At 47.6% G+C, this 72,089-nt stretch overlaps 1 protein-coding gene across 1 annotated transcript in view; it reads left to right on the forward strand.

Annotated features, from left to right (window-relative positions):
• Positions 1-71,274: 71,274 nt before the first annotated feature.
• LOC144179573 (condensin complex subunit 3-like) overlaps positions 71,275-72,089 on the forward strand; it is a 4,105-nt gene continuing 3,290 nt past the window's right edge. Inside the window, exon 1 of the mRNA XM_077707979.1 lies at positions 71,275-72,089. This exon is cut by the window's right edge and continues 3,290 nt beyond it. Within this exon, the coding sequence (XP_077564105.1) occupies positions 71,351-72,089 (739 nt within the window). The 5' untranslated portion in view covers positions 71,275-71,350.

Here is a 72,089-nt window from a genome sequence, read left to right on the forward strand (position 1 = left end):
TTCTTTGTTTTGATAGTTTAAATTTTGAAGCATAGTCCACGGGATACTATCTTTACCAGGAGTGCTGCGATTGTTTACCTGGTGGAGGGCAGTCTCCATTTCCGCCATATTGAACGGGGATTCTTCATTGTCTTCGTCCGTAACTGTCACGCGACGGTGGGGAGTAGGAGGCATAAGGCTGGCGTTGGGGAAGAAGTTGTAAGCCGCCTCTTGTTCAATTGTTTCGATAGAACACCCACTGTTTAGAGCAATCTTGACAATACAGTTACCAGTCTTTTTCTTGCCGTTAAGGTATCGATATGTGTGCAACAGCTTTTTAGTGGAGGTGTCTTTGTTGAAGCTATCTCAGTATTCCGTCCAAGGCAAGAAAGAGAGTTGTTTTCCGTATCGCTTAATTTCTTTGTGTTTGAGCCGGGCTCGCTTCAGGTCTCGAAATCGTCTCCCAATACATTTGAAGCGGTTCACGAGTACGTGGTAAGTATCCCATAGGTTTAGCAAGTGGCGGTCAGGGCAAGGTCAGTCTTCCTCTACTGTGGAACACTGAGGGCTTGCTTGATAAGTGCGCTGTATTTAGTTACCGAGGCTAGTTACGTCGAGCGCTTGAGTAGGGCAGATGGAGCAGGATCGATAGGCTTCCCAGTTGGTGGTGGTAATTATCCGTGCGCCCTGCCGAAGTTGAGCCCGTTTCAGTCCAAACCATATGGGGTAGTGATCACTACCCCAAGGGTACGTTGCAACCTGCCAGTCATGAACGAGGGGCCCGTCCACCCAAGTCCTATCTGTTTCACGTGCAAACCGATTTTGGTTGGGCTAGCAATATTATTCTGTAGGTAGCAACCATAGGCTTGTATGGTAGCCTGCAGATCATTGCCTCGCGGGGAGTTTGGGGTTTAGTTCCGGTCGGTTTGCTTGGCGTTAAAATCCCCACCTATGATGATGTGGTCTGTTCGGTAGAGCATTCGCAACTCTATGACCCACTCGAGCGACCCCTTTGTGCTCTTGCTGGTTTCTGGGCGGTAGAATGGCGATACCAAGAGGTACTTCTTAATTTCTCTTGAGGCGGTGGCCAGCTGTATGCGTGCTGCGATGATCTTTTGCACGCAGGTGCAGTACTTGGTGGTGTCGATGAGGGTGTATACTTGGTCGGAGCGAATGAACATCCACTTTGTCACGCAGGCTTTTCTCTCGCCATATGTTTAATCGTGGGAAGAAAGTGGCTGATGTATCCAGGGATGTGAAAGTTGACTGTTCGAGTCTCCGCCAGAAGAATGGCGATGGGGCGTTTCGCATAAGACAATTCATTTATTTGTTTATTTATTTGCATACCTACTTCGCCCGTTGGGCATTATAGTAGGGGGGACAAATAATCGATATAAAATACAACATTGCACACTCTTTGAAAGGTTGAAGAAAAAAAACAATTGTAAGAAAACATACAAGGTTTGCGTTAGTAAGCCACACACTGCAGACCGTGAGTACAATACTAGTCACACATGTGGTACACCCGCCGCGGTGGCTCAGTGGCTAAGGCGTTGCGCTGCTGAGCACGAAGTCGTAGGTTCGATTCCCGGCCGCGGCGGCCGCTTTTCTGATGGAGGCGAAAAGCAAAAACGCCCGTGTGTACGAGATTTCGGCGCACGTTAAAGATCCCCAGGTGGTCAAAATTAATCCGGAGCCCTCCACTACGGCGCGCCTCATCGCCTGCGTTGCGTCGGCGCGTTAAACCACACAATCAATCAATCAATCACACATGTGGTACATTCTGAGGGAGCACATGAGACAGCACTAAAAACAAGTATCAGCCAGGTAACAAGATACATTCATTCACACAGCACGCTGGCTAACATTTCAAATGGCGAGTTTCAAATGGCGAGCTGGCTAAAGTTTCAAATGGCGAGTACCTTTTTATCTATAATATATTCTTGAAGGACAGTGGGGAACGACACATCAGAAGCAATTTCGATTTGTTCAGGAGGCAGCAGGTTCCATTCGCGTATTGTGCGGGGAAAAAAAGGAGTTTTGGTATGTGGTTGTGCGCGCGCACATTTCTTTTATCTTAAGTAAGTGGTCGCGGCGCCCGGATATGTATGTTGGTGATTGTAGATAAGTCTCTTTGTTTAGTGGTGTGCTATTGAAGACGGCATCTCGAAGGAAAGAGAGGCGGGAAACAACATGGCGCAGTGAAAGATTGATTGATTGATTGATTGATTGATTGATTGTGGGGGTTTAACGCGCCGACGCAACGCAGGCGATGAGGCGCGCCGTAGTGGAGGGCTCCGGATTAATTTTGACCACCTGGGGATCTTTAACGTGCGCCGAAATCTCGTACACACGGGCGTTTTTGCTTTTCGCCTCCATCAGAAAAGCGGCCGCCGCGGCCGGGAATCGAACCCGCGACCTCGTGCTCAGCAGCGCAACGCCTTAGCCACTGAGCCACCGCGGCGGGTCGCAGTGAAAGATCTTCCAAACATATGCGCCGTTTTATTTCTGTGACACTGCTTGGGAATGAGTAAATGCCGGTTATGAAACGGGCTACAAGTTTCTGTATCGCTTCTAAGCTATTGACAAGAATTTGTGTGTGCGGGTCCCACACAACGGACGCGTATTCCAGAATCGGGCGAACGTTGCTTAGGTAAAGTGTTCTCTTGACATCTATTGGAGCGTGCTTAAAGTTCCGTTTAATGAAATTTCGTACTCGTCCTGCTTTTAAAGTGATGCTTTGAACGTGACGATTCCATGTCAGATCGGCGGAAAACGTGACACCTACGTATTTTGCTTCGCTTCTTTCTGATAATGGAGAGCCGTTCAAGCAGTACTGTGTACCGATTGGTTGACGCTTGCGCGTGAAGCAAATATGCTTGCATTTTGAGATGTTCAGGGACATAAGCCACCAGTCACACTATGAAGAAATTTTATTTAGGTCTGTCTGTAATGCTACTCGGTCAGAATCGTTATTAATTTCTCTGTAAAGGACGCAATCGTCTGCGTACAGCCGCATTTTCGAAGTGATTCCTGTGCCAATGTCATTTATATATATAAGAAATAAAAGAGGACCTAAAACGGAACCCTGCGGAACGCTAGAAGATACGCATGCATATTCTGATTCTGCGCAATTAATTACCACTCTTTGTAAACGACCTGTCAAATAGCTTTTGATCCAAAAAACGATGTTATCTGGTAAACCAAGAAGTGAAAGCTTATGAAGTAACATAACATGGGACACTTTGTCAAACGCTTTCTGGAAATCTAATAGTATGCAGTCTGTTCGTAAACCTTTATCAAATGATGTAAATATGTCATGGGTAAATTCCACTAACTGAGTTACGCATGAATGACCAGCTCTAAACCCGTGTTGGTAAGGAACAAAGAAATTGTTGTTTTGAAGGTGGGTAAAGATGTTAGTGTAAATTATGTGCTCCAGGGCTTTGCAGCACACAGATGTTAAAGATATGGGTCTATAGTTCATGACACTGTCACGGGGCCCCCTTTTATGAATCGGAATAATGTCGCCCATCTTCCAGTCTTCAAGTAATTCTGAGGTTTCAAGAGATTTGTGATACAGTACTTCTAAATACTTTGAGATGACATGTGCGCAGGAATTCAAAACAAGATTGGGTATCCTATCTGGACCTGGTGCCGAGTGTGGTTTTAATTTTTGGAGAAGGTTGAGTATTCCAGAGTAGTGAATAGCAATATCCGCAATATCATCAAGTGCGTTGCTCAAGAAGACTGGAAGATGTTGAGGTACTAGCGTGGAATACACTGAGACAAAGTAATCATTAAAACAGCTTGATTTATCTCTATCATTGGTAACAGCTGCATTATTGTGGATTAACGGAGGGATACCAACATCGTCTTTGCTGTTAGATTTCACCAATTTCCAGAGTTCCTTTGGATTTTCTTTAATTCTAGAACCAAGAGAGTCAAAATACCGCTTTTTTCCTTCTGTGATTTTGACCTTGATTTCGGAACCAAGCGGTCGAGGCTTAGAAAATTGCAGTGAATCGGGATTTTTTCTATACCGTTTGAATATACGATTCCTCTTATTAAAGGGACAGACAACCGATTTTTGTTTCGTATATTTTCTCTAGCTCATATGAAGGCCAGCGTTTTATATAGCCCGGTAACCACAAGCAATTTCTAAACAAATCGGCGGAAATAATGTTAATTGGGCAGCAAACTTCCTGAAATCGGAAGGGTGGCGGTTCGTAGTGCCGAAACTTGGCACTACAATATGTGTCCCTGTCACGTGACCTGCAAACCTAGCAGCTACTGTAACTGCAGTAACGTTTATTTACGTATTGAAAACCTTTCAACACAAGTATTTTGTACAAGGTTAAATTGTATATGTATTTCTAAACATTATTTTGAAAATTCTAAAGACACGCCGCCCGCCACCGCTGGGTTGCTCTCAGTGTGGCTAACTGAGCCACGATGCCCAGAATCAACGCCAGCGTTCAGTAAACAGACCCAGTGAAGGAGCTTTGACGATTGTCCCTGAATCAGAGGCGTTTGTTCTGCCAACAGATTTGATTTCAGTTTCCAAATACACCAACGGCAGCGTTAAAAAAAAAAACGTCGCACCCGGGGAGAATCGAACTTCCCACCTCCGCAACGTGAAGCCAGATTCTACCTATCGTCTATCCCAACAGATGGCGCATTCGTGCGCAATAGACCGTTGCATTGAAAAAAACACATAAAGGAACAGGAAAGCCTGCGATTCAAACTTTTTTTGCCGGGGACAAGTTTTTAAATATCGTTTTTCATTTCGCATACAGACAAAAATATGTTGCCGAGCTACTCTATGTCATGGTTGCCAGCATCATTTTTGGGAGAGACACATACGGTTCGCAGATCTAAAAATTTCGATTTAAAAAGTTCTAGGGCGTTATCAGCAAAACCGTTTCTCGTCAAGGTGCTTTAAGTGATGCAATTTCATTTGGGATAGAGAATATATACTCGCAAAAATCGGTTGTCTGTCCCTTTAAGTAGAACCTTTATGGGTTTATCAAATCAAGGTGTTTGGCAGAAAGAAGCTTAGAGGGAATATGCAAGTCAATGAGCTTTAAAAGTTGCTCTTTAAACAGCAGCCATAACTCAGAGACAGATACAGTGCTGCTTTGTTCTGAGAAACTATCGAAGCTTGACTCAAGCGCTTCAGAAACACGAGAGTAATTTCTACTATCAAAGAAATAAACTTTCCTGGGTTTCGGAGGCACTATGTACGGCTTGGAAGCAACGAGACGGGTAACCACTGCATCATGGTCGCTTATTCCGGGAACTATGGAAACAGATTGAAGCAACGAAGGGGAGTTTGATATCAGAAGATCTAAGGTGGAAGCGGCATTGCCATGGCGCCGTGTTGGTCCCTCCACGAATTGATAAAGGCCATGTGTTGCAAAAAGATCGTAAAAAGCCGACGACAGGGATGAGCGCGAAGGAAGTACTGGAAGTTTGTTAATCCACTGCGCACCCGGCATATTAAAGTCACCACCGACGAGAAAGTAGTAATCAGTTGAAACCGTAAGTAATATTTGAGAGAGGGTATTAAAGGTATGGCTGCTGTTGTGATTAGGCGGACGGTAAAATGCTCCAACTGTAAGATGTTTGTTTTGTTCGAGAACAACTTTACACCAAACAGATTCACAGCTCTTAGCCTCAAAGTTAACTACGAAACTTCGCAAGCTGTGCTTGACCAGAACAAAAACGCCCCCACTGTGCGTATTGCGGTCTTTGCGATAGACCACATATTCCGCAGGAAATACTTCAGAGCTGGAAATCGATTCATCCAACCAAGATTCAGACCCGATAACAATGTCAGAGCCAAAAGATGATACGAGCCCTGTTAACTCGTCGGTTTTGTTCTTGACGCTTCGGCAATTGATAAGCATAATGTTTACAGGTGAAGGACGGCATGGCTCATACTCAATAAGGCTGCATCGAGGAACGCTGACGGAATCGTTAACTGCGGTAACAGGGATTGCTCGACTCCGTTTCAAGTTCACTTTTTTTTTCAGCACGACATCATCCGTATCAGCGTAGTAAATGAAGTCTCGTCCGTCCATACGAAACTTATCATGCCTTATTTTTTATAGGAGGAAGAGCGAGCCTTTGCAAATTCGGTAAGTTTCCTGCGGGCTAAGCGCACTGAACGAGAGAAGTCTTCCCCAATCGAAATGTCACTGGGCTTTAGCTTCGGACCGGCCCCCAACACCGCATCTTTATCTTTGAATCTAACAAAGCGAACTAATATGGGGTGGTTTTTATCTTCACTGTAAGAGCGCAGTCTATGCGCTCAATAAATATTAAGTGGGTCAAGCGATACACCTAGCTTAGTAGAGCAGAACGCAACAACAGTTTCTTCGGCTTGCTTCCAGGTTTCGGACGGGTTATCCTCAAAACCAAAAAAGAGAAGGTTGTTCCTTCGTAGCCTATTTTCGGAATCATCCGTGGAAGCTTTCAAAGCAGCTATTTCTGCAGACGGGGCTTTGGAATCGGCTGAAGAGTTACTGGACTGCGAGCGAGCTTGTTCTAGAAGATCGACACGTTCAGTCAAGCTCTTCACTTTTTCGTCAGTGGCGAATTGTCTAGTCCGTATGTCCGCTAAATCCGACAAAATGTTTTCTTGACCTGACGCGAGCCTGGTAAGCATCAGCATGACAGCAGAGATATCTCCGGCGTCGATCTGCGTACTAGAATCATGAATGCTACCAGGGCCTGGGTTCGACTCCACGTCGCCTGATAGAGCTAGCAGCAATTGTGACAATGCAACATGGCACACCGCGGACGTACAACGGTTAACAAACCAAAATAGTCAGTCTCTGGTGTCAGTGCGGCACAACCAGTTAAAGTCGTAGGGGCACGACACCGCCACAAGAAAACGATTGCCGCTCCTAAATTCTTTAGAAAGTTTGGAGTAACCAACCTGAAATGTCAGGAGCGGCGTCAACATACTGCGGATTGCGGCGTCGTGCCCCGGACTTTTGGCGGCTTTCCGGAGTTTAAGTAGGCTCGTAGAATTCGGGGAGGCTGACGTCACGGAGCTCGGAAGCCATGCGGGGCTGGTCAGCGGAGGCAGGTGCGCGGGTGGAGGTGGCGAGGTGCTGCGTTTCCTAGCGTCGACAGGCAACCGCACGGAAGGGAGGCGCTCGGCAGGGGCGAGCACGAACGGCGCAGGTTGGAGTGCGGGCATGCCCGCGGGCAGCCAGCATGCCAGGACCTGAAACGTCAGGAGCGGCGTCAACATACTGCGGAATGCGGTGTCGTGCCCGTTTTCAAATCTGTGCCGTTTGATGTGAGGATGCGGCAATTCCATTGCAAATGGTTGAGTAATTATGTCTCTTTCCGGGTGGGTATGAAGCGGATTGATTTGGAACGCAATGAGTTGAAGAGGCCTTTACTTGACTCGGGCTTTGATGCAGAGGTACCAGCGATTCCATTTCCTCCTGCAGGGCCGTGATCATGGTGTTGAGGTTGCTGATTGCTCAAGCGGTGTCATTATCGTTCGTTTCGATGTTGTTTATTCTCGTTTGGTAGGCTTCCGTTTCGGTTCGGTGGATCTGCGTACTGTTGTCGAGTTTCGGGTTCAGGGTATGCATTTCTTGGTGAGTGTGCTTGGAAGTTTCGTGGAGAACTTGCGCTTTAATTTGAAGGAGATCTGATTTCGTATCTAAGGCTGACTGTTTAGTTGGCGCTGCCACGCGTGCGTGGGAACGCTGCTAGGAGTTTTCACTCCGTTATCCTGGTGGGGAGACTATTCGCCCACGGCTGTTGCGTTCAAGGTTAATTTACGCCGTGAGTAAGGTCATTTCCTTCCTCGCAGTTTCTAATGTATTTTGCTAGTGGTTCATTATACTGGTCAGCTCTTGGAGGCGATTTTCACTGTCGCGTAGTAGCGACGTAACTGGCTGCTGGACAGAGACGACGTCGGGCCATTTTTTGGAGGCAGTTAGGTCCATGCCTTACGAGTTCTTGGTACTGTTTGCCGTATCCTTGCGGGTCTTGCTTCGGGATCGCGAACGTGACCCGGAACGCGAGCGGCTCCTGGCTCGGTTGACGCGTCGGTCGGATTATTGTTTTGTTGTTTTCTGCTTTCTCCGGTTTGGGCAGCTATTACTAGTGGCCAGGTGGCCTGTTTCTTTGGATACGGAGCGGTAGCAAGTGTTTGTGCAGATCTCATTATCTTTCAAAGCGTGTGCTATGCCGCATTCCTGACTTACTTCTTTGTTAGGGCAGTGGCGCACCATATGCCCTTCCTTATGCCATTTCAAACATACCAGTGTTTTGGGTTTGTATGGGGCCACGGGAAGGGTATCGTAGTGATATTTCACGGTGTGGCGGGTTTTCGCGGAATTAAACGTGATCAGGGCCTTGTTGCTGCGTCCGAGCCCTTTGATGTCGTCTAATATTTCGACCAGCTCGTTGTGAAGGCAGGGTATCAGTTGGTCATTCGTTTCGTTCGGCGAAATCCCTTTCACTCTTTACTCGTCGAGCTGTTATGGCTGAGGCGGGTCATTTCCACAGAAACGTGCTTTGGTTCCGACCTTGTTCCACGGTTAGGTGGGTCATAGTGCACAGCCGATTGGCTTGCTCTTCGTCGTACACCTTAATAAGAATAGAGTTTGCCTTGACGTTTTTGCGCAGCGAGGTCGCATCGAGATATTTTGGCTTGGTGATCTTTCGTTCAAGAATATTGTCGTGTGTGAGGTTCGGTATATCGGTTACAGCCGTACCGTAGGTAGTGCGGAGGACTTGGTAGCGGGGCAGACTCACCCGTTCCTGCTGCGTGGTGCGGCTCTGTTTCTTCCGCTTTTCTTGCCAGAAGATCCAGCCGTCCTCGTCGTCAGAGATGTCCACGTCGCAGTCGTCGTGGAGTCGTTTTGGTCTCGTCTCTTGGGGGGTGCCAGGGGTCAAGTTGCTTCGATGGCCAGAAGGCAGGTCAGTTTGCGCCACTCGGTTTGCGCGAGTGGAAGGGGTACGCTAGCGGCCACAGCCACCGCATCGCACTCACTGTCCAGCATGGGGCACGTGCCGTCGGGCGCGAGGCTCGTGCCGTCGAGCATGGGGCCACCTCAACGCGCTGTTCACGTGATGCAAACAGCCGGCGAAGCTCGTAGGCCTAACCCACCGAATGGGTTAGGAGTTGCCCACTAGAGAGTCTACTCACGTGAAACGTCCGGAATTCGGTGTCGAGGTGTGCACTTGACAACCGCGCAGTAATAAATCACACGTACATGAGCCCGAGGTAGAATTAGACCATCGGAGAAGTCAAATGCACCGAATGACGATGTGAGTGCATCTTCACTTTCCTCGCCCCCTAGCGGGAATGTAGAACTAGAAAAAATGTTTCAAAAGCTAGAAACCCTGATGATGTATGCCGCCAAAGAATATCCTCGCAAATAAAACTTCTCAAACTAAACTTCCTAAGTTTGGATATTATACGCTCGTGTAAACCTTGTGCGTTTACGAATACTAAGATAAGACACTTTTCTGTAGAACGTCTAGGCTGGGGTTTTCATAAAACGGATATTATGTTACGGGAGGGGTGAAGTTATTCTAGATTGTGTTTTACGTACCCATTAACCACGGAGTGGGCACGAATCGGCACACACTGCATGGAAGAGGCAGTTGGGGTCACTATTCTAGATTATCTCTATCCGCCTCCCAGTGTCCATGTCAAGACAAGTTTGCCTCAAAATTATCTCATTTTCCCGGCCTTCATGCTTTGCTATCCTGGTCGTCGTAGCCGTCTAGGCTTCCTCTTCCAGACGTTTTGGTACTAAGGAAATCCATTTCTTCTCATTTCACAGAGCAGTGATCTGATCAGCCACCAGTTTTTTCTTCCTATTAAAAACGAACGCCTGTTCCTTCACAACGTTTCCCGAATGCACACTAGCACTAACCGTCTTTGCGCTTTATTTTATGCTCCGTTTTTCTCAGGAGTGGCCACTTGTCACAAAAAGTTTCAACCGTGCTCTTCACAAATTTTATTGCCTGACTGTTTCATTACTTGAAATTTTATTGCCTGACTGGCTGACTGCGCGGCTTTGAAACATATTCTAACTCAAGTATGCTTCAATTTATTCAGAAATATATTGCCGTCTAGTGGGTCATCTGTCAGAAAGCAAGTCTCTGGCCATTTTCAACCCTGTTTTAGTACACAAGAAGACTTCGTTCCTAAAGCTCATGTGAAGCCCCCGCCGCTACAACCTTCGGAGCAGCGGCGGTGCTGAGCCCTCTACAAGCAACCGCCAAAATTGACTTCCCATCTTAGACACTGGTAAATCTGCACCTTTAACCGTGTCTAGGAACTTCCAAAATGCTAGAAAATTGGCAGAAAGACGCATTCACTTTGAATTGCACGTCACCTCACTCACCCACTATTTAAATGAATCTGCTGTTCCGAAAGGTCTCATGTTAAAATAAGAACCCGCTACGTCTGAATTGTCCCCTCATAACCAAGCCAGATGAAAAAATGTCCTAACTTCTGCATCCCTAGAAGTAACCAGTATTGTTTTAGATCACTACAAATAGGAAGTTAAATCTGTGCTTGAGGAAGAATTCAATTTGGTGCCTCTTCTCACCAAACATGAATCCGATTCTCTAGCAGTCTTTGAACTCAAGAAAAAGTCTTCAATAGCCACGATGAAGTCTTAAAAAATGCCTCGTGACATTGTCCCTCCTCCGAAACAATTTTAATTACCGTCTCCTATGCCGTCATCCTCCGAAATGACCGAGAAGAGTGACTTCCCCACTAGTAACTTAGTGAACTTCTCAAGTGTTGAGCTGACAGAGATTGAAGTTCGCACACTATCCAAAGGCCTAAGTTTTTGTCCAGCAACAGGAGGTTTCAGCGAATTACCGCTTCTTTAAAATTTAGATAATTTCGCTCGCAACATGAGATTGCGTGAATTCTTCCATGGGCGCCCTAACACGGACACTGCCGGCTCTTTACCCAGCTCCAAGCACTGGACGCCACCTCCTCAACGCGATAAATGTCTAGATCTATATATTAAAGCAGTACAACATGACGTGCTTGAAGCCTCTAAAAAAGTAGACGCCTTTTTGACCCAACCTTTCAATTAAAGAGAAAGAATCACTTGAGAAGTTGGCATGCCACCACAAAATTGTAATCAAGCCCGCTGATAAAGGTGGAGCAATAGTGATAATGAATCGAGATGATTACATCAAAGAAGCAGACCGACAATTATCCGACACATCCTTTTACAAAATTGTTCAATCTGATCCAACTTTTGAATATAAAGAAATTGTCAAGGAAAACCTCGAAGCACTACTCGAGGCCAAATAAATAGACAAAACGACAGTGCGTTCTCTGATACCACTCAGCCCAATAGCAGGCAGGTTCTACTTTTTGCCCAAAATTCCCAAGGCACATGTCCCTGGTCGCCCAATCGTATCTGGCATAGGCACGGTTACCGAAAATATTTCCCTCTATGTCGACAACCTAATCAACAGAATTCCCCCCAACTTTCCTTCATACATACGAGATACCAACCCCTTCCTCTCCGAAATATTAGACCTTGAGATTCCCAGTGGCTGTCTGCTTGTCACCATGGACGTCACATCACTGTATACCAATATTCCCCAGTCTGATAAAATAGAAGTGGTTATCCACGCTTACAGTGAATCGCTTGAGCCTAAGCCAGTTGAGAATTTCACATTGGCCTTATTACTGAGATTAATTTTTGAGCTAAATAATTTCGATTTTAATGGCAAACACTATGTTCAAGTCAGTGGTACATCCATGGGCACAAGGATAGGGCCAAATTATGCAAATATTTTCACGGCAGTCCTCGAGGAGGAGTTTCTTGCAAGCGTCGAATTGAAGCCAATATTTTACCAGCGCTTCATCGATGATGTCTTTTTGATTTGGCCCCACGGAGAATCCAGTCTCCTAAGATTTATAGCCAAATTTACCGCGGTCCACCCTAACATTTCTTTCTCACACCAATTTTCCGCTACCAGCATCAACTTCCTCGACGTGACGGTATCTGTCTCGCAGAACAAATTAGAGACCAACCTTTACCGAAAACCGACAGACTCCCATCAATATTTGCATTTTCAAAGTAGTCACATTAAGCACTGGAAGACGAGCATACCCTATAGTCAAGCGCATCGCTTCCGCCGGATATGCTCTAAGGAAACAGATTTTCTTTCCAACTTTGAGGGACTGAAAAACGATCTGCTTAAACAAAAGTACCCGCTCCAATTATTTGACGATTCCATTCGCCGAGTAGGAGCGCTGCGCCGCAATGAACTCCTTAACTCTAGGAAGCCAGCCGACCGACGTCCTTCAAGTAACCTAGTTCTCACTCACTCCGCATCTGTGCCGAATGTTTTTGGCATACTTCGAAAGCATCTCAACATATTAGGTTGAAGTCCTCGACTAGCATCTATATTTTCCGAACCACCACGTGTTGTCTACAGGCGAAACAAAAACCTGCGCGACATTCTGACATCTCCGAGGCTCAGCCATTCACCAGTGACCGGTTGTGGGCCCTGCAACAAGCCTTGTTGTCAGGTATGCCCCCACATGACGGACCTCCACTGGAACTCCAGTCGAAACGTTAGTAAACATGTTTGTTTTTGTTTTTTGAGACGTGCGTCGGACTCTACTTTTTGATATTTCTTCTGGACCATTGGAAACTTCTCTTCTTCGACCGTATATATAGATATTGTAATGAAGATACTACGAGCAGCAAGGGGACTTCCTTAAATGGATATGTGCGTAGTATCGGGACGATTCCCCCAAAGCGGGTATGTCCTCGAATATGGGACAATCCGCCACAAGCGGGTATGTGCCTGGATCTGGGACTGGCAGCTCCACCGAGAGTGCTGTGCGCGAGACTGCTTCTGAGACCCGCCGAGAGCTCGCTCTGACCCGTTTGGACTTCACGGCAGTAAGACCTCGCTATAACGCCCTGTCAATAAACCCCACTATATTTTGGTGGAGGTCCTACACTTTACAAGGTCCCCAACCTGGAATTACGCAGCAAGCGAGTGCTTAGGCCCGTACCCGGAGGAATCGACCAGGAGGAAATGGCGTCGCCGCAGCCCGCACCCATCATGTGCTCCGGTGTTCTGCTCCAACGAGAACCCGCCCACTTCACCGGCGAGGATGATACCGACGCAGAGGACTGGCTGACCTCCTACGGAAGGGTGAGCATTCATAATAAATGGGATGACACCATGAAGCTGAACAACGTCGATTTGTATCTGGACGAAGTCGCAAAGTTGTGGTTCCGTAACAATACAACTGATACGCGCACTTGGACGGATTTCAAGGCCCGATTCCTGGCAGCATTCGCTCGACCTGCTGTGCGAAAGCTTCAAGCTGAACAACGCCTACGCAAGCGAGCCCAGGAAGAGAACGAGGCATACACGAGCTATATAGAGGACGTCGTGGACCTATGCAGGCGAGTGAATCCTGCGATGCCCGAGTGTGATAAAATCAAACACATTCTAAAGGGCATTGAAGACTATGCATTCCAGATGCTGCTGGGAAAGAACCCGCAGACTGTGAGCGAAGTCACAAATTTGTGCCTGAGCTACGACGAGCTGCGAAAGCAGCGCGTTTTCACACGCCAGCGTCTGTCGCCGAATGAAGACTTCTCCCGAGGATAGCTATCATCCTTAACCTTGCCTCCTCACCTTTCGTGCCTCTTGCCCCACATCCACCAGTTCGTGCGGGAAGAAGTTACGCGGCAGATTTCCCTGCTCCCCAGTGCCCCTGTGCCTGCGGGTCCACTGCCTCCGACTGTGCGCCGCCTAGTTCGACAACAGGTTGCCGACACGCTTCCTTCAATCGACCAACCGCCGCCTCTGCCCGCTCCCGTAACTTCCGCTGTAACTGCACCGTTTGCTTCTCCTTCGACGGTGCCCTTCGCGCAACCCGTAGCGGCACCTCTGGAACCACAACTGGCAGTTCCCCTTGCGCCACCGGTGGCCACACCTCTCGCCTGTCCTGAAACGCTACCGCTGAGTTACGCTGCAGTCATCCGACAGCTGCAAACAGGCGCTTTCTAGCCTTACTACCGTACGCCAGACCTGCGAACGATGGCGTATAACCGGCCGCCAGCCCAAACACCGAATCCCTGGCGCACTCCCGACAACCGCCCGATCTGCTACGCGTGTTGTACTACAGGACATGTGGCCCGGTTGTGCCGCCGGCGGCCATCGTTTTCTAACGACGCCCCGTATCAAGCGCCCGCCTATTGACCGCAGCAGTACTTCGCTCGTGTTGACGCGTGCCCGACACCGAGTTCGTACCCTGCAGACCAGCAGCCCTTTCCGCGCCGCCGCTCCTCGTCCCCGCGTTCCCGTTCCCTTTCTCCCATGCGCCCTCGCCAGAATCCACCCACCGAGGGAAACTGACGGCTGCAGTTCCCGAGGCAAGAACTGCACTGACGTCTAAATGCCGAAGTCCTCGTTTCTCACCCGCCAATGTTATTGAACTGACCGTTGAAGGTGTAGCCGCATTAGGGCTTGTCGATACTGGTGCCGCTGTGTCCGTCTTAAGTCAACGACTCTGCCGCTCATTGCGAAAAGTGACAACGCCACTCTCCTACCTTACTCTGCGAACCGCAAGCGCGCAAGAGGTTAAACCGCTAGCCATGTGCACCACTCGTGTAGCGATACAAGACATCACATACGTCATCGAGTTCATTGTCCTTCCTTCATGTTCGCACGACATCATCCTCGGGTGGGACTTCTTATCACGTCATCACGCCATCATTGATTGTGCTCGTGCAGAGGTCGCACTATTTCCGTCATGCGAACCACCATCGACTGACGTGTCCGTGAGGTTAATCGTGATGGACGACACGTCTCTCCCGCCCCATTCCTCCGTGCTTTTGCCTGTTTCTTGTGACGTCACCCCTGATTTCCCTGTTGTTTTCACGCCATCGAGTGTATTTTCGTGTCGGAAATCCTTTCCTTTGCCCGCTGCTGTCCTCGACGTCCAATCTGGGTCCAGTGTTATGCTTGTCAGCAATCCATCGTCTTGCCCATCAACATTATATCGTGGGGAATGTCTCGGATACGTGGAAGCTCTCGACCCCATTCTGATCATGGCCGTCCCGGAGGAAACATCCTCGTTTTCGGTGAATGTCCTCAGCCCTCATCCCAAGGAAGACCCCGATGTTTTTCAACGATCCCTCGATGGCGATCTCACCCCAGCACAACGGGACAAAATCCTCGCCATTCTCCATCGCTTCCGTCAATCCTTCGACTGTCATCAGACCGCCTTGGGCCGCACGTCGACAGTTGCCCACGAAATCGATACCGGATCCCACGCCCCACTGCGGCAGCGACCTTATCGTGTTTCACCTGCGGAACGGTGTGTGATTGATGAACACGTCGCTGACATGCTCATGCGCCACGTCATTCGACCCTCTTCAAGCCCCTGGGCGTCGCCCGTCGTGCTTGTCACGAAGAAAGATGGGTCCATCCGGTTCTGCGTCGATTATAGGCGTCTGAACAAAATCACCCGCAAAGACGTCTACCCGCTACCTCGTATCGATGACGCTCTTGATTGCTTGCAAGGCGCTGAATTCTTCTTGTCTCTCGATCTACGTTCAGGCTACTGGCAAGTTCCCATGCCCGAACCTGATCGCTCAAAAACTGCCTTCGTGACACCTGATGGACTTTACGAATTTAACGTCATCCCTTTCGGACTTTGCAATGCGCCCGCAACATTTGATAGAATGATGGACAGTGTTCTACGGGGCCTCAAGTGGAAAACATGCCTTTGTTACTTAGACGACATTGTCGTGTTTTCGCCCGATTTTACCACTCACCTTGAGCGCTTAGAACAGGTCTTGACGTGCCTCACGTCTGCTGGATTACAGCTGAACATGAAGAAATGCCGCTTTGCTGCTCGCAAACTGACCAATTTGGGTCATGTCGTCTCAAAAGATGGCATCCTTCCCGACTCGGAGAAGCTTCGCGCCGTCGCCCAATTTTATTTATTTATTTATTTATTTATTTATTTATTTATCTAATACCCACAGCGCCAGGGGCATTACAGTGGGGGGGAAGAACACAACAAAATAACACAGGGTTGCAGTTCGCCGCACACCGGCCTTACAGTATTGCAAGCGCACAAAACATCTGTACAATGCAGATATACACCACAAATAAGCACCTATAAAATCGTTAGGTTTATACAACGCAAATAGAAAAACACTCAAAACAACCAAACGCGTTACACCAACTTCGAAAAGAACGAATCATTTGGTATAACCGATACAATGTCATAGGGCAATTTGTTCCAGTCGCGAATAGTCTGGGGGAAAAAAGACGACCGAAACGATTGAGTTTTGCAAAAGTATTTCCTTACCTTAAATAAGTGATCGGTACGTTTTGATGTATAATGGGGAGGCAAGAGATATTTTTCACGTAAATTGCATGAAAAAGTTTTAATCGAAATTTTTTGCGGCGGGTTTCCAACAAATCCCAGTTTAGCTGGTCTTTCGCTACGGTCGCACTAAATCCAACCCCCGATCTGCCGGAAACAAAGCGCGCAGCTATATTTTGTAACCTTTCCAGTCTCTGTTTATCGCGGACTGTCGGCGGATCCCATACTGTGCATGCATATTCCATGATGGACCTTACGTTTGCCTTGTAGAGCAGGTCTTTAGATTCTAAGGGGAAGTCTTTTGCATTCCTACGAAGGAAACCCAATGCCCTACCCGCTCGAGCTGCCACATAGCCAACCTGGCGCTGCCAGGTAAGGTTGCACGTAAAATAAACACCTAATTATTTGTATTCCATTACTTGACATAACGGTTCGTTGTTCATAACATAGGAGATTTCATTTAGGCTTCTTTTCCTTGTAAACCTCATATGAACTGTTTTACGTAAATTCAAAGTCATGTTCCATTTTAAACACCACTGACTGATTTTGTCAAGATCACATTGAAGGGCATGTAAATCTTCATCTGCTTTGATTTCTCTGTACAGCACGCAGTCGTCTGCAAAAAGCCTTATTCTAGAATTAATTTCGCAGGTCATATCATTTATGAAAATTAAGAATAAGAGCGGAGCCAAAACTGAACCCTGTGGCACGCCTGATGTAACGTCCGCCAAGTTTGACTGTACTCCATTTATTACGACAAATTGCCTTCTTGAGTCAAGATACGCTCTTACCCAGTTTACTACCTGCGGATTAATATTATATGTAGTCATTTTGTCAATAAGCAAACTATGGGACACAGTGTCGAAAGCTTTCTTAAAGTCCAAGAACACGCAGTCTACAGTTGATTTATTATCTAAAGCTTGAGCGATATCGTGAGCGAATTCGGTCAGTTGAGTTACACAGGAGAAACCTTTGCGGAAACCATGTTGTGCAGGGTTAAGCAGGGAGTTATCGTTTAGGTGCTGTACAATGTTCTTATATAAGATATGTTCAAGAATTTTAGAGGCAACGCACGTCAAAGATACCGCTCGATAATTCTCAACATTGTCTCTAGGACCCGATTTATGAAATGGGACTATACAGTTAAGCTTCCAGTCGTGTGGGATTGAGGACTCAGCTAGCGATTTTTCAAAGATAATTTTCAAGTATGGGGCAAGTGATCGCGCGCAAAGTTTCAGATAGCTATTGGATAAGCCATCAGAGCCACCCGATTTGGAAATATTTAATCCTTCTAATAATTTTTCAATACCACGCGTGCTGATCTCGATGTCACCTATTTCACTTAGACCACTATAAGGAATATGCCTATTTTTACCGCCGGTTGATAACGGGCTACTGAAAACAGAGCTGAAGTACTGATTAAGACACTGTGCCTTTCCTACATCGTCATGTACGGCAATACCATTTACAGATAAGGACGGAATGGACACAATGTCTTTTCCATTTCTTTTAACGTGTTTCCAAAAATCCTTCGGGTTTTGTATTAATCGCGATTGCATCGTCCTGAAAAAGTACTCTTTGGCAGAGCGAATGGCCACTTTGGCCTCCTGCGTTATTTTTGCCAATTTTATGCGATTTTCCTTTGTAGGTGCCCTTTTAAACGTACCATACATCTTTTGCCTTTTATTTGATAGGTTTCGTAATGTTTTTGAGAACCAAGGCTTGCTTCTATTTCGTCTCGGCGTTAGCACCCATGAGGGCACAAACTGCTGACGCAGTTCAAACAGTTTCTCCTTAAGCAATAGCCACATCTCATTTACTGTTTTACATTCTGCTTCGGTTTCTAATATTACGAAGTACGCATCTAGTGCTTCACTGATGGCGGCTAGATTCGCTTTTTCGTAATTGTAAATCTGTCTGCTAGCACCAGTTGTAGTTCTCACATATTGGATGCTCAATTCGCACAAAACAGCACTGTGATCGCTCAAACCCGGGATAACTAGAGTAGTCTCGACAAGCTCCGGTTGGTTAGTCAAGATGAGATCCAAAGTATGGCCTCCACGCGTGGGCGCAAGCACCATTTGACGAAAAGCGAAGATTTCTACTATATTTTTCATTTCCCGATTCAGACTACCGGTCGAACCACTGAGGTTAGCCCAGTCAAAGTGCGGTAAATTAAAGTCTCCGCCTATTATCGTAGTGTCCGTCATCGCAAGGTCGATCATGTTCGCAAGACGCGCCAACACTTGTACAGACGAGTCTGGAGGACGATAAAAACTGCATGCTGTTAGTACCTTTTGATTTACTAGTTTAATCTGGCACCAAACAGCCTCACAGTCGCCCACGTCAATATTAAAGGCCAACTGCACTCAAATTTTCGACAACGTAAAAATAATGTCACCTAATAGTACACATAAAAAGGGTGCGAAATGCAAAATACTGTGTTTCAAACGTCAACGCGCGCGACGCAAACGGCTCGCGAAATTGGCGTTTTCGGAACCGAAACTGAATAGAAAAGGCGGCCATTACCGGCGGCCGGACGTGACGTACGTGAGGGAACGGAAGCGGCCGCGCTAGCACCGGCGGCCGCTCAGAGCATGGCTCAGAGCCGCCTTCAAATGTGCGTGGTAGCGTCGCGTTTGGCACTGTTATTTCCACAGAAGAGCTTCCACCAACGTTTGCCCATGATAATGGAGTTATGCCCAATTCCGGCGTCGCGTTGCTATCAATCGAGATGAAGTAGACCGTTCGACAGTAATTTTTTTTCCATCAGAATAACTGCTGGAGTGGCGATTCTTGGCATTGCGAGGAAAAAAGCGGACCCTGATTTACAAAGCTACTTGCTCCTACGATATCGAAAAGTAGCTTTCGGTAGTCGGCGCCTCGGGACTCGCATCGCTCAGTTTGAAGGGAACAAACTGCAAGCGGGTGGAGACCAATTACTATTTCTACAATACATTAGGTACAAACAGCTTCGTGAATATCGGCCCAGTATTTTTCACCTTGCTGCACATCGAGAATCGAATTTAAAAAGTGGTCTGAAACTATAAGCCAGCTTCCACAGCTAAATGATGCACTAAAACACGAAACAGTTCCCTATGTAACGCTGTTTACTACTTTCACCAGAGGCATGTGCTGTTGAAAACACTTTACTTTCAAGTAATAAATCTACCGCTTTACCACTAGTAAATACTTCACTTGAGAATTGAACAAAAAATCTGGTTTATTGTTTAGGAGAGGAGCAGTTTCTTTAGCTTTCGCACTTCGCGGAGACGACGGCCGATATTTGTGCGGATGTATTTGTTACTACGAGAAAGGCTGATTTTGGTTCACTTAGCGAGTGAGGCAAAAGACGCACAAATGTTTATACCTGCGTGTACAGCAACTCTAGTTAGGTCGTGAAACTTTTGGAAAGGTCTAAAAGATGGAGGTGGCGTTGGGCCATCCCAAACATGGCCAATATTGGACGCGGAAGTGCAAGTGGTCAAGAATTTATAAAATATCTTTCTGTGGTAGGTGCAATAGAAGTGACAAATGTAGGGTAAGTGCTCGTTTCGCGCTATTTTTCTCCTTGAGTAAAAATATTTTCAAGTAAAAAAAGTTTTGCTAACTCCGAGACGTTCGCAAGCGCGTGAATAGTTTGAAGGCTTCTAATCTCTTTTTTGCATTGAAAAAAAAAGGCGGATATTGCCACCTATGCGGTTAGTTTTAAACATGTGATGATGACGGCGGTACAGCGCGCTGGTGTAGCAGAGAAATCCCGGCCGAACGCATCCCTGCAGCCGGCGCAGCGCCATGCAAGTCGCCGGAGAAGCGCGAGCTTCACGGGACAGGTTCCCCAACCTCCGTCACAGGCCGCTCGGAACTGGTTTCGGCGACTCTCCGCCAGGTGTATACGTCGTCTGCTCGGGGGTGCTTTGAACGAAGGTACCTGGCGTGCTCTGTGATACCGAAGCTAAGGATTTCGCCATGGTGATTTTAAGAGCGTAGACTACCCATTTGGATCAAATTTGGACAAACAAACATTTGAGTTCAGTTGGCCTTTAAGTCTCCAGGACGAAACGCTATTGTGTACTAAAATGAACACTCCTCCTCCATGGCTGTTTCTGTCTTTCCGATAGCATGTAAACCCGTCCGGAAATACTTCAGCATCCGTAATGCTATCATTTAACCACGACTCTGTTCCAAGAATAACAGTTGGTTTTACCATTTGCACAAACGCGTGGAAGTCTTCTACTTTATTTTTAATGCTCCTGCAATTGATAACCAGGAACGATAAATTAACGCGATTGGTACCACACTGTCACTTTTGCTGTACGACTTGGTTCACATCCTCGTCGTATACATACTTCATGTCGTTAAGCCACAAAACGTCGCCTTTTAAAAAATATTTGTCGCCGTCCTTTTTCCGTGATTGTACAAATTTCCGTGATTGTACAAATTTCCGAAACCCACCACGATTAAAGACCTACGAAGTTTCGTCGGATTATGTTCCTATTTTCGCCGCTTTGTCCGGAACTTCGCCACCATCATCGAACCTTTGACGAAGCTTCTCAATGGACTGCGAGGAAGCTTCCTCGCCTGACTGCGAGGAAGCTTTTGTGTCTTTACGGCGCTTGCTTACATCGCCCCCAATACTAAGCCATTTCGACCCCCTCCTACCAACTGAGGTACACACTGTTGCCAGTGGTGTCGGTCTTGGCGCTGTACTGGCTCAACGAAAAGACGGCGTACAGGAGTATGTAGTTGCCTATGCCATCCGTACTCTCAAAAAGGCGGAGCGAAATTACTCAGTCACCGAAAAAGAATGTTTGGCGATCGTTTGGGCGATTCCAAGTTCGGTCCTTACCTGTATGGACGCCCGTTTAACGTTGCCACGGACCATCACGCGTTGTGTTGGCTGTCGTCACTAAAAGACCCGTGCGGCCGACTTGGCCGTTGGGCTCTCCGCCTCCAGGAGTACGACATTCGCGTTGTGTATCGGTCCAGCCGCAAGCATACGGACGCCGATGCCCTTTCTAGATGTCCCCTGGAGTCAGAAAATGCCTGCATATCCTCGCTCGACTGCACCCTCGCGTCACTTGAAATCCGCGACATGGCTGCAGAGCAGCGGAAAGACCCCTGGATTGCGTCCATACTGCAATACCTGTCGAGTCCGTCTACAGTTTCGGCGTCCCGTGCACTCCGTCGCCAGGCTTCACACTGCGCCGTTCGTGATGAACTCCTATATCGGCGCAACTATTTCGCAGACGGCCGCAAATGGTTGCTAGTTATTCCGCGTCATTTGCGTTCCGCTATCTGCTCATCCTACCACGCTGACGCGCAATGCGCCCACGCTGGCGTCCTCAAGACATATCAGCGGCTGCGCATACGCTACTACTGGTCCGGAATGTACACATTTGTTACAAAGTACATCCGCTCCTGTCTCGAATGCCAGCGCCGCAAGTCTCCGCCGCAACACCCTACCGGACCTGTACAGCCACTACCATGCCCGGCGCGCCCTTTCGACCGCGTTGGGATCGACATCTACGGGCCCCTCCCGAGCACAACCGCAGGAAACCGTTGGATCATCGTTGCAGTGGATCATCTTACCCGATATGCGGAAACAGCCGCACTCCCCACTGTCACGGCGCGTGATGTGTCAGAATTCCTCCTGCAAAGGTTTATTTTGCCCCACGGCGCGCCCAAGGAGCTCTTGAGCGACAGAGGACGCGTCTTTTTATCCGACGTTGTACAAGCCCTGCTGACCCAGTGCCAAGTCGTTCATAGAAAAACTACAGCGTATCACCCACAAACCAATGGGTTAACCGAAAGATTTAACCGCACGCTTGGCGATATGCTTTCGATGTATGTCTCTTCAGACCATTCAAACTGGGACTTGGTTCTGCCGTTTGTCGCGTTTGCGTATAATACGGCGACGCAGACTACGACGGGCTTCTCGCCATTCTTTCTACTCTATGGGCGTGAGCCTTCCGGCTCCCTGGACACCATCCTGCCCTACCGTCCCGATGTCTCCGAGTGCAGGCCCGTTTCCGAGATAGCTAGGCATGCCGAAGAGTGCCGTCAAATGGCTCGATCCTTCACCGCTGCGTAACAAGGGCGCCAAAAATCTCGTCGGGACGTTTCAGCCACCGCACCTACCTATGCAACCGGGTCCCTCGTGTGGCAGTGGATTCCGTCCAAGACACCCGGTCTTTCACCAAAACTCCAAGCTAAATACCATGGACCCTACCGAGTTATCGAGAAAACGTCCCCCGTGAATTACGTCGTTGAGCCAATCACTGCCACGACCGATCTTCGTCGCCGTGGGCGCGAAACAGTTCACGTACAGCGCATGAAGCCGTACTATGACCCCGTCGTTGTCGCATCGCCTTGAGCCGCCAGGATGGCGTCTCTCTTTGCCGGGGGGTGATTGTAATGAAGATACTACGAGCAGCAAGGGGACTTCCTTAAATGGGTATGTGCGTAGTATCGGGACAATTCCCCCAAAGCGGGTATGTCCTCGAACATGGGACAATCCGCCACAAGCGGGTATGTACCTGGATCTGGGACTGGCAGCCCCACCGAGAGTGCTGTGCGCGAGACTGCTTCTGAGACCCGCCGAGAGCTCGCTTTGACCCGTTTGGACTTCACGGAAATAAGACCTCGCTAGAACGCCCTGTCAATAAACCCCACTATAATATATATATATATATATATATATACATATATATATATATATATATATATATATATATATATATATATATATATATATACAGAAAATAAGGGTTGGCAATCAAGAAAACCTAGGAAAGCAAAGGCGAGGTTGTGGTGGGTCATAGAAACAGATGAAGAATTTTTTGAGTCAGAAAGAAAGTGGTGAAAAAATGCCCGCCGGGTGGGATCCGAACAGGGTGTTCCAGCTATCATGCACCAAGATTTAAAAAAGAAAAATGGCGTTACTCGAAGAAAGCCTAGTGCACAATGTTTGCAGTACCTTGTAGAAGCGGACGGCAATTTGTTTCGTTATTGAGACTTAACAAATTAATTGTAATAATTACCTAACTCGAGAATTAGTGTCCTAATCACTGAAGTGTCAATGGGGAACTGTAGGTACCCACGAAAGGCATCTAACTGCGGTGTTTTCAGCGACGAACTAATCGCCTACTCAAATATTCGGACTGATAAAAAAAGCAGCGAAATATGAAAAATAGCACGTGACGGTGCTTCCGAGCGCATTGTAAAGCAGCGTCCCCAAATAAGCTGATTGAAAGCAACTGCTTCCCCAGTCACCCGCCCGACGAAACAGCGCATCAACAGCAAGATTCGCGCGGCACGTTTGAGGAACAAACTCGGTTGCGATTTGTTCTTTCTTTCTTTTGTTTATTTTGTTCTCGCTAACTCAGAGGCAGCATGTTTGAGGGAGTTGCTTTACGATGCACGCTTCGGCGCCGTTACGTGGTATCTTTCATATTTCGCGGGTTTTATTTAGCAATCAGAATAAACGAGTACAAATTAGTTCTTCGCTGAAAATGCCGCAGTTAGATGCCCCTTGTGGGTACCTGCAAGTTCCTCATTGGCACTTTAGCATTTAGGACAGTATTTCTCAAGTAAATAAATAATTACAATTAATTAGTGAAGTCGCCATAACGAGAAAAAATTCTCCCAGCGTCTCCAGAGTACTGCAAACATTATGCACTAGGTTTTCTTCGGGATACGCTATTACACTTTTTTAAATCTTGGTGCATGATAGCTGGCACACCCTGTATAGCGAATCAGAATAGGAAGTGAGGGGATCGTTTAAATAAGACTGAAATGATGGTTGGAAGTCAAGAAAGAGTCGGAAAGCAAAGGGGAGGGTTTGGCAGGTCATTGAAACAGATAAAGAATTTGAAAAAAACAGAAAGAAAGTGGAGGAAAAAATGCCCGCCCTGTGATATCCGAACCCACGACCTCAAGAATACCGGTCTGCCTCAGCACCGAATCCTTGTTGGCTCTCCAGGCAGTTAGTGTTAACAAACATATAAAAAATAAGCACACTTTCATATTTTAACATGACGAATACTTGTTGCTCGAAAGTCAAATACGAGAATTATGCATTGAGCACAATGCAAACAGCAAAAACAACCTTGTCGACAGCACAAATATTTACCATTCTGCCCCTATAGAAGTTACCTGAGACACAATATTTTCGAATTTTCCTGAACATTTTCCTGCGTGTTTTTATATCATACAAATCATTTTCAGGAGCATTAACAAATTCTGTCACGTAATGTTTCCTAATTTTTTTCTGTAGTTTGTTTACACTCGCGGCTTCACGAACCGTTGTTTTTCTTCGCGTTCTACTTTCCTTCACAGGAACTTCGAAGTGGTTGCAGAAATAATATGTTACTACCGAGCACCAAAAAAAGCTGGCACGCCTGAAGCATACCCAAGTAAAAATAGTTGGCCTCCATTTTTGCAACTTGAACCTCTGTACCATAGGCTATAGCATTTGCTATTATGTTAATTATTCTATTTTGCCCGCTGTACTTTTCCTCTGCCTAATAAAGAAAATACAAAATATACAGACAACAATTACTCCGTTTACACATTGTTGTTTATGATCTGAACAGCAAACATACAGGAAAGTTTGATATTTCAAGATCCCTTCTGCCAGTGATTTATATATGGTTTGTCTTAACTTGTTTATTTAGTTATTTATTTCGTCAACAGTGTACATGTCTAACAGGAGACCAGGGCTAAAGGCGAAAAGCGCCTGACGGGGTGCCGGCCCCCTTCCCTCATTACTACATCAATTCAGTTAATACAACAAACCGTTCTATCGCAGTAGCTAAGAGCCTATTGCAGAGAGGAAAACATTAAAAATCAGTTTCAGCAAAGTGACGCAGAACATTTCGCCAAATGAAGATTGTCAGTTTAAGCATTACGATCCTTACCCTGACGCAGAAATTTTCATTAGCTTACCAGTAACAAACACAAAAGCAAATACAAAAACGTAAACCATAATAAAGACGCCAAACAAAAAAAAAATGTAGTTTGTACTGAGGTTCATTCAGGGCGATACATTTCAGCAGACTACAAAGTATTTCAACGTTGTTTCGATTTTTCTAGTCCATAAAACACCCCAAGTACATTGCAAGGAGACACAGGTTACCGAGTTATCACAGAAACGTTTGATTTTATTAAAAGCGTCCGGCACGTTTTTTTTTTCAAAGCGTATAGGACGTCTTGAAAACTCACACTTAGTTCTTGCATATTTAGCACTTCCCCGAAAAGCACTTCCTTCATTTCAATGGTGGCTTCCCTCTCAAGTTGTGATTCATAGGTTTTACACCCCTTAATTTTTTGCATACAAACAACACATGTTTATTTTTCGTGTAATCGTTGTCAAAGAAAAGGCCTAAATATTTTACATTGGGTTCTACTGCAAATGGCCTACATTTAGATGAGCTGCATTGTGATGTATGACAATATATAGGCTTATACAGACAAACAGCTTTACGTGGGTTCCTTGAGAATTCCAATGTTGTTCTCTGCAGATGCACGGAAATTGAATTGCAAATGAGAAAGAATACAGCCGAGGTGCCCACAATTTAAAGGCGTGGACACAAAATGGTAAAATATCAAAATATCACGCGAAATCTGGGGACACGCAACGAACAATGGGGTAAACTAACCAATTCTGTCCACTAAAACAAAGTGACCAAGGCGAAAACGGTTATGTGGGCGGAAATAAGAAGAAAAAAAAAGTGATATTTAGTTCATGAAGTATGGCAATGAGAGTAAGATAGAGATCTTCCAGAGGGAGTGCGCTGATTTTTCAAGCCCGAGTGTTTGCTTCTGGAAAAGGGCCAATGTGGCGAAAACATGTAAGAAAATAATCTTCGCCGGATGCGGCGTGTGCATAGTGCGGAAGAGATAGAGAAAGAACTAAAAACACGCACATGCTATGCCAAAGTATCTACCCTGTTTGAAATGAGGAATGTCAAAACATTTGAAAACTGTACAGAGAAAGGGCAAGGAAAGTTTAACAAGACGAGATACCGACTAACAAAGAAATGTTGTATCCCCGTGAACGACAACTGGACAACGTGCTCACTACCAACCACATTGATAATTTCCTTGTCAGTGAGCACTTTTTTCTGCTGTTCTTTTTTTCACCTATCCGCCCACTGTTTCCAAAAGTTTGAAGTGCACCAATAATCCCGAATTTCAACTTGGTTGAAAAAGAAAACGTCCCGCTTTCGGGGGTTCTGGTTTAGAGTAAAGCTCAGGGAAACACGAAGTTTCCGGAAGACATCAGAAAAAAACGAAGTTGAATATTTGTGCATAAAAACCAGGGGACAGGCCGGTCAATGGCCTTCACTACCATGGCTAGCATGAAAGCATAATTGAAAAATAAACATGAATCCGAGTTTAAAAAGAAAAGGTAAGCAGTTGTAGAAAAGTAAATTGCACAGGCGGGTTTGCTAGTGCCGTACCCCGTTTTTAGGGGAAGCCTTTAGTAATTGCAGCAGAAGAGATGGAGTAACACAGGCCAGGGAAAACCAGTAAGCTCATCAACCGAGCGGCTACTTACCGTGTCGCTTCCTTCGCGCAATTTTCACACACGTCGTCATAATCGTCCTACGCAACGGTTCCTACGACTCTCGATGCGACTTGTCACAGCTTGTACGCATTCTAAAAAGAACTTTGATGCGGCTGAACAGCCGAATAGGTGACGAAGTATGATTGTAAAGGAATGCTAAAAGGCTGTCACACTGGTGGGAAAAAAAAAGGGAGCGATGGGAAGCGAAGGCCACAAATTGTGCTTTACAGGCCCGTCGAGCCCCAACTTGGCGAGGGAGAGGGACGTGTTGGCCGCGTATTTTACTACATCTTCGAAGAATCTTGTAATACCTTTTGTCGCTAACAATAAAACATTATAAATCAGATTTGGTACCGCGTTCCGACCGCTTGTGTAATTATTTTTTTTTTAGACTTTGCCTACACTTATTTTTAGTTAGCACGGAATGGCAATATATGCGTCTTTGATGCGCCTAAATGAAGGAGGTAAACTCTGGTTTTATTGCTCATTTGCATACTTGAAAAAATGGTGATATCAGCGGGTCTTCACACAGCTCTCATGTTATGACAGCTTCAAAAATTTTCTTGACAGAAGACAGCAGCATACAGCTTGGAAAACGGATCGAGACCGCAGACTAAGTTGAAGAGAGGATGCACAGCGGTGTCTTTGGAGCCTGACGACCCCCTATTGCGCTGCCTAAGGGAATATGTAAACGTTACCTCAGCGCATGTTAAAAAGCTTAACGAAGCACGAGCCTTTTAACCACGAAGCTGTTTAGCAAATCGTAATTTTTCGTGTCCGCATTTGAAAGTATCAAGAAAATGCCGAGCGCGAGCAGGTGAGCGAGGGCTTCGCGGCGACATCCCGGCAGTTAACAAACCAAGAAAATGCCTAGCGCTCGTGTATGCGTGCCAGGCGACCACCACCCGGCGTTCCGTGCGCACGTTAGTCGAGCCAAACATATCCACTTTGAGAGGTAGCCCAAGATTATCAGAAAACAACTCCAGCGCGCGCCGTAATCGTGGCAACACTTGTTATGAACGAGAAAGACACGTCATAGCGTACAGCTCTCAAAGGTGTTGCCAAATGAGTATCACTTCCAAAAAATTAAAGCTGTTTCATTCAATGTGAAAGAGTCGGAATTCAATGTGAAAGCAGTCGGAAGATAAGAGAAGTGATTCACCGCAATGGGCTGTAGCTATACGTTAACTGCTACCACGCAAGCAACTTCTCATTTCCCGCGTTGACCGGGCTCGCGTGCCCACTGCTTGATACTGCGCCACTCAAGTTCTATTCCGTTTGTGTTGGCTTTTCCTCCCGCACGTGCCAACGTTGCACAGCGAAATTTTTCGCTTAATATCGAGGAAACCAGCCAAGCGAGCGTTCCTAACTAAATGAACGTATGGGCTGGCGATTAATTACGTATATTTTGCCCCAAATGTACCTGTAGTTTTCTTTGCGCTAACCAACGGGGGATGTATGACAAGCATCAGCGGTTCACGAGTTTCGAATGCTTTTACTATATTAATCGCTTTGCTTTCGAAGCCTCTGAATTACGCCCCGATTACGGAACTCCATGTAGCTCTACTTACGACGACAAGCCGACGCTTTAAAGCGCTCTGTACTTAAAAAAAAATTCCCCCGCATTTCCCCGAGGGGGAGAATGTGAAAGTGCGAATGCAAGGTTGTCGGCCCGCTTGCGGCGCTTGCGCTCGGCCCCCGCAGCCCACCGCCTCGCCGCCTTCTCTTCCATCTCTTCCATCGGGTTTGTAGTATCACGTGTACACCACGCAGTTATCAAGCCGCTATAACGCCGCTGAGTCGCCAACGCACGCCGCTGACGACGTAGTTTGAATGCGTTAAAGATATAACGCGCGTTCTGACACCGATATCAGCGTCGCGTCCGTGGCTTATTCGGTAGAGCGTCGGGCTGCGGCCCGAAAGTCCTCGGATCGAAACCTGGCACCGGATGCTGTTTCTTTATTAAATATGGAGGAGCACTGCGGACGCCGACGCCGCCGGCGGTGGATGGTTTGTGGTCGCTTATAAAGTGCATTCGCACTTAAAATGAATGAAGTTATAACAACAATGATGGATCGAAGGTCGTTGCGGTAGCGAAGATAAAACAAATCGACCGCTATCGTGGACTTAAATCATTGTGTTAGCCGGCAACATTGCATACAGCTGCGCTGCCTCCAGGTCTTACGCGCTATTGTGAGCTTCCTTCATTTTGAAGCTGAACAAAATTTCCGTGGCTCATGTCACGTTACGAGCCCTCGCCGCCTGGAAATGTGGAAAGAGTTGTTACAGGTAGAGATTTTTCGTAAGTCTCCTGTAGGTCCCGCGTAAAGCAAGGATAGGAGCAGGTTTGCAGACACTCCGGCGGCTCTATCGTTGTGTCTGGGTACATTGAGGTAGTTCGCAGACCAACCGAGAAAGGTCGCAGTGGTCTCAAAGGACCTGATTCTATCGGCGCTGAACTTTAGCAGCTGATTAGTTTGCAGGAACCGTTGTATTTGAGCAGCAATGGCACTGTGGTTTTCGCGACAGCGCCCGACCTCCGAACACAACTCCGCTATTTCAGCAAATTTCACACTGGGTTGAAATGGCCTTAATATACTTGTTAAATACCCGGGGAGATTTAACGGAACTGATCCTAAGATTGACTAGGTGGAGCTGTGGACCTTGTTTTCGGCAGAGCGTCGTGAGGGACGCGAATCAAGATGATGCTTTTAGAAATAGTTCCAAAAAGCCACAGTGCAGGCCGTACGCGATTGGGAAAAGTGCTAAAAAGCTGCTGTTTAAACTTTCGTCGAACGCGTCTCGCTGATGGCGTTGTAGACGTTTGCCTTGTGAAAGCGATAAGTTTCCCTACAAAAACTACTGATGTGGCAAGCTGAAGAAATTTCTGAGACTTTCGCAAGAATCCGGTAATTTTTACGTTTTTGGTGAATGTAGGAAAACGTTTGCAGAAAAGCCGGTGCTTACTTTCTGTTCACATCAGTCGGTTGGACGACCGCGTCGGGCAACTGTTGCGTTTCAGGCTGTTGAAAAACAAAATAATTCACATAGTTTCTATTTTTTTATTATTAGATGAAAGCCATAGTGTAAGATTAAGATTGCCATTAAAAACTACGCTAACCGAAAGAGCTAGCAATTTCACATTCTAAGAGAAGGCGCAGTTAGTTACCATACAATAAATTATTTGGAAAAAGTGGAAATGAAATGACAATTTCTCTCAAAGAATACCGCTTAGTACGCGCGTACTGATAATAACATCGACGTTTGAGTGCGCTTGTAACCATTAAAGTTAGACGATGTTCATGTTAAGAAGTGCCTTTCATCCCCAAACTCTTACGTTGCAGGCTTGGTCATCACTACTATAGATAGAGCGTCCCCGGAAAACTCAGTGTTTTCGCCGACCTGTGCAATTTTTTATATGCGCCGGCCAAGAACTTTTCCTCACCGAACCGAATGTATGCTCGCACGACACTTCTCCCAGGGCATAGGTATCTTTGTAAAAGTTCCCCTCAATACAACCTTACTATTTGGCAAGATAACCTTTTACTAAGCTAAGGAGTAATACATACGAGAGAGAGAAGATTCAACAAGATTCAACAAGACAAGATTCAACAAACTACTCGGGCTATGGCTTAAAGCACGCTAAAATCTACCAACACCTAATAAATGCTCCTAGAAGACCACAGCGCAAAATAACGGGAATAATCATAACGACAAGTATAACTCTCAAACATCGAGCAGGTGGGCTTCACCACAACACTAAACAATGGCCCATTAACATGACGACATGTGGAAATTTGGCCAATGACGAGGCCCAGCATGCGGGTAAAGCAAAGTATGGTATGTGCGCTGTGAGAACTGCGCAAGGCGTGCTTCAGCGCTGCGTGAGTTCAGTACTGTTATGCAACCTAATCCAAGTGCAGCACGCAACCGCCAATGGGTGCGGAAATAATGGAGAAAGCTTGTGTCTTATTCTGATTTACACGGCAGTGGTTTTCCCTAGCATTTGAAGAACGGTGCACAAGCGCGAGTTTTGTGTCAAGAACCGACAAATTGGCGACCCCATGATGGCTAAAATTAAAACAAACAGTACTGTGTTCGTCTTCTCTTCGTCACCAATAGGTTTATTACCAGAAGGTGACCGTGAAACCTCGCATGAGTTGTGCACTCTGTCGGTAGGTACCTTCAGGGCCTTTGCATGTTGTCCATAAACGGTACTTACAGGCTTTGCGGTACCCGGTAGCAGGGAAACACGTTTTTTGTCGGAATCGTTGGCAGTGGATGAAGAAGCGCCTTCCAATTTAACTCCGGAAACAGATGTTGAGCGCCGGCTCCTCTCTCCGGACTTGGTCGCAAGTGCATCCTTCCCGGAGCTGCTGGACACAGACCTGCAGAACGGGCATTCCGGAAAATGACGGTTTCTTGCCCTGGGCATCACATTGCTTACGCAGAACGTCATTTCCTTGCGCGCCTTAAGATGTTCTTGGGGGCATTTAGTCCACCTATCAAAAATAGAGGCTTTGGCCGTAGCTGTCATTACAGCAGGTATATTGTACATTTCAAATCGTATTCACCTTGTGAATATTCAGACTGCCACGGCGACATCGCCGGTTGTGTGGGGGTAATTGCTTGAACGCATTTGTTGGCAGTACTTGACAAGTTTTGCTTTTATTGTATTCCTTGCCAGCAATGAGAGCTCAGGGCAGAATCTGCCGTCTACTGCTCTTCTGTTTCACCTCGCCTTTTTTGATGCAGTCTTTGCAAAGAAGGCGTTTTTGGTGTCTTTCTTCCACCTAATCACTTCTGGGAGCTGGATTACCTAGATATTACTAATTTTTTTGGTCGAGTTCTGTTTTTTGTACATAATTAATTAGTTGCAGGGAGTTGTTATTTTTCATGTTGCGGAAGCTACCAGATCTTCAGTAAACATCTTACTCGCTCTTACGCTCTGTCCCTGCATCTGCCCACTTCCCGAGCCAATTCTCTCTTCTATCTGGAAGATGGCATACCTCTTCACTGTTCGGGTGCAATCGCACAAGACGTTTTTTTGTCATGGCGGCAAACTTGTCACGTGCGTCCAAGAAGGGAAAAGGTACAGCATTTACAATGGCGTTAAAATGACTGAAAAGGGCCGGGGGCCAACGCTGCTCGAAGCTGCTGAAGCTACGGGCAAGCTAGTTCAGAGGAAGGTGGAAGAAAATGGTCCATTTTTGGCGAGTTGGCATTTTGAAAACGTCATCTTTTAATAAAGTCAGGCGATGCCACACTATACCTGAAGTGTACATGCCGTGGGTTCAAAAAGTTTGAATTTCCGTTCTCCGACGAAAAAGCGTGGAGTATGGCATCTCAAACAGTGCATATACCCCATTGTGGATAACGCTTATGACCCTTTATACCGGGAGAGCATAAGAATTGATTACAACACAATTAGCAGTCAAACGAACCATCACTCGCATCTTAGTATTAAGTGAAAAAAAAAAAACAAATGCGGTTAACCGGGCGGAAACGTAACGCGTGACTGGTACTTTAAGGTTAAGGCAAACCGTGAAAGGAAAAAGTTAACGTTTGCAACATATAAGGGCATAGCTTACCTTTAAAGCACCGAAATCACTGCATGCGGGCAATAAAATGTTTGTACACTTTCTCGCCTTTGGGTAAAGACTGTGTATACTGTGCAGTAAAAACGCATGATAACTGTCACTGACTGTCAAAGACTTTATTCGGGCCGAAATGTGGAGACATTTCACATTGAATACAACATAGAAGTCTGTGAAAGGAAAGAAAGCTCATATTTCGGAAGCATTACCTATGTAGGTTGAAAATTCGGCACCCTCTTGGCACACACATTCCCTGAGGGGTAGCGAAAAAATCGCGGAATTTGATTAAGAAAATAGCTGACTGTTCACACAATAAAAACAAGCCAATGAATACTTGAAATGACGGCACATTTTCTAAATAAAGCGCAAAAATAAAATAAATCATGGGGTTGCAAATAAAATTGCGTAAGTTTGGTCCTTAGTGTGGTCCGAACCGTCACAACGGTGATGCGAAACCGACCTCAGATGGATTGGCAAAACACAGCCTGGTGAATAAAACTTGACATTGTGAAGTGATTGCGGCTTCGACTTAGAAACGTGTTAGGTGTCCCTGCACCTGAAGGAACAATTTCTGCATGTAAGCAGAGAAGTAGCAAGTGTTAAATACACTGACGCCTTCCCACTAACTGCAGTACCACTGATTATTGTCCCAGCTTCTGGGCCGTTGTAATGCACACTGAAAGATGACGACTCATGTGAAAGGCGAGAGCCAATCACAATGATGGTAATAATAAAAAGATGAAGTCGTAACACTTTAAATGTGCAGTCATGGCCATCAAGACGGTAGCACCACGGTCGACACCGGCTCATTCCTTTAGAACAAATCAGCGTGCGTCCTCCCACGCGACACATGTTCAGAAGCATTGATTGGTTCAGTGTACATAGACGATGGACTCGTCAAGCCCTCAATCAGCAGCATCTGTTAAAAGAGGTTGCTTGGAGGTAAAGCAGAGCCGCACCACCATGACATAGTAAGGAGAGCTATACGGGCAGGCACACCCAGAAACGAATGACATGAAATCACGCACCACGCATAAAACAATAGCGAAAGAGCGGAGTCGCCGGGAATGGAAGAATCAGGAGAGGCGACAGGGCAGAAGCTGATACTACTACCGTGGTGGACTGCGAGGCGTCTGCCTCCACAGCAGGTGTGAAAAATCGGCGATCGTATGGCGCTACCCCACTCGATGACGCGCACGTAGTACCCTCCAAAAGGCGAATGAATCCCGCCACGACGCCATCCGCTATACGTAACAGCGGCGCACAAAATAGAGGGGTATTAGTACGAAAATTCAAGGCTGGGGGTTCGCATCCGGAGCAGTCCTCAGGGCTCTATATTTTTTGAACGCTAATAACCTTCTCGGGTTTCTGAAAAGCGGGTATTGCCCCGAATACTTTGCAATACGGGAATACAACAGCCTCTAATGATCTATAATCCCGAACAATCTCACTTTCTATACAAAAAATATTTGGGTGTGGGAGTACGAAAAGTGCATGCAGCTGTAGATGAGGCACTATTAAACTTAGACAGTGTTCATTGGACCACAACTGCTAGAAGCTAAATGGATGAAGGGACAGAAAAAAACGCCCTATTTATCCTACACGATGACTTGTATACTAAGGACACCCCAATTTCTTTCAGGGTTAGTGCACTAAATGGTGAAATGTCGACTCTTTCAGAGTGTTTCCCACAATGCACTGCTTCATTGACGAAGAAATAAACAGTGATACGTACGCAGCCTAAGAGAGATATTTTACGTTCGGCTACTTATATTTGTATTACAAATCACTTCCAACTTTCTACTTTTTTTTGTAAATAAAACCTAAAATAAAAACTGTCCAAATATTTCGATGACACCTCACGTTCATATTTTTATAGGCACTCCTCGAGGTACGCTCATGAGCTCCACGCTGTCATTATAAGATTACATTTTAGGCCGCGAGATGACAAATACGTCCATAATTTGCTGATTTAGCTTTTTTAATTGCTATATTAGGCAATTGGAAAACCTAATCTACATTTCTATCAAGATTTTTTTGTCCTACTCAACGACAACGCCAACTGTGTAAGCCTTGTAACCTCGGTGTATGTGAAGAGATTAAAGGCTTCTGCAAAGACAACGTTTTAACAGAGCAAGTAAGGCTCAGTAATATTGTACGTTTGAAAATCTCGAATACTTGGCATTTAACGCGCCGAAGGTGCAACTGGGCTATGGGGTGCGCCGTAGTGGAGGGCTCCAGAATAATTTCGACCACCTGGTAATGTGTGACCTGCATCGAACCCTCGACATACGGGCGTTTTTGCTGTTGGCGCGCATCTAGAAAGTGGCCACTGGAGCACAAAGTCAAACACGAGCCTTTTGTCTCAGAAAAACAACGCCTTAGCCACTGAGGCAAAGAGCGCAGTGCACCTACCACTCCACGTTGGAACAAAACGCCTGCGCAGTTTACACTGATTATCACTTGCGCTAATGTTACTGCGTCATTCTGGAAGATAAGAAAGCGTCATTGCCTGTACACCGACAACGTCTGCAACCTAATTGGTGCTATACCGGGAGAAAACACCTTGGGCCGCTTATGGCAGCCGGCCTAAGGCGAATTACTCACTTTCGCCGCTCAGTGGTTTCATGAGGGCCCCGTCCCTTGTTTCCACTGCTAGACTTGCCGCTGCCTTTGCTTTTTCGCTTCTCACCACGGGACGTCCCCGGCTCCTCAGATCCAGCTTGAGCAGTACGCTTTGTTACGTTCATGGCAACGTTTTAAGAAACCATCCACCGCCGGCGGCGGCGGCGTCCGCAGTGCTCCTCTATATTTAAAAAAGAAACATCATCCGGCGCCAGGTTTCGATCCGAGGACTTTGCGGCCGTAGCGCGACGCTCTACCGACCAAGTCACGGACGCGACGGTGATATCAGTGTTAGTGACGCGCCTTATATCTTTAACGCATTCAAACTACGTCGTCAGCGGCGTGCGTTGGCGACTCAGCGGCGTTATAGCGGCTTGATAACTGCGTGGTGTACACGTGATACTACAAACCCGATGGAAGAGATAGAAGAGAAGGCGGCGAGGCGGTGGGCTGCGGGGGCCGAGCGCAAGCGCCGCAAGCGGGCCGACAACCGTGCATTCGCACTTTCACATTCTCCCCCTCGGGGAAATGCGGGGGAATTTTTTTTCTTCTTCTTCTCAGCACGCGGAAAGCTCTGTTGTCGTTGTTCCTGCTGGCCCACACAAAGCGGCACATGCCCACTCTGGGAAGATTGGTTTCTTTGGGATGCTGAACGTGACGCGACATTCCGATACTGACACTCCGCGAATAAATTATAGCTGGTACTGACGTATCTATCTCAAGAATTACGCAACGGGTATATATAATGAGCCTTACCTATAGTATGCATTTTTTAGCTGTTCCGCTTTTTATTATAAAAGTTATATTTGATGTTGCTGCAGTGCTCCAAAGTGCTTTCCGGTGTGCAGCTAGGTCAGTATATGTCAATTTCTGACAGCATGTACCACTCGCACGCAGCGTGATGTACTTCGCGCGAGATGCAAATATACACAAACGAACAAAACAAGCAAACAAGTCAGTGACGGCCAGATACTTCATTTAACACCTAGCGCTGTGTAATGGTTAACATTCAACATTGCCGAAATTGTAGCGATCAGTTGTTACGAATGGCTGGCTCTGCTGCCTCTGCGGCCTAGCGGTTAGTGGCACGTCTTCTAACACTAATATCTTGGGTACAAGCCCGGTACAAGCCCGAACACTTTAATATTTTTAGATGCGACTGCATCTCATTCACTCGCCTAGTCCATGCAGCGTCGGCGTTGTTGTCGTCCGCCCCTCCGCCATTCTCCTCGCCGCGTGAGCTGCGCTCTCCGCCGCTCACCCCTCTCCTCTCCGATGCCCCTCTCTCGTCCACACCCCTCCCCCTACACTATAAAAAAATAATAGTTTCGATCCCACGACCATGTGGGCGGAACGCGAGGTACATGGTGCTCTTCCCACTGCGCCACAAAACCGAGGCAGAATGAAATGCTACGAACGCGCCTTATATCCTTGACTCATTCAAACTACGTCAAGAAGCTACTGATACAACGCATGATGGGGCAATGATTAACACTTGCAATAAAAGAAAAGAAGCTCCCACTTACAGCAACAATGATGGAGTAAAGGTCGTTGCGACAGCGAAGCCCCAAGCATACCACTTAGAGAGATTGACCAAGATTGGCCAATAAAACATAATAATAATCATAAAACATATAATCATACGCGTTCCCGACACGTTTCACGCGATTTCAGAATCAGTCCAACGGAAACACCAAGTGAACCCCACGATGCGTCGCGGGCAGGTGAGCGCAATTTTGTCTTAGTTCCGGGAATTTTTTATGAGGAAAAAATTCTCCCGTAAATCAGTTCTACCCATTCTTTGGTAAGAGTATTTTAAACATTTTAGGTCGGGTAACGTACGTAGGGAAGACACTCACCAAGTTTAGTACAAGGCACGCACCGCAACGGAAAGAAATACCCTCTTCCCATTGATTGCGGAGCGGAATGTTGCGAACGCTAGTGGTGCACAGAAAATAGCCCGATCCCTGACATGGAGCTTGGAAACACTGACCTGGCCGCACTAGTCGTTTTTTGGTATCAGCCATGTTCAATGGCGCCTTCTCCCAGAGTGGATCCAAGGAATTCTTCCCTACAACTTATTCCTATTCTAAAAAAAATTCAAACAATGACAGTTTTCTGACCTGAAATATCGGGAGACATTTAAGACTCCTTTGGTGCATCTAAGTTCAAATAGAAGAGCACCAAGGGGTGCTTAAAATTTTTTTTTCTGTTGTTTAGAGTGATGACGCCTTTTAGGTGATCCAACGTAACACGCTTCTTTGCTAAAGGATGGGGATGCAAGCAAAAAGCCTGAGAAAAGGGCGGGCAAAAAAAAAAACTGGTTACAGATCTTCATGCTTCTTTCGCAGTGAGACTACGCCCGCATGAAATGACCATTTGGTTCAAGCGACAGTGGCCCTTGTCACATCAGACTTATCTCGACTGAGTGTTGCAGGAACACACATTGCGAAACTATGCTTTGACACCTGCTTGTGTTTACGTGCCAGTGAAATAGCCCGGCGGGCGAATCTTCAAGATCGCGCACGCCAGGGAGGCGTTGCACGTCAATCCTACGCTAAACTGTGCCCAGTGGCAGGGACAATTGTTTATTGCTGAAGTGCGTGCCGCCTGCGCGGGGGCTCTTTTCTTCCAGAGACAGCTGCTCACGACTGCATCACTCCCCCCCTCCCCCCCTCGAAGCACGCGCTACCAACAGTACCCTGCTACACTTGAGCCCCCTGCAAGAAACCCCGCGTTTTGGGGGGTCGTCTTCGGCACCGCACTGGCTGAACCGTGCGAGCTGTAGTAGATGGCGCCCGTATTCACGCATAGTTCCTGACAAGAGCACCGCTGACCGCAGCTGACGGCAGCCGGCGCCAGCGGTGAACGCGCCGTAAAGCACCCGTCGGTCTTCGAAGACCGTCGGTGGTTCCCGTATTCAATCGTCAGGCATGAACAGTTGTGAGCGGCAAACAAACCGCCACGTTGTTGAATCACTGCTTCAGCGTTCGTGCGTTGCCGGCCGCAGCAAGATCAAACTGTTTCAGTATCTAAGAATTCCTTTCTGTATGTTTGCCCTGGAGCTAAGAGGAATTCATGAATGTGCCGTGCTTTCCGGACGGCCAGTACTCGTGAGTGGGGGAATGAGAATCAGGGGACGTGGTTTGTTTCCATTGTAACCAAACGGGCATTGGGTCAAGCAGCAGTTTTGTCTGGCGACGTTCCATTTCCAAGTTGGTACAAGCCGTCACCATCGGCGCGCTCCAAAAGCATTCTGAGCGTACTGCTGGGCAGTGATCCGCTCCTTAATCGTCTCGAAAGATGCCAAACGACCGTAATATACAAAAAGAATTTGCACAGAAACATAAAATTCTACAGTGACAAAACTTATGAGACATGGCGAAACACTAGACTGGCTGCTTTGAACTTTCAAAATATGTGACTGCAAAAGCCAAATTGGATATTTTGTTGATTCGCTGGTAAAAGTTCTGTCAGCTTTCCACCTCACATGACCAATCCCTCGTAAAGCGCCTTCCGAAGGTCGTGCCTCTCTCTGACCATCGCCGAAGCCACCTGTTTAGCTACATCGGTAGCGTCACCTCTCAAGGCGATTCGCATTGTATAAAAGGCAGCGGATTTTTTCCCTTTCACGCTACTGCTCCTTTTTCCAGGTAGTGATTGCCTCGCGCGGTCTCAGAGCCATACTTCGACATTCCTCGGCCCATGCGGTTTCACTTTTCCAGGGCGCCATCGCTGGCTCGCGCTCCCATTTTTCGTGCGATTTGTTTACGTGACAATGAGTTTTCTTCCTCACTTGTTGCATGATTTAAAGAGATCTTAAGCTTTTATGGTAAAATATTTCAGACCTTTTGTCCAAACCCCCGTTGTTAGAGACGGAACCCGGTAGTATACATGACGCTTACGGAGCTCCTACAATAGCTCAATTAAAGCTATTGCCCCTTTGCAGGCAAGAGGGACGCTAGGTTAGTACCAATTGTTTTGTACCAATTAGTACCCTTCAACAAATCGTAAGTTTTTATGTCCTCAGTTAACAATACAAAACATTGCCGAGCGCGCGCACGTGAGTGCTGGCTTCGTGGCAGCTGCCAGGCAGTTATAAAACCGAGACAGTGCCAAGCACTTGCGCATCTCGACGACCGCCAGGCGTCCCCTGAGCATATCCGTGAAACCAAGCATACCCACTTAGGGAGATTGGGCGAGATTCAGGCGACCACCTGGCAGGTAAAAAAACTGAAACTGCTGAGGCCAGGTACGTGCGTGCCCCGCGGTGACCTTCCAGCTACACGGGGACACATTAATCAAGCCACGCCTGCCCATTTAGACGGATTGGCCATGTTTGGCAAAAACCTTCCACGTTCGCCGTAACCGCGGAAACACGTTTTTGCGATAGAATACTCGTTGGCATAAACAAAATCTATTTATAGGTAGTGCCGTGTCCGGGGAAAAGGGCATTCTGGTGGTTGAGCCAAAGCCAGGGTTGTTTTGGACCTTTATGGCCCCCTGGCAGAGGCAACACACCACTTCGGCCCCCGCTTCCCGTAGACGGTGCCCCCAGTCTGACCCGACCTGGGGGGAATCAGCCAGTCGCCTTTTCCTGTCCTCCTCTCCATTCTTTTGCTTTCCTATTGTCCTTCCTAACCCTGTCCTGTCATCTTCTCTTTTCTTCATTTCTCCGTTTTCCCCAGGCGGCGAGGGTTAACCCTGTGCGAAGGCTTCAACCTAGATCCCGAGCATAGGGTTATATTGTCAACGTACAGTTAGCGTGCGCTGCAAAGCCACGTTCCCTTGTTGGGCTCCGTGGTGGGTGACTGGCCTTGCCACCGAATTCATTCCATAGTTTATGGCTTCCTTCTCCATTCCACCCAAACGAACTGATCGGCCTCCGAAACGAGGCCGCACCGAAGAACTTTTCAAACCGATTTCTAACCTCGTTTTCAACAACCCTGACAACTTCCCACGCTTCCTAGTGATGCAGTCAGCTGATAAAGCAACTCCCGTTACCAGCAAATCTGTATTTTTGGTTGCAAAATTCATTGAAGGTTTGATAGGAAAAAACTATGAAGCGAAAAAGCTCAGTTCTGGAGACCTGATGATCGAAGTCAAGAGTAGAGAGCAGTCCAACACTCTTTTGAAGCAAACCAAGCTAGCCGACCTTGAGATCACAGTAACTCCCCACCGTACCCTTAACAGCTGCCAGGGTGTCATCTCCGAATCAGAACTGATCAACGAAACAGACTTTGACCTGCTCGAAGGTTTGCGCGAGCAGGGGGTAACCGCTGTGCGACGCATCACCATTAGACGGGACGGAAACGAAATTAAGACGAAGCACATAATACTGACCTTTGATCGATGCACTTTGCCAGAGTACGTAAACGCAGGGTTTCTGCGCTGTAAGACCAGAGTATACATACCAAACCCGCGACGTTGTTTCATCTGCCAGAGGTATGGGCACGGCAGCAATTCGTGCCGAGGAAAACAAACGTGTGCAAAGTGCTCTGAGCAGGACCATTATGCTGACGACTGCAAAAGCACACAACTAAAGCGCAGCAACTGTGGAGGACCCCATGGAGCATACTCTCGCTCTTGCCAGGAGTTTAAGAAAGAAAAAGAAATCATCAACCTAAAAGTGACGCAAAATCTTTCATTTCCAGAAGCCCGTAAGCGTTATGCTCTGCTTCCTTCAGGGAGCTACGCCAGCGCTGCCCGCCGGGGGGTGGGGCGGCGCCTGGTTTCTGCGGCCACTCAGTATAGTGAAACTGACTTAGTGGCGCACACACCCATCGAGGCGCTGCTCCTGGCAGGCCAAACAACTCGTGCATCGCCAGCAGTGCCCGCAGGCGTTGCACCTGACCAGAATTGCTCTGGGAGTGGCGTTGCTGTCGCTCCTCGACAGACCGCGACCGCCGAAACTGCGGTGGCAATGGATGTGGGTACAGGAGGCGCCTCTTCTGCAGCCATGTCCAACACATCAAAAAAGGTGGTGGCTGAATCTTCTGCCATCCCATCAAACGCGTTGCGAGATGGGCGCCGTAAAACCTCCCTCCCGTCAATGCCCCAAAACCCGGACGAGGACATGGATGTCACGCCATCCCGGCCTGCATCGCAGTCATCTAAAGACCAGCGCGGTAGTTTTGGCCGCGGCAAAAAATCACAAGCTCCCCGAGTCATTGGCCCTGATTCGGGCTCAGTGACATAGGGATCTCTATCTAAACAAAACCTATGCTCAGCACCTTTCTTCTAACCTTTTATGGCAGTTCAAAGCATTATCCAATGGAACTGTAGGGGATTAATTAGAAACCTCGATGATGTCTACGAAATCCTTAATAAGTACCATCCAAATATCCTATGCCTACAAGAAACACACTTAAAACCTACACAAACCAACTTTCTCAAACAATACTCGGTATTCAGGAGAGACAGGGACTGCTACACTCACTCCTCTGGTGGTGCAGCGATTGTCTTGCAAAAGTCTGTCCCCTGCTCACCTCTTCAGTTGCTCACTGCCCTCGAAGCTGTGGAAGTCCGAGCAATCCTCTTTAATAGGTTAATAACAGTTTGCTCTTTATACGTTCCCCCGGATTACCGTTTATCGAGCTCAGAATTCGAGTCCCTCATAGATGAGCTCCCGGAACCCTTCTTATTGGTAGGCGACTTTAATGCTCACAGTGAACTCTGGGGGTCTCAACGGACAGATGCCCGGGGCCGCTTGCTAGAAAAGTTTTTATTGTCTTCCGGAGCTTGTCTACTCAATAAAAAACAGCCGACATACTACAACACTACACACAACACATACTCACACATAGACCTGGCAATCGGCTCCTCTGTCCTCTTTCCATCTGTTGAATGGGGAGTTGACAATAATCCTTATGGGAGCGACCACTTCCCAGTCATCCTGAAAAGCATTGACAAAATCCCTAACAGCTTCAACTCCTATAAAAGGTTTAGGGAATCTGCTGCAGATTGGCTGAAATTTAAGCAACTATCTCAGCTTTCATACACATCGTTAAGCCATTTGGGCATTGATGAAGCCTGTGAACTGATTACGGCCCATATACTTCATGCCGCTGAGTGCTCAATTCCACAAACATCTGGTGCCACACCTAACGCTAGGAGGCCGTGGTGGAATGACGAGTGTCGGCATGCACGTAAGGTGCAAAATAAGGCATGGGGTGTCCTCCGCAGGTATCCCACTTCTGAAAACCTAATTTCCTTCAAACGCGCGAAAGCACAAGGAAGGCGCATTCGCCAGCAAGCCAAAAGGGAGAGCTGGCGCTCTTTTGTGACTTCTATCAATTCATACACAGATACAGGCAAAGTATGGAATAGAATTAAAAAGCTTAATGGACATAAAACACACAGCCTACCCTTGGTTAGCAGTGCGGGCGACACCCTGGAGGACCAGGCCAACGCACTTGCAAAACACTTTCAATATATTTCGAGTTCTACTCACTACATGAATACTTTTTTACGACACAAATCATCCATGGAGAAAAAACCGATTAGAGATAACAGAACATCCGATGAACCATACAACTCGGATTTTTCTTCAACAGAGCTTTTGGTTGCCCTAGGAACATGTAAGGCTTCAGCACCAGGGGCAGATAGGATATCATATGCAATGATACAACATCTGCACACAGAAACTCTCCAAACACTTTTGCACTTTTTCAATAAAATTTGGGCGGCAGGATACTTTCCGAGAGCTTGGAGAGAGGCTGTTGTAGTTGCCGTACTGAAAGAAGGGAAAGATGCCTCACTACCTGCCAGTTACCCACCAATAGCTTTAACAAGTTGCTTGGGAAAGCTTTTTGAAAAAATGGTAAATAAGAGGCTAATGTATTTTCTTGAATATAACGGCATCCTGGACAGTTGTCAGGCGGGTTTTCGATCAAGTCGAATCACAACTGACCAGCTGGTAGCCTTCGAGTCATATGTCAAAGATGCTTTCATCCACAAACAGCACTGTCTTTCTGTTTTCTTTGACATAGAAAAAGCATATGACACAACTTGGCGCCACGGCATACTGCTTGATCTCAAGGCTTTCGGTGTGTCTGGGCGTATGTTAAACACTATTGAAAGTTATTTGTCACAGCGAATGTTTAGGGTAAGAATAGGGACAGTTGTATCCAGAACGTACATACAAGAAAATGGTGTTCCTTAAGGTGGAGTATTAAGCTGTACTCTATTTGTAGTTAAAATGAATTCGCTTGGAAAATCCTTGCCACCCACAATCTCCTACTGACTGTATGTTGATGATGTTCATATTAGCTTTAGGTCTTCCAACCTGTCCATCTGTGAAAGGCAAATACAGTTAGGTGTAAACAGGTTCCGGAAATGGACAGAGGAAAATGGTTTTAAACTGAATCCTCAGAAAAGTACATGTGTTTTATTCACAAGACAGCGTGGAATCCATCCTGAACCTGACATTACGCTGAACGGAGAACGGATTCCCGTCAAAAAAGAACACAAGTTTTTAGGTGTTATACTTGACGAAAAGCTAACATTCATACGGCACATAAAAACACTCAAACAGAAATGCCTAAACACCATCAACATTTTAAAAGTTTTGTCGCATCAGTCTTACGGTGCTGATAAAGATTGCCTTTTACGCATCTTTATCAGTTTAGTTAGGTCCCGTATAGACTACGCGTAACATACGGGTCTGCATCTAAAACTGCCCTAAAAATGTTGGACCCAGTGCTACATTTGGGCCTTCGCCTTGCCTCGGGAGCCTTCAGGACAAGTCCAATTCAAAGTCTCTATGTAGAATGTGACCACTGGTGCCTAGAGCACCAGCGTGCTTATACAGCACTGCTCTATGCTACTAGGACAATGTCTGTGAAGAATCACCCGTGCAGTTGATTTCTGAATGACGTCTCATCTGCCCATTTGTATTTAGCGCGCCCTTCGATCCTTGCCCCTTTATCCTTACGTGTCAAAGGCCTTGCAGAGGAAATAGGGGTGTCTTTCGATGAGGGCATGAAGACTTCCATCGCCGACGAAGTCCCGCCTTGGGAAATGTCAACGATTCGTTGCGACACATCCTTTAAACGCATTGATAACCGCCGTGCACCTCGTGAGCTGATCTTCCAGCATTTTTTACAACTACAACACACATATCCATACACCTCATTTTACACGGATGCCTCGAAGTGTGCTTCCGCTGTGTCGTGTGCTGCACATGGCCCGGATTTCGCTAGCACGAGGACCTTGAACAAAAATACCAGTATCTTTACAGCAGAAGCTTATGGTATTTTAATCACAGTGCAGCACATTACACAGAACAAAATACAAGAATCAGTTATCTACACAGACTCCTTAAGTGTCGTTACGGCACTAGGTTCCTTTAAACCTACAAAAAATGTTGTCCTCAATCACCTTTTTAAAGCTCTCGTGACTGCTCATAAATTACAACTAAAAATACTTGTTTGCTGGATCCCTGGACACAGTGGCATTCTAGGCAATGAAATTGCCGACCAGAACGCCACTTTGGCGGCCCTCCATAGTGGTGTTGACGTCGCGGAAATCCCTTACCTCGATCTGAAGCCAGTGATCCGAAGGGGAATCCGTAAACGCTGGCAGGACACGTGGGACACACACACAGAAAACAAGCTCCACTCAATAAAACCCCACCTAGGAAGATACACAACAGAAAAACAAAACAGATTCATTGAAGTATCGATTTGCAGACTACGCATCGGCCACACTTACGCTACGCACGCATATCTTTTAAATGGCACACCCCCACCGGTCTGTGATAAGTGTGGGGACCGGCTCTCCGTCATCCATGTGTTAATTGAGTGCGCATCCTGCAATGAGGCCAGAAAACGGCATTTCCCTAAAATCTATACTTTCAACATTTCGCTACACCCGTCACTGTTCTTAGGAGATGAACCTATGTTCACAAACAAGTCCCTTTTAAGTTATCTTGCAGATGTCAAGTTTTTAAAGCTCATTTCGTACAGTGCGTGACCTCAGAGCCTACAAGCATTGAGCAAAGCCTCATGTTTTCATTGTTCACACGAGGGGCCCGCTGCCGTAGCGTGCTCTTCGGCTCGAGCTGCAGTCGCGTTCCATTCACAATCCCTTTCATCCGCCATTATGAACATCTCCATTTTTTAGTCTACGGGCCCTCTACACCCATATATACAGTATTTTAGGATATATCATACTCATTTCATACATATTTTAAGCTCAAACCTGACTATTGACGGACCACTTAACATAGTTTTGGCGCTCTTTGGTCCTAGTTACCCTTGCGCCAATAAACACAAACATACATATTTATAGGTAGAGATTGGCGCCCGTCTCTCGAAGGAAGGCAAAAAGGTAACGGTGGTGCAGGTCCCTAGAGCCACCGCTGGAAGTCGGTGGTCTTGCAGAATGGAGGCCTGTGCCTCTAAGGTGTCGCTTTCTGGACGAGCTCAGTGAGGGACACGCCCATATTAGATTTTCCGCATCAGCTTGTTCGTCTGGAGCTCTGCCGAAGGGGCAAATGTCATCGAATGGGGCATGGTAGCGTGGTGGCCATGTCCAGGTCACAGCTGCTGAAAGCGCCACTCCAACACGAATATTACGCAGCAAAACGTCTTCCCAGCAAGCAAGTCTACCGGAGAGGTCCGTTCCGCATGGTGGGATGGGGGTACAAGTGGCGCTACACCGATCGCCCTTCCGTTGGAGAAAGTTTTGTATTGAACCGGTTGTTAACAGTGGCAGCGTTCGAGGAATAGACGTAGGGTGACAAGCGCTATCCGCAGCAATGTGAGCGGGGAGCGTACTCCGGCGAACTCACAACATCCGAAGAGGGCAGCTTAACGTGTCTAGTAGTGTGTGGATGTCCCTTAAAATAGTGCAATTTTTGATACTCGGCGTATTTCCCGTAAAGCCGCCGTTCAGTTCATGTAAAGATGCAGGGTGAAACCTACTGGGGCGCGCTTTAAGGCCGGCGTTACTGCCTGGAGGGCATCCCGAAAGGCTGGGAGCTCCGCCAGTAGAGAAGGCAGGGGGCGGATGGTTTAGCAGATGCAAGTTTGAGAGGCGTAGACGAGACAGTTTAGACGAGACACTGCATCATAGTAGATAAAATGCAACCCTGGGCCCCGTCGTCCGTGAAGGACTCTACCGCTTCGTACTGGATCTCAGCCGTCGGTTGTGATCCTCTTGCACATGCTTGACCGGTAGATCGAACCTGGTGATATACTCATGGCGGCCAGGTTACAGGGCGATCTGGTGAAGCAGGTAGGGAAGAGCCCACATACCTAGCTAAGAACGATGCTCCCGCCACAAAGGTAAGTTTTGTGCATTCGGGCTGAGCGACGTTGTTCGACCAGTTTGTCAACCGTGTTCAGCTGAGCCTCAACTTGGAGCGATACTATCGAAGTAATTCTAGGGAGGCAGGTGATGGTGCCCATTGCGGCTCTGTTAATAGCCTCAAGTCGGGCCCACTCCGCCTGAGCCATGTCCTGGAATCCGGCCTGATGAAACAGTCGGCACTACAGTATTGACCTCACCAGGAGACGGCCCATCTTCAAACAAGTGCCACCATATTTCTGCAAGATGCCTAGAATCAGCTGAATCGTCTGGCCTGATTTTTATTGGGCAGATCGAAGCCACGTGGAAGCCGACTTGTCCGGAGAAATTCCCAACCCTAGAACGCGAATAGATGTGGCAGTGCGTACGGGTTGGCCGTAGAGTCGGAGTATTAGAGGAGAAATTGCGACTTTGCGATAGCCCCAGGCACTGGTCACAGGCAGAACGGCTCTTTGTCCGCTAAAAGTGTCAGTCTAGTGTATTGGCACCATGTCGGCGTGTCTGTCAAGGCTTGTTGTAGGCACCCACTTTGGCTATGCAGGAATGGGTGGGCGGTCCATACAGTTATGTTGTCCACGTAGCCGAGGAAATGCAGGTGCAGTATGTAGCTCAGATGCCAGGCAAATGGAAACATCAAAATTTTAAAAAGTGGGGGCAACATAACTGACCCCTGAGGAACTCCGCGATCTGGTGCGAAGTGATTATAACTTGCTCCGCAAGTTCGTATAAAAAACGATCTTTTAGCAAGAAAGCTCTGGAAGAAGGAGCACTGTTTGTCTGGAAGAAAAAGCCTTCAGGAGTTTCCAGGATAGCCACGTGGCTGACGTTACGATAGGCCTTGTGGATCTCCATGCCAAGGACAGCCCCCACTTTTTCTGAACGACCGCCTAGTAACACCCTTGATGAGAAATGGTCAACCCATCCTCTCTACCCAGACGAGGTCAAAAGCATATCTCGGCAAGGTGGTACGATAAGGTGTCAAACTACTTTTGAAGGCAGGATTCCAGCATGCGCTCCAAAAGCTTGCAATTCGTGGGCGTCAAGGCGAGTGAAGTTATAATCTGGTCGTGCGGCTTCCCTGGCTTCGGTATCAGCACAATATAGGCGTGAAGCCACGACTCTGGTATATGGGTAGAGAGCTAAACTTTGCTGATTTTGTCGAGCGGATGGCTAAGCGCTGCTCCATCCAGGTTCTTTTACACCCCATATGTAACCCCGTCCGGCACCGGAATCATCAGAAGTTCTGACTGGTAAATCGCAGCTAGTAACTCAGCCATGGTCAAAGCTCATTGAATTGCATGAGCCGCATCATCAGAGACAGCTGAACCAACTGGTGTGACAAAGGAGCCGGGCGCCTGCTACTGGCTGGAAGGATATCATAGGCAGGCTACAAGGATCGGGTCACATCGGTGGCAAATTGGTCAGGATTCTTGCTCGATGCCAGACTTTCACTGGCTGCTGCATCCGGATTGCGGCCTCCACTTTCCATCGCGCGAGATGGATATTGTAGTCGCCGATTTGCCGAGCGATTCACACCAGCTCAGCCATTGCTGCCTTCACAGACGCTTCTCATGACGTGTGGCAGCCGCAGGCAGACATTGTAAACGTATTCGAGCCTACACAGACGATGGATCGCGTGTGGCAGCTACTTCAGCTTGATTGCGCTGGGCCCATAGCTGCAAAAGTTGGACGTCAGGTTTAGGCCGGTGCTCCGCTACGCCAGTTTGTTGAGAGGCGTCATTCAGAGCATGCCTAATAACAGCGGTGGGATCTGGGCTGAGCGCAATAAGGTTTGTGTTGGTTTTACCCCGAACGCCATCCCAATTCATCACTGTGGAGCTATGCCTAAGGCAACGCGTCGAGCTCAGGGTAATGCCATGCCTAATAGGGTGATGGTAACTGCCCCAGCTGTCTGCTTTTCGCTGGTGTGACACCGTATTACCCTCAAGCCACCATGTTAAGTCAGGTTTGTACTGTGGCATCCGAGGATTTTTATCATCATCCTCATCATCATCCTCATCATCACACCTTTATTTTTCCATTTGCTACAGAGCATGAGCGAATCCCAAAAAGTTCGTGTTTCAAGCAGCTTGACGAGGTGGCTGGCATGGAACTGGCAGCAGTAATCGGTGCAGATTTCAACAGAAAAGTAAACTGATACACACTCACACTACAATATACATTTTCATTCATGTAACCTAATGCAGCATACACACAAAAACGCCACGAGGAACATAATTGAACTGGCACACACGAAAATAAAATGATCACCGCTATCTGACTATTCGTGATAGCAAAAGAAAAGAAAACAAAAGAAAACAATCCCCTCTCTGCAACTTTGTCTTTGCCGGTTGTGAATGATAGACATGAGTTCAGCGGATAAGTGGTCTCTGGAAATAAAAAAACGTACTGGCATGCCATGCTTTTACAAATCTCTTAGAACTGCCGACTAGGGTATCTTGTGGTAGTGCTACCCTGCTAGATATCTGTTGTTCTAATATCAACATCGATGAGATTCAGGCTGGCGTGCTTTCCGCTGATCTTATGTGATCATTTACCAGTGTTTTGCTTTGCCAACACAAAGGTTACTGCAAGCGGCAATACTTGTGACAGAAATTATCGGCGTAGAATAACTAGTTCGGGACTGCAGCAGTTTAGAGACCTAGTCAGAGTTTTCGACTGGAAGGAAGTTTTCGCTCAAAACGACTCCAACAAAGCTTATGGCCTATTTTTGAGGTACATACTGGCGTGCTACGACTAAGCGTTTCAACCAGTGGCACAACAAAGAAATTCTCAGAAGGTGCGAAAGCCCTGCAGAGATCAACAACTTCTTAAACGAATTAAAAAGAAAAACTCAATGTATCACTCTTTTGTGCGAACCCGTGACCCTAACCTGCTTCTAGAATTCAAAAAATATAGAAACAAACTGCAGAGCGACCTGAAAACGGCCAAGCTCAGATACTATGAACGCCTCTTCGAGGATATACGTAGCGATCCCAAAAAGATATGGGAAACAGTGAATGTGATAACGGGCCGCAAGAAGAGCACTCAGTCGCATGTTGCTCGCTTGAACGGTAGGCGGGTAGAATCAGCCGAAATGGCAATCGCAATGAATAGGCATTTCATCAAAGCAGGGGCTTACATTTCGAAGGTCCATGAAGATAAACGTAGCGCTATACTGGAACAGTCACAACTTCCAAACTCTATCTTTTTAAGTCCGACAAATGCGAGTGAGGTGCAAACTTTTATTCTTAAACTTAAAAACAACGTCGCATCTGGCATCGATGGTATTGCTCCACTTCCTGTTAAACACATCGCTTCTGACGTTAGTGAAGTTTTAGCTTTTATTATTAATTTGACATTATCTACTGGAGTTTTTCCTCAAAAATTGAAAGTAGCACGAGTTAGGCCAATTCACAAAGGACGTGGTGATGACCAGTTGTCCAATTACAGGCTAATCTCTGTGTTAACTGTCTTTTCAAAAATATTTGAAGATGTAATACATAATAGACTAACAAACTTTTTCAACACACACAAGGTCATTTCACTGCATCAGTACGGCTTTCAAAAAAAACAAGTCAACGCAGGAAGCTCTGCTTAATATTAAGGACAGTATAATAGAAAATATAGAGGGAAAGAAATTTACACTCGGGTTATTCGTGGACCTACAAAAAGCATTTGACTCTATCAATCATGAAATATTGCTAATAAAACTAAAAAAATTAGGAATACGCGGAATAGCGGTTGGCCTATTAAGGAGCTATTTAAGTAATAGGGAGCAATTTGTTGAATTTAACAGTATTTCATCAGAGTTATTGGCAATAGAACACGGTGTTCCGCAAGGGTCAAAGCTGGGACCGTTGTTATTTTTAATATATGTGTATGATGGTTCAAACATACCTTGTACACCTCGGATAGCCATGTATGCAGATGACACGAACATATTTTTCTCCGGTAGCAGTATAAGAGAACTCCAGTATGAAGTAAATAGATATTTAGAAATGTTGTCAAAGTGGTTACACGAAAACAACTTACAGCTAAACGCATCGAAGACTACCTATATCATTTTTAGACCAATTAATAAGAAGATAGATCAAGGCATTCATATTGAATATCGGGGCAATATGATCCACCAAGTCAAAGAACAGAAGTTTTTAGGAGTGTGATTTCATGAAGAATTATCTTGGCATCCTCATATAGAACACTTAGGCAATAAAATTTCAAAAAATATTGGCGTTCTCTACAGATTGACAGACTTAATACCGCTTTGGTTGAAAACACAGCTTTATAACACTCTTGTCATTTCTAGGCTTTGCTACGGGATATTAGCGTGGGGAACAACAAACAAAACAAATTACAAACGGCTGATCGTCTTACAGAAAAGTGTTCTCCGTCTGTTTGCCAATTTTCACGGGCACTATGCCGACTTGAGAACGGGTCCACTATTTGTTCAGTATAGTATGCTTAAGGCTGAACAAATTTATTATATGAAGCTTTTACAAGCTATACACAAAGAAAATCTCCATGGCAAACATAACGGCAATAGCAGTATATACCCTGCTAGGTGTGCCAAAATACATGCACCGAAACTGCGAACAAACTACGGCAGGCAGTCTTCTCTGTTTCAACGCACCAGCATAATGAACAAAGTTGGAGACCACATTGACTTCAAATGCAGTAGAAACATATTTAAAACACAGGCCAAAAAATACCTCTTAAATCAGAATATCTGCTTCAATGGCTAGAGCTGTGGATGTCGTCTCGACCTGTTTAATGCGCAGGTTTTGTAGTTGTGACTATCTTTAAAACTCAATCATAGTTCTACTCTGATTGTCCACTTGTATTTTGTTTTACTTTACTCTTTTGTACTCTAATGTACGTTACTGTACCTCTCCCATATTGTTCTGTAATATCTTGTGCTCTACATGTTGTTTGTATTTTTGTAACTCACATTAGAATTTATAGCTTGTTTGATTCTGCCTCATCATTGTACTGTACTAAAGGGGGCTGGGGCCTCTGTCAGGCTTTGTAGCCTTTAATCCCAGCCTGCCTCCTCGTACTTCTGAGGAAATAAAATCTTTTGTATATACATAAAGCCCCTTCTCGGGACTTCCCGCGGAGTAATCCACGGCCGGCCCGAAGACATCGACAATGACGCCCTACTCGAACTGACTGCTGCCAATAAGCCTTACCTAATTCATGAAAGGCTACTAAGCAGGACATCTTCAGCCCTTCTGACCTTCAATGGAACGAGAGTACCTTTCTACGTGAAAGTGGGGTGCGAACTCATTCTCTGCCGCCCGTAAGTGCAAACTAAGTGAAAAACCACACCCCACTGCCAGCAAAGAGTGCCCAAAAAGGCATCTTCCCACCCCGCCACCACAACGAGGACGAAAGCAACAACCTGCCCAGTTCCAGGTCCATCTACAACAGCAGCAGCGGCACCAGGCACCCCCTGCCGGAGTCCCAGATCCTCCACTACCCACGGCCCAGGTGAGCTGCTCAGCGGCCGTACGTGGCACTATTACAAAAGCCCTGTCCGAAGCAACCTCCCCACTACATGCCGCAGTGGAAGCACTTACAACACGTCAGCTGAAACTGGAAAAGGCAATCCTCCGCCCTCTCACCAGCCACGACCAAATTACTCGCCTCATCATGAAAATCGAAGTTCCATCCAGATGACGACGGCGGTCTCTCCCCGCGACACCCTTCAAATGACTTGTGCCCCAGCGCCGACCCTCAACATCTACCAATGGAATTGCAGATCGTACAACAGCAAGAAAGACCAATTTGGCCTCTACATCCTTCGAAACCCCTCTGACATTGTCGCCCTACAAGAGGTAAACACCCCGAACTCCCACCTCCAAAACTACATCTCATTCTCGTAAAACCCCCAAAACAGAACGCCCGTGAAGGTAAACAAAAATAGTCCTGCTCAGACCCACGATCTTCCTGAAGATGTGGAGAACACCTTTGTGGAAATTATCCCCAGTCACTCTTCTCAACCAAGCATGTACATTCTTAACATATAGAGCCCACCATCGCATCCCTCAAGGAAATCGACACCCTCATTCATGAAGCGCGCAAGATCTCCAAGCAGAACCCCCTTCTCCCGGTTGGAGATTTTAAAGCCCCACACCACGGCTGGGGCTACGCACAAGCCACAAAAAACGGCACAGCTTTGCTACAAGCCACCCAGCACCATGGCTTTGTACTATACAACGATTTGACCCAACCAACCAGACTGGGCACGAGTGTGGCACGGGACACGACACCCGACCTCATTTTTGCGACCAACACACCAAACGTACAGTGGACTCGCCTGCCGGACACATTAGGCAGGGACCACTACTTAATGTCTGTTACAATTATGGTCACCCACTCTCTCACCAAGAGGGGGAAGGCTAGAGTCAGCAACTTGCCCGAATTCAGAGCTGAACCCACTCCGCTCCCACCCATCGGGGAAGACATCACGGCATGGGCGGAAGCAGTCAACAAACTTGTACGCAAACACACGCAGGAAATAGCCCTCACGGACACCAACCCTGACGTAGAACCGCACCTCCTCCACATCTGGTATGCCCGCCGAGGCCTCATCAAGAGATGGCAACGTCAGCGCCACAACAAGAAATTAAGGAAGCGCATAGCCCAGCTCACCCAACAAGCTCAAGACTATGCCAAAACACTCCAACAGTAAAATTGGCGCTCTTTTTGTGACCAGTTGAAACGCACTGTCAGTACCAAACGCACGTGGCATATACTGCACCACCTCATCGACAACACCAAATCCCAATCCATCCGACCAACACCAAGATCCATTGACTAATCAGAAACAGTGATCTTACACCCGCAGAACTCCTCCAAACTATCAAAATCCGCCTCTTCGGTCACCCTACAGCGCATGCATCCGTCCCCTATCTCAACTGAATACACGGGGCATCCCAGTAGCGAATGGGATGCTCCTTTCACAGAATCAGAATTCCAGCAAGCACTACCACGCTTCACCCGAAACACAACGCCGGGTAGAGACGGGATCACCAACCGACTGCTCAGAAACTTGGACCATGACGCTCAAGATTCGCTTCTAGAACTGTTCAATCATCATTGGGACCAGGGAACCTTGCCGGCCGAGTAGAAACATTCTGACATTACCCTAATCCCAAAACCCAACAAGCCCATTTCCCCAACATCGCTTCGCCCCATCTCACTGACATCGTGCATTGGAAAACTTTTCGAGCACCTAGTGCACCAACGCTTAAGAACCTACCTAGAAGAGCAAGAACTTTTCCCGCTCACCATGTTTGGCTTTCGCCAAAATCTCTCAGCACAGGATGTTCATATAAAACTAAAAGAGCAAGTCATTGATCATGTCAGTCGCTCGACACCCAAAACCGTACTGGCCCTAGACATAAAGGGGGCCTTTGACGTCACCCATGCAGCCATCCTGGAAAACCTCATCAACACCAACTGTGGAGCTAAAACTTACAACTTCTTCAGAACCTTCTTTACAAATCGGACGGCAACTCTCCTACTCGGCCCGCATACATCACCCGCCTTCAACAAGGGGACACCCCAGGGGTCGGTAATTTAACCCCCTACTATTCAATATAGCCATTTTTCCTCTCCCTTCACTGTTGGAGTCCATACCACAGCTTCGGCATGCATTTTATGCTGATGATATAACCCTATGAACCACAGAATGCTCGAGCGGTCACCTGCAAGATGCCCTACAGCAAGAAGTCAACACCACCATCTCCTACCTCCAGTCCACAGGGCTGACTTGTGAACCCTCCAAATCAGTCCTCCTTGTGTTAAAGTCCCGCAGCCGCGGTCGTCCAACTCCCCCAACGCCTGACCCGCAAGTAACTATCTCCGGTCAACCCATACCTAAAGTCAAGACTCTAAGAATATCGGGGGTCCCATTCCACCACGATGGGTCCGGCGCGGCCCTCTTACCTCAACTGCAAACAACTATAGTCCAACTCACCCACCTCATTCGTCGCATCAGCAACAAAAATTTTTGAATGAAAGAACAGGACACATGCCGCGTCGTACAAGCGCTACTCCTCAGCAGGCTCACGCACGCCACGCCGTTCCTGGCCCTCTAGCCTCAAGAACAAGCCCAATTGGATATCCTCATACGCAAGACGTACAAAGCGGCACTGGGACTACCTGCGTACACCAGCAACGAGAAACTGCTACAACTCGGGATACATAACATCCTCTCACAACTTTTAGAAGCCCAGCACACGCGAAGCTCAACCGACTGTTCATAACACCACCAGGCACCACCAGAGAGTACTCCAACTTATAGGGAGATGAACCTCCCGATTCCAACAACGCCCCGCACCTGATCCCGCCGAACATACGGTGCAAGATCCGGGTAGCCCCCATACCCCACCACATGCACCCGATTTTTAACACGGGCCGCAGAGAAGCTCGCGTCTGTCATGTGGCCATAAAATACTCCCAAGACCATCACGTTCGATACACGGACATTGCACAGCACCCCCGATCACGAAGAACCACAATTGTTACCCTTACTCCGCAAGGTGAGCTGGCTACAGCAGCATCTTATTGTAATCTATCACCCACTGCGGCTGAGGCCATCGCGATTGCACATGCTGCAACTACCCACCATAACCAACCACAACTCACAATTCTCTCCGATTCCCAATAGGCCTGCCGACTGTATCAGTACGGAAGGGTACCGGAAAGCGCCCTTCATCACCTCCGGACCTTGACCGAAGATCTTGAAATCGCCATCGTATGGACCCCAGGCCACTCTGGCCTTGCCTGGAACGAGGCAGCTCACGCTGCCACCTGCGATCTGCACTTCTGGGCATTCCCTTCCTTAAGGCAAGATGCCACGAGCGGCCCGGGCTCCACAATCCCCTCCCTAACACCCCTCGATCCTATTCAATGCCATCCTATCCCACTACCTGCACTCCAGAAGGATCCATCTCCCGCCCCACCCTACTCTCAGCAACCAACAGTCTCATATCTGGCGCCGGCTACAGACCGGTACTTACTTTAACCACACCGTTCTCTCCCAAATTTCTCCATCACTCTTCCAACACGACTGCCGAACTTGCAACATCCCTCTCACTACATACCACTTGGTGCACTCGTGCCCAGACAGCCCTAAACCCCTCCTCAACCCATCACCTGAGCAGTGGGAGTCTGCGCTGACCAGCTCGGCTCCGGAGCAACAACAAGCTCTGGTCAACCGGGCACTGGAATCAGCGCGGGCTCGCGGCCTCCTGGACTTGGGAGGCTGGACCGCTTTCGCTCTTAGTGCTTTCTCTTTAGGAATTAAATAAACGTTTTTAGATCTCTCTCAAGGGGCTCACTCCTATGCGCTTGTGCTGGTAAGCAAAGAGCTGACAAAGGTGAAGGAAAACCCCCCAGAGGTACGACAGCTGGCCGCCAACCTCTACAGCTTGTCCTCTACTTGTGTCAACACATGGCATGAAGTTTCTATTGAAAAGCAGACGTGCACCTGCACATCCTTTTCACAAATTGGACTTTTCTGCCGCTATTTCCTTGCAACTTGTGAGAAGTACGGCATAATGCCAGACTTGAAAACGGCCATAAGAGCGCGCTGGTTCAAGTCATACCAGCTGGGTTATATGGCTGAAAACACTGAGTCAGATTCAAGCTAGGAGCCCTCATAAATATGCTCAAATGAGGAAATAGCAAGAATGCCCGGGCCACCGTGTGAAAAATGAAAAGGCGTCAGCGTTTTAATTTTGCTACGCGCACATTTAGGGCAATTGACCACTTGGCGGACTGTCCCACAGACATCTTTACTGCCCGGCTTGATCTTCTAGAGGAGATCCACACAGGTTGGCTAAAAGGGCAAGACATTGTAATGGCTACTGACAACAGTGATGTCGCTCCTGATCTTGGCAGTACAGGTCAATCCGCGTGTGACCAGTGGCCACAGCAGAAGCACTGGGACAAGAGGCACAGCAGGAGAAACGTACTGAGAATTCCTTGCCTAAAAATGGCAAGGTTCCCCCCCCCCCCCCCCCAGGAAAATGACCCACTCCAAGGAACTATGCCATGAAGCTTCTTCCTCCTCTGCAGCAGCCCATGAGACTTACCGCAGTCTATATACGTACCAGGTATGCTAAGATTTCGGGATGCCGACCTTACTGATCCTTTGAAGACTGACATGCTTGGTTACAATTATACAGATGAAACTCCCTGTGGTCAAGAGCCGCGGTCGCCTGAGGAGCAGGCCTATTCAGAGGAAGTGTAAAAGGCACAGGGATGCATCCAGAACTAATACAGTGGCTTTTGAACATCTTTCTGAAGCTGCTCAACATAAATTTAAGCAGCAGTACTGAGTTATTTGTGCATCCTTATTCGACGCTTTCTAGTACAGTGCTGCTCACTGGAATCGTTAGAGACGCAGTCAGCACCCGTGTTTTAAGCCAAACGTACACGGTGGAATACACTGATGTTGAGGTGCGGCCATAATTCCTCCCGAGTGCACTGTTGGACTGCAGGGTCCAGTTTCTGAAGTTAAAAAAGTGTTTCCAGAAAATGCTTACACTAAGAATTCGGAAAATACAAATAAGCGTCAGAGCAGTCAAAAACGTGACATGCACAGATGAGTGTCAGCAAATAAAATACAGCGGCATCTGCCAGGCTCGTAATAATTTTTGGAAGAGTCAAATTAGATCAAGAACACTTTCTATTGTTTTATTCTAGTTCAGTGACGACAGGACGAAGCACTCTCCCTATCAACTAAGATAGCCTGTGCGTCATTCAAAAGAATGCTCACTGAACATTTACTTCGCTTCAAAAACGGACAAGAGCTGGGCGCGGCCAGAGGCTGAAAACAAAACACATTAAGTACACGAAAACGGAGGAATGATTTGTGACAATATAAACTTTATGCAGCTGTCGGTAACACATGAAGGGGACAACAAGGACAAGAACCCTCACTTCTTTTGATTTGGATTCAATATGGCACTGACAGTGTCAAAGTGAAGGAAAGTTTGACATCCACCTCAATGCAGCCTACAAAGGAAAGCTATACAGCTTTCTAAAAAAGTTGACAGTAGCTTTGTAGCCTTCCGGCTGCATTGAGGTGGATTTCAAAATTTCCTTCTCAGAAACTTGCTCCACCCTGGGGATTTCCCCTAAATATGGTCGGGTAACAGTGTCAAAGTGGTTGCATGCAATGCCACTGGGCAAGAGCAGGCCCATCCAACTGCGTCACATGTATAATGCAACGGGAGTTCAATGGCCATGTGACACTAGCTGCTGCCACTACAGCACATCAAGTTTCAGTTATAACTGCTAGGATATCCCTTCAATTTATTTGAGAAAAAGCGTTACAAAATCCAAGTTTGTTAGATTTAGAAAAAACTGCTCTATGCAACGGCATTGATACCTCTGGTTCTGTCTGTAGCAATCCGTGTGGCTCCAGCATCGGCATGGAGTTAACACACCGATTACTCGTTTTTGATACCCGCGCTTTGTTGCACTGCTTACATCGTATAATGTTTGCCAATTTTATTGCTTTTTTGTGTGTGTATGAAACCTGTCATACGTTACTCTATAGAACAAAGAAGTGGTGCATGTAGTTACGGTTGCTTTAAAAGTGTTTCGTTTGCAGAAAATGCTTTCACCATGGAATAAAACATCACGGCTGTTTCGAAATGCTTGCATTCATTTTTTTTTGCAGTAACTGAAAAAAGATAATGAGGCACGGCTATGCCGCATTTGCAAAGAAAAGGATGATGGTCAAACCAAGATGGTCTGCTGAGACCACTGCCTTGAGTGGTTCCTCTGGTAAGAATTAGAGAAGTCTGTTTAAAATGGAATTGAAAATGTTTTGCTTTATCTTTTACATGGGTCTTGTGGTAAAGTCACGAAATCAGACGTCAAGCAGTCATGGTGGTTCTGCTGTCACTGCAAAGAGATATGACGACACATATGGGATCGTTCACCAACGTCAAGTGCATGGCCTTTCTGTGTTCACCTTACGTTTAGTTTCACATTCGCAATAAATATGCATTCCTGTTAAAATTTCTTGTTTGAATGTTTATACTAGCGCAAACACAGAGCATGCTGTGCCAAATAATGCTATGGAGCACTTATGTGAATGCAATAAACAGTCATTGAAAATTCTCTTTTGTCACGTACGTTGCATGAAAACAGCCCAACTGAGCGCAGAGAGCGTTTTGCAGTTGGGCCTTTTAACAAGAAAGGCTTCCCCCCCCTCCTCCTCCTAAGAAAATCATCACATCCATTACTGCTGAAGAGTGATATCGTGTGGGGACCAGAATCAAGATCAGGTAACAGTTTCGTTTGAAAGATTATCAGCAGTCAGTAATGATCGGTATTATTCACAGTCGAGTAGAATCTTATAGGGGTATGTAACGGCTTGGTGATAAAGAAGCCAGGTCACAAAGTCGACACGTAGAATAACTTAACTCCACCCTTTTCTTTCAATTGGCACCGACTGTACTAACTGAAAATTTTAGCAGACAGGCGTTAGGCAAGCTGCAGCGGCCCAGGCCACACAGTAGTGAAAGGCCGCGGATTAATTTTGACTGTCCGGAGATTTTAAACGTGCACCGAAATGACGACACACGGACGTTCGTTCTTCGCCTCCATCACGGTGTGCATGCTGATCTCTCGCATCAGTGCTTGCTTAAAAAGCCCATGTGCCTAACATTTTGACGGACGTTCAGAAAAGCGGTTTTGATATTTCTGGAAAATGATACGTTGGTAGCAATCCACTACTCCCGCTCGTCGCTTGCTCGGTTTTGCTTGACCAAAAACAACTTCGCTTGTCGCCAGCAATGAAGCATCAGCAACACAGCACTCTCGACACGTTACTTGCCGCTGTTGCTCTATGCGCGTGAGGCGCACGTAGGCGGGCCATCGACAACAGCCGCGCGTGCCATTATTTTTGCAGCGACGTAACAAAAAACTGAAACGCATCCCGCGTAACGTAACCATCACTGTATTGTCAGCAATCCAGAGACATGCGATGTTAGCCGTACCGAAATTCTTTCGTTGCCGCGGCATCAGGCTGTGTGTGCAAACCGCATCTCCCCAAGCCATGTTCCCAATGCCCCACGTGACATACTTAATGTTTTTAAGACTCCCCGCTAGATGGCGCTGCACAGCCGAATCCACGGCAAAACAGTGCAGTCCACCTGTGCGCATGCACGTGTCTTTTTGCTCTCCGACAACGGCGTGTAACTGCAGTGAACGAAAGAAAAACGATAGAGACAGCGGAGAACAGCCGAGGCTGACTATTTACCTGCATGGTTCTTTCACGTTGTGTCGGGCCTACCGCCGAGATGACGAACACGCGTAGAAAGCTGGTTAAGTGTGGTAGCTGTTCGCGGCAAGTAGATGCAGAGGAGCTTCAGCGTGATGGCGGCGAGGCAGGCGAAGGGGCAGGTACAGGGGGGATTAAAAGAAATATGAACAACGGAGCACACAGCCTCTGCCGCATGCCGCACCATCTGGCTGCACTGTCAGTAAACTGCGCGCATGCGTAGTTCTTTCAGAGCGTTTGAGAGTGTGGCCTGCTGGTATAGGAAATGCTTAATAAAGAAACGACGCCAGCCATTATATTTTAAAGAGTCTTGTTATGCTGTGTCGCCACTGAGCATCCTGTTATCTACTCATTTGGGAGCCAAGCGCGGAGCAGGCTGATTGCAGCTAGCATGATGCTCTTCAACGATCATCCTGCTCACTGGCGACGCAGAGTGAAAAGCCGCCTCAAAATAAACGACCGGCGTCGCCTCTCGATCAAGCATTTCCGAATAATGTAGGCCATAGAGTTCCTGTATATAGCTCCCGCAGGGAGCTAAGAGTTGCGGGACCCTTTTCCACGCGCCGCCGTGATTGCGACACTCCGGTTATCCATGCCGCGCAGAGAAGCCCCCACTACGGCTGCGCCGCAGCCACCGACGCGGGCGGTACCGCGCCCCGCCCAGGAATCCAGCGTAGCCGCCGTAAGGCGCCGCCGACCGAAGCGCCCCCACCGCGCGTCGGCCGCCGTCGGAAGCGTGGAGGCGAGGCTCCTTCACTCGCGACGGGCGGCTTTCCCGCAGCAATCCGGATAACAAAGATGGCGGCCGGTCGCGCAACTCTTAGCTCCCTGCGGGAGCTATATACAGGAACTCTAGTAGGCCACACTCTCAAACGCTCTCTAAGGAGTGCGCATGCGCTCAGTTTACTGTCTTTCCAGCCAGACGGTGCAGCAAGCGTCGGAGGCTGTGCGCTCCGTTGTTCGCATTTCTTTTAATCCCATATAGGGTTGACAGCGCATAAACACGACGACACAAGGAAGAGAAGACAGGACAAGCGCTGACAACTGATTTTTTATTTCGCCATGAAAGACATATAAACCAAGACACACCCAGTCACAAGGCCCAAAAAATATGACAAACACTTATGACGCGCCCCGCCTTCTACGCTCGTTGCAACTAGCCCACCAAGCCATCTTTTAATCCCCCCTGTACCTGTCGTTTATGCTTAGGGGTGTCGCGGCTAGAACGCCCAGAAGCGGATAAGGCCGGGTTGAGACTGTTGCCGCAACTGTCGTAATAACTTTAAAGAATGACGTCATTTCACGTCTCAATCAACCGAACTGCGTGACACGCCGCTTTTTACGTCCATAGATCACGATACGTCTTTTGTGAACATAGCCTAACTCAGGGTTAGCTAAGCGGGTCGCTGAAATGGAGGCAGCGCTAAGTAACGAACTCCACGAAAGGAAAGCCGTTAAGGGAAAGTTAGAAGCAGCTGAGAGGAAGCTAGGAAGGACTGTCATTTCGCCAAAAAACGACAAACACCTTGGCCCATGCAGCAGAGCAGGGGCATGCACCGAGGTGACGCACGGGGCGGAAGATACGAAAGGCAACAGCTACTCCCACGTGCTGCAACATAGGCCACCAAAACCAGTCGATAAGCCGAGTACCAGTAAACAAAATGGGCCCATCTCCCCGCAAGGGGGACTCGAATAAATGCGTCGCATAGGGGGTGGGTGTATTGCGTTAACGTTTAGTGTTGGGGGGTTGGTGCTATCACGTGTACACCACGCAGCTAGCACGCCGCTGAGTCGCCAACGCACGCCGCTGACGACGTAGTTTGAATGAGTCAAGGATATAAGGCGCGTTCGTAGCCTTTGATTCTGTGTCGGTTTTGTGGCACAGTTTTTTTTTTTATTGTGGGGTTTAACTCGCCGACGCAACGCAGGCGATGAGGCGCGCCGTAGTGGAGGGCTCCGGATTAATTTTGACCACCTGGGGATCTTTATCGTGCGCCGAAATCTCGTACACACGGGCGTTTTTGCTTTTCGCCTCCATCAGAAAAGCGGCCGCCGCGGCCGGGAATCGAACCCGCGACCTCGTGCTCAGCAGCGCAACGCCTTAGCCATTGTGGCGCAGTGGGAAGAGCACCATGTACCTCGCGTTCCGCCCACAGGTAGTGAATGCGTTGCATCAGCAGCTTCTTGACGTAGTTTCAATGAGTCAAGGATATAAGGCGCGTTCGTAGCCTTTCATTCTGGGTCGGTTTTGTGGCGCAGTGGGTAGAGCACCATGTACCTTGCGTTCCGCCCGCAGGGTCGTGGGATCGAAACCAGGCGCCGGTAACTGTTATTTCTGTTTATAGTGTAGGGGGAGGCTGGCTGCTGCGGACGCCGACGCACGGGTGACATCGTGAGTTATACAAATGCTCTGCATTTAAAAGCAGCACGTGGCAGATAGCGTGGTAATCATAGCGGGGGATTCTAACATGAAGAGGAGCAGCGCTGCCATAGTGAAAAGGGTAAAAGGGGATAAGCGTGTGAAGGTGGGGTGTTTCCCCGGTCAAAACATGCAGACGGTGATGACACAAGCGAAGGGGCAGCTGGTCTTGTCCAGTAAAGCAAGAAACCTTGTGGTGATTGCCGCAGGGCTTAACGACGTTATCAAGGGAGATGAGGGAAACCTTGGCCAGGAAATAGCGAAAGGGGTAAACGATCTGCGGGTAACGGCCCCAAGTGTGCTCATTGCAGTCTGCACTGTGCCGTAGGTGACAAAGATGGGCGTGCACGCTGAGCGGGCAGTACTCGCTGCTAACAGCAAGATCAAGGGGCGCAGCAGAGAACTTGGGTTTGAAGTGATAGACGTGAGCAGGGCAGTGGGCAGCATTGGACATGGGCAAGCTTTTCAATCGGACGGGATTCACTTCAGCCCGAGGCTAGGAAACAATGTGGCGTGGCGCTTAGGTGGCAGGGCAGTAGCTTTTTTAAGGGGCCCCGCGGATCTAAAGAAGGCAATTTAGGTGACAAAGGCGAAGCGAGGGACGTGTGCGCACTCAACGCTGAGAGGCAGCCAGGCCTAGAGCTAACCGAAGAACCTACAGACGGAGCTGATTTAAGTGGAAAAATAAGCGAACAATTTTGTAAGAGACAAAAACAGACCCCGTAAGCGGAAGGCGAAAGGAAAAACAAATGCAATAGATATTTAAACAGCTACATAAATATGCCGGGAGGCAGAAAGCCTGATAAGTCGGTAGAAGTTCAAAATCAAGTTAAATGGGAAGAAATAAATGTGTACGCTTTATCCGACACTCATTTCCGAGACATAGAAGCCCCACGTGTCTTAGACAATTATGTCTGGGAAGGATGCAACAGGACCACAGGAATGAATAGAGGGGGGGGGGGGCGGGGTGTTGGCATGCGTATTAGACTAGAGACCGACTAGCAAAGAGTGCATGAAAGCTTTAAAGAGCATTTATGGGTTAGAGGCACCATAGCGGGGATAAATACATCGTTAGGAGTTGTGTACCTGTGGACTGAAAGCAGAGCTAGAGAGGAAAATGAAGAAAAGATATAAACGAGTTCAAATATTTAGGGGAACTAATCTTAGTTGGAGATATGAAGGCCCACATAGAAAGAAGATTTGGATGCATACACGGATCACAACGGTTCTCTAGTGATAGATCCATGTCAGGAAAACCGGCTTGTAATAGTAAATACAGGAAACAAGTGTGACGGACAAATCACGTGGGAAAGCGCTTACAGACAGTCCAGCATAGACTATAGTCTGGTCTCCGAAACGGTATACGAAAGGTTGCGGGAAATGAGGATAGACTAAAACGGAACAGACAGCTTAGGCAGCGGCCGCAATCGGCTTACCTTGCACTTTGGAGGCGCACCCTGGACAAATTTAAAAACTGGTACAACCGGAGTAACTAATCTAAACGAGGAACAGCTAAAGATCATCGCTGATATGATGGAAGACGAAATCAATAAGTACCCAGACAAAGATTGGGAGTACGACGAAATGATCGCGTTCAGAAAGCATACGATGAATGAAGCTATGCAATGAAACCGGTGGAAAGGGAAGAGAAAGCCGAGAAGCTGGTGAAATCGAAAAAAGGCGTCGAGGGAACATAGAGAGGCAAAAATTACTGGTATGGAACCGGAGGTAGTGAAGGAAAATGGGATGTCTACCGCGAAAAGAAACGAGAAGGGCAGAAAATGGTGTAAGCAAAGATCAAGCAAAAAGTGAACAATAGATGGCAGAAATGCGGAAGGACAAAAGCCCATCCAAGAAGTTTTGAAACCACGAAAAATTACTAAGCTCAAGAAACGATATCCATTAAAAATCTTGATTGATGAGGAGGGGAAACATTTAGAAGGAGAGCACGCATTGACGCATATTCATCGAGTGATCAGTGAGAAGTTTAGGGAAATATCTGTAGGGAAGAATGCACCAATAACATCAGCGCCCCAGAAGCCTGCGGAAAGGGAAGTAAGTTTGAGCAGCCTTTATTGAAAAAAAAGCAGAGCAAAATGCTTCCCCCGAAATAGCAGTAGGTCCGGATGGGGGTGGCGCTGCGGTCGCCGGAGGGAACGGGCGTGTCTCTCATCGGCTCCTGCTATTACGCCAATTAACGCAGCGTTCATTTGCAGTTACCGCGGTATACTTGCTACCAAAGTGTGCGCGAAGGTACGAGGCATCGACCGATACCAGTTGTGACCAAGTGGTACGTGCCTTTCTCTATTTTCGGACACTTGTCTCTCGTGCAACGTGGACTTTTTGCTAATCCTAACGTAGGCCTACCGCGAGTACGGCCGTCGGGAGCGCCGGGCCCGGCCCAACGCCTAACCCGACGAGGAGTACGGCCAAGATGGCGACCGCAATGGACGTGGGCATGTCAACGGAGGACGACAAGATGCCAGCGCTGAGCATCGGCAGCATCGGCAGGCGTACGTGCATAGAAGAAGGGCTTGCGTTCGGGCTAGTTGGTATACCATAACGTTCATCTTCAGCGCAGAAAAATACACGGACACGGAAGACAAGGACAAGCGCTACTTCCAACTGGATTTTATTGAATCAGTGTGAAATCTACAGCAGGAAAAATACAAGAGATACAGAAAAGGTTACGATTATACACAGATTAAAATAATGGAATCGCTTGCCACTGTCCCACACGTGTCAGTCATTACCACGACCAGTTATTTTTCAAGAACGCTGCCTCCTTATCGGACAAGGCTACTGATGTCGTGCTGACACACTCGAAATCGCCTAGTTGCATTTCAGCTGCCTCTACTATCTCACGCGTGCGCTGATAGGAGTCGTGAAACAATATCACAGAGTTTTTAAAGTATGGCTCACACTTGGGGCATTCACCGCAATGAGTCGACAGGTTCCCATCCTTTCTTTTGTGTACGTTATTTTGATGCTCACGTAACCTGGAGTTGACGCACCCTGCCGTCTGCCCTACATATACCCTTCCGCAAGCTAACGGAACACGGTACACAACCCCTCTATCGCATTTCACGTACTTGTTTTGGTGTCCAACGTTACAGCCAGTATGTTCTTTTTGTACAGGACGTGTATCTCTGCAGAGCCTCTCGAGCTTGATTGGTGCGGACATTACAACGCGAACGCCAGCCCTCTGCCCTATTTTCTTGATTCAACAAAATTCAGTTCGAAGTAGCGCTTGTCCTTGTCTTCTGTCTCCGTGTATTTTTCTGCGCTGAAGATTAAGTTCAAGGAGAACAAATTACACCCGAGGACGACGAGGGCTGGACGGCCTCCGGCAGGCGCGTCAAGCAGGTCACCACCGGCAAGGACCACGGTGAGTCAACTGCCGTCACTCGTCAGTCTCAGCATTAAGAGAGTGAGGCAAGCGAAGTACGTACAGATAGAGAGCTAAAGTTGGAGAATCTAAACCGGAAAAAAAGCCGAAGAAAATGTTCCAGCTAATACGGCAACAGGGACGGATGAAATTCCTATACGGCTGGTCAACCTACTGGGTCCAAAAAGCAAAGCACAACTGATTCGAGCAATCGAAAAAGTGATAAAAACTAAGCAAGTACCGGACAATTGGCGTAAGAGCAGGATGGAGATGATATATAAAGGTAAAGGAGACAGGGCTGATGCCAATTCGTGCAGGCTTATTACAGTTACCTCAGTGGCATACAGGCTGGCAATGCAAGCCATAAAAGCAGAACTACAGGCGTGGATAGAGGGGAACAGCATACTGGGAGAACTACAAAATGGTTTCAGACGAGACAGGTGGTTAGAGGACAATTTATTTGTCCTAACCCAATGCATAGATGTGTCAATGGCTTAGGAGCGACCACTATGGATAGCATTTCTCGATATAAAGGGAGCCTACGATAACGTAGATAGAGAACTTCTACGGAGCATACTTGAGCGAGAGGGATTAGGCCAGGACTTTATACAGCTGTTACAGGGAATTTACAATGAAAGTGAGGTGAAAATTACCTGGGAGGACCAAAAGTGCACGGAACCGGTAGTCACAAATAGAGGTTTAAAGCATGGTTGTCCTCTGTCGCAATCGCTGTTCATGCTGTACATGGCTAGACTAGAAAGAAAGCTTGAAGGCAGTAAAATAGGTTTCAATCTATGTTATAGCCGCAAAGGACCGGAAGGGAACATATCCCGGGACTGATATATTGAGATGACATAGTACTACTAGCAGATAGCAAACAGTGTCTGCAACAGCTCACAGATATCTGCGGGGAAGAAGCCACTGAACTAGGGTTAGAGTTATTACAGCAAAGTCGGGAGTTCTAGTTTTTAATGACAACGCCCGTAACGAATAGGGCAATACCGTGGGTAACGGAATACAAATATCTGGGCATATGGTGAAACGAAGGCCAGGCGTATCTAAAAACTCATGAGGAGCATCTAAGAATGAAAGGCAGAAGAAACGCCTCTATCATGAAGCACAGAGCACTGTGGGGATATAACAGATATGAAGTAGTGAGAGGAATCTGGAAGGGAGTAATGGTACCAGCACTCACATTTTCAAACGCAGTAGTGTGTGTCAAATCAGAGATTTAATCAGGACTAGAAGTAAATCAGACGGCCGTAGGTCGATTGGCATTAGGAGCACAAAGTAAAAACAACAAATGAGGCAGTGCAGGGAGACATGGGATGGGCATCCTTCGAAGTGAGAGAAGCGCACAGAGCAAAATATGTTTTGAAGAATGACTTAGAAATATGGATGACCAGAGATGGGCGACCAAAGTGTTACGGTATCTTTGCATGAAAAGCGTGGACACACAGTGGAGGAAAAGAACCAGAAGGCTCAGGACAAAGTATATGAAACCTGGAAGTGCAGGGGAAACGACCAAGGCAATAAAAAATGAAGTGAAAGAAACAGAGACAACGACCTGGAAAAAGAGGATGGATGCGAAGAAGTCCTTAGATATCTACAGGATCGGGAAGCAGGAGATCACAAGGGAAAAATTATTCGATAATACCAAAGGGAGTGCGTTGCTTTTTGAAGCCCGGGCGCGTTGCTTGCGGACAATAACGCGTATTCGCGAGCCGGTACAGGAAGAACTATGCGCAGGCTGCGGAAATGAGCCAGAAACCATGCGACATATTGTAACGGAGTGCAAAAAAAAAACTCCCACCTCCCCTCGCGGGAACCCCTGTGTAGATGCGACGCATAGGCGGAGCGGCGAAGGGACCGCGTTTTATAGCGCGCATAACGTCGAGGGGACTGCGTAAGCCGGTCCCAGTCGATGACGACGTTGGCGTACTTGTAAAGCGGCGTGGACTCTAGGTGTTTGAGCCAAGCGTGGATGTTGCTTCGCCGGAGAACGGCACACCGGTTATATGCGCAGCGCGCCCGAAGGAGAGGAAACCGCGGAAGAGAGAGTACTGCACATGCGCCGGCCCCAGCGCGTCGGCCGCAGCTATGACGCAACGTGCTGCAGCTATGACGCACGTGCCGCGGCTATGACGCAACACAATCCACTTTAATCCAATACAATCCAAGCCAATCAAATCCAATCCAATGCCCCTCGCGAGAGAGTGTTCGCTATCGGAGAGGAGAGGGGTGAGCGGCGGAGAGCGCAGCTGGCGCGACGAGGAGAAATGGGGGAGGGGTGAACAACGCCGACGACGACGACGGCGACGCCGGAGAGACAAGGCGAGTGAATCAGATGCTCTACATCTAAAAGTATTCGTCCAGTCCTAGTGATGGTGCCATTCAGCTTCCGGAAGCCCTTGGCTTTAAAGGGACCCCGAAAAGCTTTGTGAAGGTGGCAATCAAATGCATTCAGGTGGTAGAACACATAACGGGGGATTTTTGAGCCAAGTGTGAGCCCCATACGTTGTACAGATAATTTGTAAACAATTTTTGAAGATCGCCTTTCTCAGCCGATGAGCGCGACGCCGCAGCGAGCCGACCGCGGCTGACGCAACGACGACCGCGGGTGAAGCAACGGCGATCGCTGCTGACGTAACGGCGAAGGCGCCCCCTGATTCGCCCAATCGCCGGCAAGGTCGGCCGCCGGCGGCGTCACTGCCATTGGCTTCCGGCTGCTCTTCCTCCTTCCTGCGCGATCCCGAGGCAAAGGCGGCAAAGGCGGGTCCGCAGTGATTGACGCGAGCCTAAGCGCAGGAATGTAGCTAGCTGCTTTGAAGGAGGCAGAGAGGGAGGAGGAGTCGATCGGCAAGTGGGGAGAGGTGCATTTAATTGCTTCTGGCGCAGCTAATACTGAATGTAGATCAATAATTCCAACGGCATTGTATCGCTATATTGGTGCTACGTGACAATACAGGCCTTTTGGAACTTTTACAAAAGGCTTTTCTGGGTCCCTTTAAGGATAGCGGAAAAGTGAATTGGACAGCAGTCAATGTTAGTAAAAGAAGGTTAGAATATTGGTGGGAAAAGAGCAGAGAACAATCTGGGAAGGCATGTAAACAAAGAAGTCAGACTAGCACAAAAATTTCGTAAAAATATTTTCCTCTTATTTTGATATTATTATTTTTTTTATTTTGCTTGTAATTTTTGGCGAGGTGATTATACAGCGGCGTTGCGACTAAGGCCGCTGTGCAACGCCACCCCGTTACAAAGGGGAAGCCACTAAGCATCATCAGCATCATCATTGGGTCACATGGTGCAGTGACGCACTGGGCCGACTTCATTTTACTTTTTTTGCATAGGCTTCGCGTTTCTCTGGTGGCGCCGTCTACTAACTTTTTTCTTCCTCCATGTTCCATGATTCATTGCGTGGGAGGAGCCCGAGGAGATGAGATTGCGGCGTCAGAGGAGGTTGGCTTGCCAAAGCTGCACCGCCTGACGTCATACTCCCTCCTAACATTTTAAATGCAGAGCATTTCAGTAACTCACGATGTCACCCGCGTTGACGTCCGTAGTCGTAGTCCGCACCCCTCCCCCTACACTATATAAAAAAAATACTATCCGGCGCCTGGTTTCGATCCCTCTACCCTGCGGGCGGAACGCAATGTACATGGTGCCCTACCCGCTGCGCCACAAAGCTGACACAGAATGGGAGGCTACGAACGCGCCTTATATCCTTGACTCATTCAAACTACGCAAAGAAGCTGCTGATACATTAAATGCAAAGCATTTGTTAGTCGCACGATGTCCGGCGTCGGCGCCGTCTACACGCTCACTGCGCATGCGCGTCGAGTCGAGGCGATAGCGAAAACTCTCTCGCGAGGGGCATTGGATTGGATTCGATTGAATTGGCTTGGACTGCCTTGGCTGGGCTTGGATTGAATTGGATTTGAATTGGATTAAAGTGGATTGTGTTGGATTGTGTTGCGTCATAGCCGCGGCAGACGCGCTGGGGCCGGCGCATGTGCAGTACTCTCTCTTCCGCGGTTTCCTCTCCTTCGGGCGCGCTGTGCATAACCGGTGTGCCGTTCTCCGGCGAAGCAACATCCACGCTTGGCTCAAACACCTAGAGTCCACGCCGCTTTACAAGTACGCCAACGTCGTCATCGACTGGGACCGGCTTACGCAGTCCCCTCAACGTATATAAGCGGCGGAGCGCGCGTTCGGAATTCAGTCAAGGGCGTCTTTGCTTGGCTTTCGCTTGCCTGACGCTTTGCTTGACTCGAGTAGATGCGACGCATTTACTCGAGTTCCCCCCGTGGGAATATGCGGGCGGCTTTTTTGCTTCCTCCACGAGTGAAATGCCGATCGCGGTGGCCGTGCACTTTCTTCACCCGCGGAGAATACAGTCAAACCCGGCTATAAGGAACCCGGATAGAGCGAATTATGCTATATATCAAACAAAAATATTTCAGTTACAGGAATACATGGGGAAAATATTCCTTATAACGAAGTTCACATCCGATATATCGAACTCTGCGCGCCTAGAATGGCTGCCGAAATGCATGGTCTCGAAGCGGCGATTTAGATGTGGATTGGCCACGACCACGGAGCAAGAGCCGCGACTGAGACACTGTGCCTCGCACGGAGTGACGTGATGCCCGACACTTTCCGTAACTGTTTCCGACACGTGGGACTCACGATGGAACCCGCAAATTCCGCGAGTACGGACCAAGACAGCAGCATCGGTGAACTGTGGGAAGAGCTCGCCAGCGTTCCCGATGATGTCGCGAGTGAAAGCCGTCCGACGCTTACAATGAAGCGCTTTCGGCAGTCGATGTGCTCCGCCAATGCTTTTTTAGATTTTGGAGGACGCGGACTCGAACTGGTACAAACAATGTTTCGTGTAGAGAATGCTATGCTAGTTGAAGCCACCAAAATGAAAGTGAAAACAAAAATCACCGCTTTTTTGCCAAGTAGGCAGCTAGGTGGAAAGTAGCTTTATTATTAGCACTAAATGGATTATTTTGTGTATGGTAATGGCTAATTTACTGTGTTCGTTTCTGCATGCGGGGATGGCGGAGTTGGGAGGGGGTGGGGTGGCTCCCGCGGATTGCGAACTCGTGAAATAGGTTCGTTATAAGCGGGTTCGGCTATATCGAACTATTGGATATATCGAACTAATCACAGTGCATATTGCAGTTCGCTATAAACGGGTGTGACTGTACCCGTAGGTCGCCGGTTCGATTCCCGGCCGCGGCGGCCGCTTTTCTGATGGAGGCGAAAAGCAAAAACGACCGTGTGTACGAGATTTCGGCGCACGATAAAGATCCCCAGGTGGTCAAAATTAACCCGGAGCCCTCCACTACGGCGCGCCTCATCGCCTGCGTTGCGTCGGCGCGTTAAACCCTACAATCAATCAAATCAACTGTACCCGCGGCAGATGCCGCTAGCTTAACCTATGACGAGCGCTTGTGACATTATGTGGCAGGGCTAGGAAGCCTCCTTTCACCTTCTATCTTATTTTTGCTCCCAAAACTAAAAGATGAAAATCGTTCGCACGTAACGTGCGAACTAAAATAAAAATTGTTTGCACGCAGCGTGCGCTAGAAATAAATATTGCTTGCACAGGACGTGCGAATAGGGACACGTGTAACAAGCATAGTAGTAACTCATAAATTCACCCATAAAGGATCTCGCTCGGAAACCGTATTTTTTAGTTTTAGCAACATTTCTGGGAAGATGTAACGCATGATAAGGGGATCCGCTGCTTTCCTTGCACGCCGCACAGAGCGGAACGATCGCTTGAATTTTGCCCGCCAACCATGGAGGAAAGAAACGCCAACCATTGAGCGCCAACGGCCAAACGCGCCCAAACCGCCCAAACTTCAACGGTCCCGGTTGCAGCGTTGTTGTGGTCGTTCGAAGTTGGAACCTCAACCAGCTTCTTCCGCGAAGTTGCAGCAGTTTAGTTTTGAGCGGCTTAGTTGTGCGTGGCTGCTGCTCGGGCACAAAATGAGTGTCACATCTATGAAAACGCTGTGTGAAGTCCTTACCGTCTGTCAGGAAAAGCCCAACGCATTTGAAAGGGGCCTGGAGGTGGCACGGAAAGTGTTTGCGGACACCCCGCTTGACGAATTTCTCCAAGAGCTCGAGCGGTACCTTCAAGTCATCCTTCCGAACACTGAAAGCAGTGAGTATGCGGAGCGTCTTGTGGACTTCATAGCCCGTTTTGTCGCCTCGCCGCTTCTGCCCGATGCGGCCAGTGCGTCTCGCGAGGGAAACTTGGCGCTGGAAGAAAACGGCGAAGAGTCGAACGGCGCCACTCTGCCCGAAAACAAGCTCGTGGAACCGATACTCAGTCGTGTGCTAAAGTGGAGCGAGAGCGGCAAGAAAGTTGTCCGCGAGAGGTGTTGCACGTTCGTCGACAAGCTGACCAGCTATCTTGGCAATGGAGTCGTCGCGGAGGATTTGATCGGAAAGGTTGAAG

Source organism: Haemaphysalis longicornis, unplaced genomic scaffold, assembly GCF_048455015.1.
Source record: "Haemaphysalis longicornis isolate Haplotype H1 unplaced genomic scaffold, Haemaphysalis longicornis Haplotype H1 scaffold_4, whole genome shotgun sequence".
NCBI lineage: Eukaryota > Metazoa > Arthropoda > Arachnida > Ixodida > Ixodidae > Haemaphysalis > Haemaphysalis longicornis.